This window comes from Plectropomus leopardus, chromosome 7 (genome assembly GCF_008729295.1).
Source record: "Plectropomus leopardus isolate mb chromosome 7, YSFRI_Pleo_2.0, whole genome shotgun sequence".
Taxonomy (NCBI): Eukaryota; Metazoa; Chordata; class Actinopteri; order Perciformes; family Serranidae; genus Plectropomus; species Plectropomus leopardus.
Window position 1 is genome coordinate 6,229,178 of NC_056469.1, and position 72,089 is coordinate 6,301,266.

The 72,089-nt window shown below is 38.1% G+C and overlaps 3 protein-coding genes across 4 annotated transcripts in view; 1 reads left to right on the forward strand and 2 right to left on the reverse strand.

The window, feature by feature from the left end:
* Positions 1-1,079: 1,079 nt before the first annotated feature.
* LOC121946233 (potassium voltage-gated channel subfamily S member 2-like) lies at positions 1,080-3,502 on the reverse strand. Its single transcript, XM_042490726.1, has 2 exons — positions 3,090-3,502; positions 1,080-2,788 (listed from the first exon to the last, which is right to left on the reverse strand). Exon 2 carries the CDS (start codon positions 2,784-2,786, stop codon positions 1,347-1,349), a length of 1,440 nt encoding a protein of 479 aa, XP_042346660.1. The 5' UTR covers positions 2,787-2,788; positions 3,090-3,502; the 3' UTR covers positions 1,080-1,346.
* Positions 3,503-18,441: 14,939 nt separating this feature from the next.
* LOC121945874 (NIPA-like protein 2) lies at positions 18,442-50,069 on the forward strand. The gene is made up of 11 exons (XM_042490237.1): positions 18,442-18,605; positions 30,798-30,866; positions 32,982-33,150; positions 40,592-40,651; positions 41,895-42,016; positions 44,876-44,972; positions 45,243-45,378; positions 45,650-45,738; positions 48,815-48,878; positions 49,558-49,655; positions 49,861-50,069. Exons 1-11 carry the CDS (start codon positions 18,528-18,530, stop codon positions 49,965-49,967), a joined length of 1,089 nt encoding a protein of 362 aa, XP_042346171.1. The 5' UTR covers positions 18,442-18,527; the 3' UTR covers positions 49,968-50,069.
* Positions 50,070-66,260: 16,191 nt separating this feature from the next.
* Positions 66,261-72,089, reverse strand: part of pop1 (POP1 homolog, ribonuclease P/MRP subunit) — a 15,457-nt gene continuing 9,628 nt past the window's right edge. For both annotated transcript variants that reach the window (XM_042490330.1, XM_042490331.1), the window contains exons 12-16: positions 70,766-70,887; positions 69,923-70,114; positions 69,096-69,250; positions 68,249-68,485; positions 66,261-67,972 (exon numbers count right to left, since the gene is read on the reverse strand). In XM_042490330.1, the coding sequence (XP_042346264.1) occupies positions 67,273-67,972; positions 68,249-68,485; positions 69,096-69,250; positions 69,923-70,114; positions 70,766-70,887 (1,406 nt within the window). In that variant the 3' untranslated portion in view covers positions 66,261-67,272. The remainder of the gene's footprint in view (positions 67,973-68,248; positions 68,486-69,095; positions 69,251-69,922; positions 70,115-70,765; positions 70,888-72,089) is intronic.

Sequence of the window (72,089 nt, forward strand, 5' to 3'; positions counted from 1 at the left end):
GCTATTTTAGAGAGCCAACATATGATTGACAGCTACATGGAAATATTGCACAAGCTGATTTTTTTATGACATTTTAAATGAAACATTTAACTATTACAATTGGAATTTTTATGACATACTATACTATGTTTTCTTATGACCATTTTATGACATTTGGTATGACATCCTAACACATTACAAAAACTATTACTGTCAACAGTGATATAATCGTCATAAGATCCATGTTACATCCAGCTTTTTAATTTTTAATACATTTGAAAGTAATAGAAAATAGAGAGACAGTACAGTGTTTGACATTAATTGTACCTACAAACAGCAGTCGAGCAGCTTCTGCTCGGTTACGGCAACATGACTTGGACAAACCACACCAGAACAGCAGTACACAGTAACACTACACCCAGGAGTAATAATAATAAATATTTGTTTGTTTTTTTAGTTGATTTGTGATTATGATTAAATTTGCTAACGATGATTTTGGACGGCAGTGCATATTTTTTCTTTAGGTTTTTATTCATCAATATATTTGGAGTATTTTAACTAACTGTACTGTATACTGTATACTATAATTAATGTGCAGGTTAAACATACTGACTGACAACAAACAGCTGTTTTTGTCAACTGAAATGGTGATAACATTGCCAAAAATGCCAAAAAAATCAAATCCTCTGAGTAAGTGTATTCAACATGTCAGCTCTGAATGGTTGTTGCTATGCCTGTCAGACTGTTTTAGATATTGTGTCAGTCACTTCTATAAATCCCTCTTTCCCCCTTCAGGCTTACTTGTGTTGAAACACACTTAGGAAGACATTAAAGACCCTCGCTCTGCACATGAAAAACATGAAGAAGTGTCTTGTGCATTGTTTTTCTTTAATACAGTTTGCTTTAACTACACATCTGAAGTTCTTTTGTTGCACAGAACAATTTCACATCAACACTCTTTCAAAGGAGATACAGCTGGAGTTACTTTCAGACACATTTGGATCACAACAAGTACAGCTGGAGGATGGACTACAGTGTGACACCGTCTAGGACTGCAAACAACTACAGCATTTTCTGTCTTTTTCATCTGATGTGGTCAGATTGGCCTATTTGGTGAAGGGGCCATAATAATGCACAGTGAAATATCATAGTCAGGCTGTCGTGTACATTTACTTACTTTCTCATTGTGACTGACACACAGATTAACACATTATTGCACTGAGCTACAGAGAGGCAAACAGTCAGACATCAGTGGGAGGAAGTGGGCTGTTGAGCCAAAGCTTTCAGCACCCTGGACAGCTCCCCATGCAGCCACATTGAATGTAAATGTCACCCAAAGCTGACCGGGTGTCCTTCATTTAACTTCTTCAGTGTATGGATTCATTCAGACTGTGTTCACTGGGTGAACTCCGGCTCATGTTTGACAAGCTCGCCATGAGGGATTTGACTTTGTGTGCGTAATAGTTCCTCAGGTTGACCGAGGGCACCTCTTTTATCCCCTCGTCGAAATCACAGCTTCTCATGGCGATCTCCAGCTGTTTTTGTCTCTTGTAGAAAAGAGAGAATTTATTGAAAATGAGCGTGATCGGAAGCACAACTACTAAAATCCCGGCCAGGATGCACGCCGACGCGGTCAGCTTGCCCGCTATGGACACCGGTACCACATCTCCATACCCGACGGTGGTCATGCTGACAGTGGCCCACCACCAGCACGCCGGGATGGTGGAAAGATCATCGCTGTCCTCTTTCTCCACTGTGTAAGCCATGACGGAGAAAAACGACACCCCGACAGCCAAGTAGAGAAGCAGCAGGCCCACTTCTTTGTAGCTGTTCCTGAGGGTGGCCCCCAGGGAGCGCAGCCCCGTGGAGTGGCGCGCGAGCTTCAGGATGCGGAAAATCCTCATCAGCCTCAGCACTTGTGCAACACGTCCAAGGTTGGCCAGAGCCGGGCTGCTCTCCACAACCAGGTTTATGAGGAGAGTCAGGTAAAACGGAAGTATGGACACTAAGTCGATTATATTTAACGGGTGCTCAAAGAAATGCAGAAGATCCGGCGCCACCATGAACCTGGCGATCAGCTCCAGAGTGAACCAGCCGATGCCAAAGTGCTCCACAGTCTCAAAACGCGGATCCTCTGTGGGCTGTCCCTCGCTGTCCAACAGGCTGAATTCGCTCATGCTGTTCATGCACATAGTGGCGATGGAGCCAAGCACTACCAGTATGGAGAGGATGCTGATGATGCGGCTGGCCACAGAATAGCCGGGGTTATCCAGCATTAACCACACGCGCCTCCGTGCGCTCCCGAGCAGCTGCTTGTCAAACTTGGTGGCGTCGCTGTAAAACTCCAACAGTTCGTCAAAAGATGATGTGGTGCTTCCTTCATCGCTCCTGTCTTCCCAGTCCTCCCGGTCCTGGTCCATTTTCCTACAGTGGTAGGCGCTGCTACAACAGGAGTCAATAAAGAACTCGTTGATGCCCCAGTACTCGATCTCCTGGCTGAAGGAGAAGATGCACAGCTCCGCCATGACGTGCAGCCTCCCCGTGTTGTAGAAATTCAACACGTAGGGGAAGAGCGCCGGGTTCCTGTCGAAGTAAAACTCCTTCTCTGTGTCGTCGTAGTCGTCGCACAGCTCCAGGATGGACTCTTTGGACTGGCAGTGGAGTAAGCGCGCAAGCCTCGTCTCGGGGAACCTGGAGAGCGTGTCGGACTGGAGACGCTTCTTGAAGCCGCCCACGTTGATGCGGATGGCGGCGTTGTCATCCATGTGAGCCCCGCGGCCTGGTTTCCCCAGGGCCTGACCTGTCATATCTGGAGTGGGGGACACACATAGACGCACGACGCACAGAGAGAAAGAAAGAGACAGACAAAATCGCGTTGACACAAAGAGACAGCCAGTACAAAGAGAGGCACGCACATCCAGAGAGCGCGAGAAACAAAAGGAGAAAGGGAGTTGTTTTTAATTTAATATAATTTCTAATGCTTTTTAGAATAAAAGACAACATGTCCTTTTGTTACAACCATGTGCCTTATGCCAAATCGGAGACAATTTTACGAGGAGCAATATTTGGCTTCTTGGAAACAAAAGCGCACGGAAGAACAATGAACTTACTTTAAAGCGCTGCCAGTTCACTGAATCCCCCTAAGAGAAGACTCCGCATTTCCACTCCGGTGATCGCATGTTGTAGTTTGTGGCCAAGTTGTGGTCCTATGATAACTAAAGAGACCCCAGTCCCCCTTGGAGTCCAGACAGTCGCGTCTCTTTCAGGTTGGTTTTGAAGAGAAGAAGAGGAAGTGTCCTCCAAAGGGAGTAGACGCGATTTCAAGTATGATGCTGCCTCAAGACAGAAAAAAAAATGATGGTCCTTTCTCAAATATACCCGAAGGCTTGTTGTTGTAGCTGGTGGTCCTTACATCCTGCATCCACCGGGTTTTACGCCTCCTTCAGTTACAGGTAGCAGCTACATTCAGAACAGTGAAGACTGGGAGCCATAGGATCTGATACACGCCCTGGCAGCCGCTTTTGGCTGTGCGAGGGAATTCCTCTCTCTCTCTCTCGTTCTGTCTCTCTTCTTTCTATCTGTTGCTGCGCAGCAACACGTAGCTCTCCCTTCGCACCGCCCTCCCGAAGTGATCTCAGCATCAGGGGCGAGGCGCATCAGAGAGGGAGCCACCAACTAACGCACACACAGAAAGCACTGACACGACATCAGGTGAAAAAAATAAACGAACTGTAAAAATAGCCTGAAAATATAAGCTTCATGTCACTATATATTGCAGTAATGCTATGGGAGATTGGGCAAACATTATTATAATATCATATAATAAGATTACAAGCTGCCAGAGAAAGTTCTAAAGAGTAATATAAATAAAGTTGAAGCTCTCACAAGAGCAGATTTTGGGAAAATGGTCAAGATCTGTGCAGCAGGGATATCCTAACTTTAAATCTCTACTGTCAAATCAAGCTCCAAAGATGAATCTGGATCCTACAGTTCCCATGATGCAACTCAGTTGTGTCTTTGATCAGACCTTCCCTGCCTAGAAACTTACCTCCTAAGTTTGTAATGCAGGATTTGCGTTAAAACTGCGAGTCTCTAAACCCAAATAACCCCGATGACATCGTCGCTGATATTTATTCTCACAGTAGACATGCACGTGTTTTACAATTGAGAAGTTTTCATCTAAACTTTATTTATGAAATTGTCTCTTTTATTCAGACAGTATGGACATCAAGTACAAAAGGGATAACAGATGACATTGATTTATAAAAGGATACAGAAAACGCAGTGTGAAGAAAAATAAATAGATAATTCAATAAACAAGGCAAAACTATTTGGACAAAAGTCATTAAATTGAATGTAAAATAAGAGGAAAGACAAAAGGCAAAAAGAAAAGAAAGGTCATTTATTAACACTCCCACATACAAATACATGTTATCCCACTTCCGCACTTTAACCCATTTAAATTCATACTTGAGTTGTGGCATTACCTCACCTGCAACAGGATTGATCTAAGAATTTATGAATATATTTTATTGAACTGTTTTGTTTTCTTCCTTTTTTTGCAAGGCTGATTATTGTTCCATCAATATCTGTCATGTTAGAAGATCCAGTCATTGTTAGATGTTGATTTTTTTTCTGGTTTAGTATTGTTTTCTTGGTAATATTTAGGGCCACAAGTAGGGGTATTGTGATTTTTTTCTGAACGTGTGTTGAGTATTTTCAGATCTCTGGGTATGCATAAGGATAGGGGATCATGAAATGCTAAAGCCAAGAAATAGGGATAATGTGGCAGTTTTTTCTCCCCAGATATATTGTGTTGGTGGACAGAGCCAGAACGTGGGATGGTAGCCGTCAGTCATGTTGAGTAAATCCCATTATGTGCTATGTGATGTGTTCTGTAAATTATCTTATATTGTATTAGCTTTTCATTAGTATTCCTAGACATGCTGAAGGTGTTCTTACAGTTTTTATTCCAAAAGTGGTTATTGGTGTGTATGTTTAGGATATTTATTTATTTATTTATTTATTTATTTATTCAGTTTTATTGTTGCTATCTAACAGTAGTTATTGTTCCAGGCGTGTGTTTGGTATATGTTTAGCTATATCTCTATCTCTTGGTTGAATGTTTTAATTGGACATATAGTAAGGACTGTTGTTTCTCATGTCAATAAGCTGTTGGAATAGTAGCAAAGTGTCATGGCAAAAAATGCGATGGAAGTTTGTAATTTCTTTTCTTTCCCTTAAGTGCCTATTAGAGGTTATCTTTTTGCCGTGAAGTCTGGATTGTGCCGTATGGGTGTTTTTGCAGAAGGTGACATGTTTTTTTTTTATGTTATTGACTTTCTATCCAGCTGTCAGAGTTGTGGAAATCGCAGTATTTTTGAAGCAGAAGTGGTGTTTGATTGTGTCACTGAGGAGAGGTGCTGTGGGTCTGTGATTACTATGGCATTCAGTTTGTTCCATATCAAGCCATGGGTGGTGGAGATGGTGGAGGTGTAGTAATTGATTGCTTGAAGTGTTGGAATTTGCTGCTTTTAATGGCTGTAATGCTGTCAGCTTTATTCTGGAATTTTTGTTTTTCCAGTAAAATGTTGTCAGCTGTGTGTCCAGTGTGTCGAACCATTTTGCTGTGGAACACTGTGAATTATTGTGATAAGTTACTGATTGATATTATATATTTTTTATTGTAGCAATAGATAGCGGCATTGTCATCCATTCCCTTAAGTCATCTCCAAACTTTATGTCTTAAATCAATTTAGTGTTACTATTTAATACACTTAAAACTATTGGGTGCCATAGAAACTGCAGGGTTTTTTTGTGTTTTTTTGGTATGTTTGTTTGTTTTTGTAAAAGTGTTAAATGTTAGATGTGGGGACCACTGCTTTCATGTAAAGGTTACTATTGATTGGCAAGTCTCTGGTCATTGATCACACACATTCACTGTCATGCTGCGTGGATCAATAGAATTATGACATTTAACGAATGCCAACGTCTCCTCTCATGAAATGCAGTTTAATAACTCTCCCTACAAAACCATGATGCTGTCTGATTAAAAAAAAAAAAAGATTTGCTTTCAACACTGACCATCACCATCTCCACCATTACCTGAATTTCTTTTTATCAGTTCAGTGGAAACATCATTAACAGCCCCATCTTGCTGAACAATAAAGCCAGTGTTAAAGCTGCAGCCTTGCAGAACAGCCTTGCTTGTATTGATTAAGCGCTGTGGGTTTTGTTTTACATGTCCCAATGCGTCTAATGAAGGTGATAGTGGCTGCAGACAAAAGCTGCCTTTAAATTCTCTTGGGTACATGCTTGTTAGTATACCATCAGTTATCTCTTTATCAGAAGGCATTTTGCAACAAAGAAAGTGTGATGTTGAAAACTGTTGATTGCATCTAGAATAAATTCAATCTAAGCTGTTGGGTTACAGCCCTGTCACCAGAATAAAATGCTGGCATTGTACAATTCTGCAAACCATATGTTAAATTTGTATATTTCATACTTACCTTATAAACAAAGACAATTGTGGATGACTGTGAGGCATAAGTGAGGCGGCTGCCGAGGAGTAAACCAACATCCAACATCCAACCAACCATGATTGTAGCAATGAAACCAGATTTTTTTTTTTTTTTAAAAAAAAGAGAGATGGCTGGGCATTCCTAGCTATGTTTATGCCATTTTCCTAAGTATTCCTAATCCTAACTAAATGGGGTTTTACATAAACCTAAAACCATTTTAACCACAGTGTTTTCCCAACATATCATTAAATTTTTTTTTTTAAAAAAACCCAACAACATGTAGAAATATACATTTTCAGTGTATCCACCAGAGGCATGGACTCAAGGCAGTCTCAAGTCACAGATTTGACGATTTTAGACTTGACTGGACAAAATAAAAACAGACTTGCAACTCCACTTGGATTTCAATACCATTGACTCATGACTTCACTTGACCTTGAATCTTTTGACTTTAAAATACTTGATATCGTCCTCAAAGCCCAAAGAGTTGCCCCATTACTTTATTTCTCTACATTGTCAGAATTAACAACTAATATTAACACATTAATTCCCAGCAAGTCGACATTAAAGTCCTCAGATCCACTTTGTTTGAACCAATACTAATGCATGTAATCAAGTTGCAGGAGAGAATTATGACAAACTAATGTTTTCTTAGTGGCAGTTGAAAAAAAGAGGTGATTTTGTTTAGTGTCAGAAATTACACAGTGTTAAATAAAAGACAAATTTCAGTAAACAAAAATTATAGGCGGAGACACAACTGGAACCTTTGTTCAACATTTGAAGTTGTACAAAAAACAGCAAATCAAGGTTAATATTAGCATGTCAGCAAAGTAGCTTTTTCACACTTGTTTTAAACAAATATAAATTTGAAAATGCTTCCATGAATTCTGTAAATTTAAAATATTGATACTCTGTATAAAATTTGGTGGAGTGCATTATGACTTGTTTAGGACTTGGAACCTAGTCTCTGACTTGTCAGTCTTGATTTTGGACTTGATTTAGGACTTGAGCTCAAAGACTTAAGACCAGCTTGTGACTTGCAAGACAGTGACACAGTCCCAACTCTAGTATCTGCTACATAGGAAACATAAATATGTAACATAGCCCACAGTTTGCAGAAATGTACAATGCCAACAGTAGTTCTGTTGATTGGATTGAAAGTCATTACACTAGAAGAAGACAGAATATTGCTTTGCTGTGTTTGAGCATATGAAAAGAAAAAGGACTAATATGGCCCATTTTTGGTCCCAGCACATACTTTTAAGTAGCCATGACAAAGGTTATCACCATCGCTTCATTCTGCTGTATGAGAGGACCTGAAGTGAACGCTCTAATAGCAGCTATTGCTCCCTCAGGCTGCGCCCCTGTGATCGGCCCCCCCTATCTGTCGTCATTTACAGGCCAGCCTGTTTAAAGACACCATGCTTTAGATGCTTTTGAAAACACATTTAGGATCATCGGAAGCAATTTCCCTCTTGCTGTATTGTATTGCAGTACTTATTTGGAGATATAACCACAGGCGGCAGACAGCGCTGAAACTATTTACTCCTAAATAGGATCTTTCACTCCCAGATTGTTACACCCAGGCAGCCAACACATTAATATTTCATCACATTTTTTCCCCTCCTAACAATCAGAGCTTAACATGAGTGTGTAAGCCCATGAGATTGCTTATACATATTAGGTCTTTACAGTTGTGTTCACACACCCCATCGCCTCATTCTGGATGCTTTTAGGGGGTTTAATGAAAACTAAAACCTGTGCTCTTCAGGTAGTCCCAGTATGGTATTACAGATTTTTTCACAGGCCTCTACAGATCCTCTACACACTCACACAGCAGATAGGATTTGTGAAGCTCATTGAGATCCTTGAAAGCAAACAGAACCCATCTCTGCTGATCAGAATACACAGACTTTTTATTATTAACTTGTGGGATCCATCTGTGGTTGTGTGGGAACGTTGTGTGATGATTATAATCCTATTTAGTCTATCATTACCCTCGACCAGCAGCGTATTATGAGTGCCTGGGTATCATCCTCTGTTTACTGAGATTATTTGATGTATGTGTATAATGCTTAGTATTTCTCTCCATATGTTCTCTCACTGTGTAGGAATGCCTTATAATCCCGTGCAATGTGCCTTTACTGCGCAACATCTGGACGACGTTCAGATGTCAGAGCTCTCAGGATTAATAGGTTACAGTCAGTGTTTATCCTTTACCTGCTGGGAAGTGTTCATTATCTGTGTGCGATATCTGATTTAGGTGAACATAATGGGTGTCTTCTCATTCTGCAAGCTCCATCAGTCCTGAATGGTATCTCTGATGCCACAAACATACACCTCCTCAGATTTCATTAGCGTGGGTGAAGAAGCTTGATGTTTGTAACAATGAGTGTCATCAGGACTTTGTTCAGGATTACTGAGGCTGTTGGCTCTAAATTATTTGGGCAAAGCAGACTAGTATCTGCAGATTATTCACTGTCTGCGTCTCATTGAACCGTGCAGCTTTTGATTCATTCTTCCCCCACATGGTTGAGTTTAATGTGCTGCTTTGTGGAGGAGGAACTATTCTTCATAGCTTGTTCCTGAACAAGCCACCTTAGAAAGAAAGGCCTTGCTTTGCAAAGAAGTCCTTCTGTCTGACTTTATTATGGCAACTTTAGTTTATTCAACTATTACAAACAGCCTGTGACAGAAACAGCACTCAAATCCTTTAACCATTTGAACCTTGAGCAAATTGGATTGATTTAAGAGAAAAAAAAGAAAAAAAACATGAGAAGGAAATGAGCAACTTAGCAAGACAAGGCCAAAAAAATGTAAATAGTTACAAGAAAATTACCTAAAAATAAGCAATAATAATAATTTAAAAAATGAAAGGTTAAAAAAAAGAAGAAAATTGAAAAAAAACAAATTTCCCTGTCACGCAATTTTAAATATATAATTATGATAATAATTTATGGACATTTTTTATTTACTCTTTAAAAAATAAAATTCTGGTTCCTTTTCCTAATTTCTTGCAATTTGTGGAACATTTTTTACCATGTAGCTCACCGCTTTTTTCGCCATGTTTTTATAAGAAATCAAACCAGTTTTCTCAGGTTTTAAAAGCTTTAGTGGCTTGTAAAAGGCATCTTAACTTAACACAAGGAAACTGATGCTGACCAGGTTTTTAATGAGTTAATCAAACAATGGTACTAATATATTATAAAAAAAAATTAGGGTTGTCAGCATTAACATGTTAATCGTGATGTGATTAAGGTTGTAATAAACACGTTTAATTTCTTTTTACCGTGTTAATGGCCACTCAATATTCCTGTCTTTAAGAGGCTGTACCGGGCTTAGTTAGAAAGCTCGAGTGATGACACCGGCATCATATCAAACTAAAACACCTTGGGAATCAACTATAATCAACTATTCTATTGAAAACTACACATAGCTTCTCAGTAAGAATAATGGTCCAAAGTAAGGCTAAATTTTGGCAATGGAAAAACGGCACAGCCGTTTCACAGGGGTCCCTTGACCTCTGACCTCAAGATATTTGAATGAAAAAGGCTTCTTTTGGTACCCATTAGTATCTCCTTGACAGACATATGTCTCTTGCAGCTTTTTGCTGTCATTTGATTCCTAATCAAGACAGTCTGGTAAGAATTGCATTACCTTGTTAATATGAATTTCATAACTGTTTTGTGATGCAAAATAACTATATTGCATGCAAACATGCAATTAAATTCTACGATTTATCGCAAAATTATCATTTGACAGCCTTAGTAAAAATATTAAATTATAGCTGAAAGTTTAAATCCTGCTTAAGTAAAATACAGAAGTATAATCAGAACAAGAATAAGGTTTACAGTCAGGTAGAGAGTAGAAGCTCCTCCTGAACCTCCCAGTGCTAGCCTTGTGTATCTGATACCTTATTCCAGACTTCAAAACAGAGAAAAGGCTGTCGTCCAGGTTGTAGGGATCTTTTATGATTCTCCTGGCCTTAGTTTTTAAAAACTGCTGGTATAAACATCCTCTGTGCAGGGAAGAACAGCGCCTATGTTGTGCTCAGCTGAACAGCCCACTCTTTGCAGGGCCTTGTGGTCCTTGTTCACTGCTGTTTCTGTATCAGGCAGTGATATTCTGCGTCATGTCGCTCTTGATGTTGCAGGAGAAGAAATTCCTCAGTATTTGAGGAGATAGTCAGAATATCCTCAGCCATCTCAGGTAAAACAGCCTCTGCCTCGTTTTTCTCACTACTGAGTTCAGCCTCTCGGTAATGTAGAAACCAAGGTACTTGAAGCTATCTGCCCAGTGGAGAGAGAAGTTGTTGCTTCATTCCAAAGTCCACCATCTTCTCCTTAGTTTTGCCGGCATTCAGAAGCAGGTTTTTGTCCTGAAACCATCGGGGTCAGGTGTTCTACTTAGTGTAAGTAGTCCTTTTTATTGTTATCTGTGATCAAACTATGACAAACATGTTCAATATAACAGTTGTAGAATGAGATAGGTGTACAGTTTTGTGCAGGTGCAAAAATATGGATCAAGGTTTAGGGGTCCCACACCTTGTTGATGAGAAACTCTTTATGTGGTTTGAGGTTTTGGTCCGGATGGACTACAGCTACTGCTGGTGACCATGGTGGAAAGGGGGCCCAAAATCTTTCCTGTCAGCCTTAGGGTCCTGGAGGCATACAGGTCCTGAAAGAAATAGCAAATTGTAGCCAATCACCCTCTCAGCAGGGCAAAAGATATGCTGCAGTCTGTAAAACATATAGTATGTTACATATAGCATCTAAACAAAAACAAAAAAAACAGTGTTGTATTATATATGACATTATTAGATTGTTGGTACTGATGCATTAATGTGATGTATGTAGGATTTTACTGTTGTAGCTGATAGGTGGAGCTGGTTTTATCTGCTTTATATACATATGCATATATATAGTCCAAATAAGAGGGGTCGTGGGATGAATAATAGGTAAATAAATACAATGTTCTCACCAAATTGTTTTAATTTTTGACTTGTTAAATTTTTACTTGTTTTTCAATTAAATATTTTGTTACTGAATCTTTTTTTTTTTTTAAACCATCTGAGAATTTTCAAGTAGAAATTTCTCTTTGGTGAAACTGCTAACCACTTGGACATCTGAAGCATTACAAAGAGCACCAACTAAGCGTCTTATCTTGTCAAGCTTTTAAGACAAATTGTTTTCATTATTTAGATTCATTTCCTGTTACTCTCCTTTCAGGTCCCCACCTCGGCCCTCGCGTGTTTCCTGCTTGTGTGATTGCCTGCCCCGCCCTGATATGTCTCAGCTGTGTCCAATTACCCCTGTCTCCCTCTGCGTACTCCTGCGCCCTGTGCCAGTTTGTCTTTGTTCCTTGTGTCAAACATCCCAGCGTTTGTTGTAGTGCTACTGTAGTATTCCTTGTTTTCTAGATCCTTTGGTTTGTGTTTTTGACCTGTCTTTTGCCTTGCTCTTATCGATTGTTTGCCTGTCCAACTGCCTGCATGTGTACCGAGCCCTTTTGTAAAAGTAAGGACTTTGATTTTTGCCATTCCGAGTCATGCACTTGAATCATACATCAGTTTTGTTACTAGATGTTTTGGGGTTTTGTTTGTATGCAGGCAGGAGCCAAACACTTTTGAAACAACAGGTTTCATTTTAACAATTAACAATTTCATACACTTATCATATGCTGTTTTTATGTAAAATATTTCCTTTAAAAGTAACTAGTAACAACTGCCAAATAAATGTAATGTCATAAAATGTAATGAAATGAAGTGAAGTTGGAGCCTTATGTAACATAAAATGTATACACTCAAATACCTTAAAATTGTGTTAAAGAAATCAGTACTTGAATAAATGTACGTAGCTATTTTCACCTTTGCAAACAACAATGGAACATTCAAAAAAACAATGGGTCTCAATTATTCCGACTTTTCTACTCAAGTGCATTAGATCAGCCAGTAATTTAAAGGATGGGATATGATTTTGCACTTGGCTGCAAAAAGCGTTTCAGCACTCAGAAGCTTTTTGATCATACTAAAACCTCCTGCATTTTAAATCCCCATCATTTAGATTCTGCACGCTCTGGCAGGCTTTCATTCACATCTCATATCTTTTGATGGAGACCTTTTCAGAACCTCCCATATAAATTTAATCATGAAATAATGGCCCTCTTTATTGTTGTGTCTCAGCCCCGACAGCTCAACAGTAGATAAAGGAAATAAAACGTCCTCAGTATGAAAATGATCTGTGACACAAATTTCCAGCTCTGACCTTAAATCAAGGGAAACAAAATATTGTGTTTGCTCTCTGTGTAAAATTAATTTTGAACAAAACAATATTGAATTTGAAGCAAAGAATGCATTAGCTGGGTCAGAAAGAGTTTATTCAAGTGGATTTTTGGTGCCAGCGTTTGTTTTTTAAGGACAATTTCAAAGACAATTTATAGTGGGTGTGTTGAGCTTGGGATATGGAGTAACTGAGCAAGTTGGGAATGTTCCCACAACATTGGCTAACGTTACGTACGTGTTGCAATAATGTTTCAAAGAAAACATCTGAATCTCATTTTCAAACAAAGTTTTAAGAATGTTTATAATTTCAAATAATGTCCCGATGAATGCTTAATAAGGCGTCATATTATACCTGCAACATTCTGAGGATGTTTTGGTGATGCTGAGAGATGACAGATCATAAAATGTTTCCTAAAACATTCCCACAATTTTACATGAGGACAAAGGAAGGAACATTTTCATAGCAACATTCAGAATATGTTATTGAGGTTCATGTAATGTGATATGTTAACCAAATAAAAACATTTTTAACATGTTGATAGAGAATGTGCGCCAAACTTTAAGAAGAATGTTCTGGGAACTAAAAGAAAACTTGAAGCTGAAAATATTACTAAAACACTGCACTGGTTGCATTGTTCCATTCTCAGAATGTTTTTGGAACCAAAACTTGCCAGCCAGGAAAGGTTTCCCAATGAGGAACTGCTCCAAGTGGACCAATCAATTTCAGAGTTTTTAATCATTTTAACAGTATCATGCCTTCATTTTCATATTCTATAATCAGACCCGCACGGTCAAGAGGAGACAATCAATCAGTCGATTAATCCCCCTCAGAGTCAAGATGACATTTTCTTCAGACTTTTGATGAGTGTGTGTGCAAGAGAGGAGGGGGTAGATAACGGGTGGATGGAGAGGACAGAATAGAGAATGAGAGAGAGACAGAGAAGACGAGAGAAAAGTAGGAAGAGGATGTGGTTATCTCTCTCTCCTTCAAAGCCCGAGGTGCAGGCTCAAGTGAGGCTGTGTAGGAGTTTTTTGTGTCGACTAAATCTGCTGCTCCCTATCTTTTGCTCAGCTGCCTTTATCTTTCTGTCCTTTCTTGTGCTTTCTTTCCCACTCTCTCGCTGCCTTTATGCATCTCTCTTTTCCATCTTTTTCCTCTCTTTTATGTTTTTTTGCTCCTCACTCTTATTTCCTTCCTTTCAGTATCGACATTTGAGGTCAAAGATCAACAATATGCTGACCTCATCCTTCGCTGGAAAACAATAGGAATTCATGTGAAGCATTGCCAGGGAAGACAAAACCTCTGGGGGAAGAGCTCCTCTCTCCATGACAAAAGCTGTCAGTCACAGCTCGCTCTGAATCCCTGCCAGCGCTGATGGATGAAGCAGCACTCTCTGGAGAGATTTATGGAAATAGTTAAAAAAAAAAAAAAGGGGGGAATCTGTTTAGTCATGTTATTCCAGCACGTGAAATAAAATGTGCTTTCACTGGTCTCCCCTTTTCCCCTTCACGCCACAGTAATCACATCAAATGGTCCTTGATTACAGAGGAAGCTGGCTGACTCCGGACAGAAGGAGCAGAATGAACAGTGATGGAAACTAGAGAAGCTGATTCCCCAACTTCCAGCTCTGAGTGAAAGAGTGCCCTCAGTCCAGTAATTAAACATATTACATATTAACAAATGTCCATCTGACTGAAGTCTATGTGCTCGACATGATGAGCACTAATTAGCTCTGATATTAAGCAATAACGTGTAACAGCAGCATTAGCGTGACCTAAATTCAGAAGCAGCTCACACAAGGAAATGGCGCTGCACTGTGTGGTTATTTGCAATTTATTTCTGTGCACGAGCTTCATCAATAGTCTGCTGGGAACTCAGAGTTGTCCCACTGTGTCCTTCACATTCCCTGGTTCGTGTGAACACTCACAACTTGCATTGATTGAGTGTCCTTTCCTCTGTGAGGATGAAAGGACTTCTAGCATTGAGACATTGCAGATCTTTCTTTTCACCTTCTTCTTTTTAATCTGAGGTGATGTTGCTCCTCAGGGTTATCCATCTGCTGCAGGGTTTTAATAAACTGCAATTGTACATGCCAGCTGATGTGGAAAAATGTGTACTCTTGGTCAGTCTTCAGTTTGAAGACTGAGAAAATTAACATTTATGAGCCTCAGTTGGTGGTAGTTAAATATATTTTAAACATGACACAGATCTGACGTCAGAGAAGATCTTGGATGCCTGCATGGACATAGCCGTACCCAAAACTTAAAGTGTGTGTAAAACTTAGTCCAACCTGTTTAACATTTGTCTGAACATGTACAAGGTCTTTATAATGCAGTATCTGAATCATCAGACACCCTGAGCCTCACATGCCTGCATGCAAAGACTACAGGAAAACATACCAAATATAATTAAGAAGGTGGCACAGCTCCCTGATACATAATGTCAGAATTCAAAATGACCACAAGGTGACTCAAAACAACTGATCTTGATGTGATGTCCCTATGCCCAAGGGATGGGAGATTTTTAGCCTACATGTCTGTATCCGGCCCTGTGATAGTCTGGCGACCTGTCCAGGGTGTACCCCGCCTTCCGCCTGTTGACAGCTGGGATGGGCTCCAGCCCCCTTGACCCTTGCGAGGACAAGCGGTTACAGAAAATGAATGAATGAATGAATGTCTGTATCCATTAGGGCCGAAGGCATCATAATCTGTTCATGGCTATAGGATATTATTTTATCCTAGAATGTTTCTCTTTTTTTGGCATTAATTTATTACCCTGAATAAACAATGTAACTATGTACAGTTTATTATTGCTGAGAATCAGGGCTTTAAGTTTAAGTCTTAAAGTGACAGTTCACCCCAAAATCAAAAATATATATTTTCTTCTTTCCTGTAGTGCTGTTTATCAGTGTAGATTGTTTTTGTGTGTGTTGCAGAGAGTTGGAGATAAAAGGAAAAAAAGATTTACTTTTTTTTTATTTAAAAAATGAAAAAAAAAGTGAAAACTGCTGACAGTGCGAAATGCAAACATGAATGGCGTTCTCTGCACTGCAGTGTTAGCGAGCTCAGTGGTATTAGTTGAGCTAGCAGTAGCTGCATACTTCATAGGCGAGGCGTGCATCTACTGTAATCTTTTATCTACATCCCAGTTTGACCCCTGTAATTTAAGTTTTCAAATCTAGCCATCCGCATGGGCTTCATCCATGAGATGTTTGTGAAATTCTTGTTTGTAGAGGTTTGTTATGTATATTATATCTACTTATACCTGAAGATCAAGTCCTTCTTAGTGCTAATGTATCAATCACTGTATTAGGTTAATGGTGAGAATACAGTATAAATGTAATTTAAAATTCATCTTGTATGTAGATCCTTATGCTATTTTTTTTGGTGCATGAAATTTAGTTATATGGTAGTAACACAATGTGTGTGTGTGTGTGTGTGTGTGTGTGTGTGTGTGTGTGTGCGCGCACACACGCACGTGGGCGCACGTGTGTGCGTTCCAGAAAAGGCTGTTCATATTTGAAAGAAAGCAGCAGCCCCATCTCTGCATGATAATGTTGTTTATGTTGAGCACACCAGAACAAACAAGCATTCATCATTCGTCTATTCACAGAAAGAAAGGCAGATCAGTGAGATCCTATAAAAGACAACACAACAATGTATCTCAGTTCATCCCTTTGACCGAAACAAATCCACAGCTGGACCCAGGTTGAATGGGGATCACCGTTTGTGATGAAGGTCCATTTCCCTTTGAGCTGCTGATGAGGTCTCCAAAAGCGATGATGACAAGTGGATGCTAATAAATTTGCAGATTCACACACAATGGAACACCTGTTGTCTGTAGGTGAGAACATAATCAGCCTAAAAACAAGTGAGACATCATGTAGCTCTTTTAAATCAGATGTGTTGTTAAGCCATCTGGGAGAGTCAGCTAGATTTCTCTGTCATCCTGGTTGTGCCCAGCAGGTGGCAACATGTTTAACACAAAGTAGGGCACTGGTGCACAAAATCAAGCCAGCATAGGTTTGGGCGTCCCTACAAATGTTGCATCAACATCTCAACTACAGCAGAGGCGAAGTGGGGTGGTGGCTTCTGGGGCTCCATACCTTGATTTTTTCTCAAGAGTCCCAAATCTTTTTAGGTTTTTAAAATACCTTCAACTTTGTGTGATTCAGAAAACAATATGTTATTCATCCCAATATGCTTTTCGCCAAAAACATCTGATGTAGTTTTCTTATGCTGGGTTCAAATGACTTTCAAATGTATTTAAATCTTACAAATGTAGATTTTGATGTTCTTTTTTTAAAAAATAGTAGGGGAAAAATGTCTTATCAACTTCGTTCATAATAATCATAATTGTGTATTTAAAAATATGTTACAGAATTATTTTCAATTCATAAGCACTCCTTTCAGGTTATTTGTCAGCTTTTTTTTCCTTGTTTTTTTTTTTTATTATTCTCTTATCAACTTCGTTCATAATAATCATAATTGTGTATTTAAAAATATGTTACAGAATTATTTTCAATTCATAAGCACTAGTGTTTTATTTTTTTTTTTTTTTTTTTTTACTTTTTAAAAAAAAAAATATTTAATTTATTTTTTTAAACTAATTTTACAGGATTGAATCTGGGGTTTTGTTTTGTTTTTATAAATAGGCCAAATTGTTTTTGCTAATAATATGCTGCATTCCTGTCAATGTGTATTTTCAGACATTACATTTTTGAAAAAACAATTAAAACAATTAAATTATCAAACAATAATTTGGTTGCCCCCCTGCAGTAACACTGAGGACCCAATAGGGGTTGTGGACCCTCTGTTTAAGGAAAGGAGTTAAAAATTAATTCTGTGAAATCTATACCAGCAAAGTATAACATATTATATAATAGTATGCTTTTTACACCAAATACCTCACCTTTTACACCTAAAAAGTAGCATCAGACACTTTTTTGTCTCTTTTTAGGTGGCTGGTGTGAAAATTCGTCATCCTTAACATTTATGGTGTCATGGTTTCAGAATGATAAAGACAGTTGGAAAACAATCAAATACAAAAAAGAGTGGGATTTACAGGATTTTTTTATTTTTGGCAGCCATTATGTTTTTCCAGCATAATGTACAGATCTTTAAATACTCTATTATTTCATAATGCTTTAAAAAATAGTGCAAATATACTCTAATGGGAAAATAACCATACCCCGGACAGCCAGGTGTGTGCTGAGCCACGAATGTTTTCAACATCTGGCTCCGGCCCTGATTTACAGTAATTCATCACAGCTGCTTTATTTTTACATGTGCAACAGGAAGCGCACCTGTTCCCATATGCTGCCTTCATGTGCACCTCGTGATAGTCGTAAATCAGAGTAATCGCCAATTTATATAAAACACAAAGTGGGGCTAGCGGTTTCAGTGTTGTAGCAGTTGAGAGAGTTTTTTTCATCTGACATGCTACTGATATTTAGTATCTTGGTTATGATCCACCACCAAAATCAACTAATTTGACAGGCATTTTAATGATTAAAAACAGACTCTCTGATGTATTTACAACTCAATTTTTTTTTTTCCGATCGTCCTTAAAGTCAGCACCAACTCCTGATCCGCCTCTAAACAATGAGGAACTTTCCCTCTTTGCACTCAGGCGACGTGGGATGCATGGGACGGGATGAGGTGATAAACAGCGGACAAAAAATGTGAAGTGAGAGGGAGTTTGGATCCACAAGAATATTATTTCCTTATTAAACAATAAGGAAAACATGGCGAATTCAAGCGAGGCTCTGAATGTGACCTCCGCTCAGGCTCACCGTGCTGAGATCCTGGAAAATCCACTGCAGGTAAGTTTGTTTCACTTCCAAACTGTTGAGAAGACGAAGTTTACACGCAGTGGAGCATAAAATGGTGCGATGTGAGACAGTTGTATCAGAACAACAGTTGAATATTTCAGAGATTGTGGAGTAGGTTAAACCTTTGAAACCTGAACAAAAAAAATGACCCGCAATAAGTGCAGAAAATAACAAATATATGTACATTTTTTTCTGTAACATAATTTCAATATATAATTAATGTAGTTATACATATAGCCTATTTTTCGAAATATTTAGCCGTAGTTTTTTCAGAATTTTCTTAACCCCCCCCCCCCCCCCCCCCCCTTTTTTAAAACGACTTTTCAGGTCATTGTCTTCGTCTCCTTTTACTAAAATCTTGCAGTTTGTGGATCATTGGTCACTGCCTTTTTCCCCCATGTTTTTTAAACCCAATTCACTTCTTTGTTCAGACAGTTAATTTGAGACATTTTCCACACCAGGGTATGTCAAATTTATGATGTGAAATTATACAAGAAGATATATGTAAATATTCGCCCATATTTATATTTATTTATTTATGCCATTTAAAGACATTTTTAAAGCCACAAGTTTAAGAACATGATGCTTTCTAAAAATATTAAAATGAAAAAGATAATGCAAATTGTCATTGGCTAAAGCCAGCATTAGATATCACGTATTTACTTTGCTCACCACGACATGATATAAATCATGCTGAACCTGTTTCAGCTGTTCAGCTTCACTGCAAAAAGTCAGAGCTGGGTGGGAGGAGAAAACAAGGAAAGTTTTGACCTAATCCTTTTTTTTGGACTTGCAGGAACTTCCTCCCTGACTTAAATTTGGAGCAGGAAGTCACACTAATGTTAGAGAAGATTAAGTTAGGCTGAAAAAAAAAATCTTGGAAGTCAGAATATAACCTCAGCCTCCAAAGCTTTTTGGTTAATGAGCACTCAGTGTGGATGAGGGAGCCAGACGGCGCAGAGATCTATCGGTGTTGGCACCTGTCACAACTATTTTCTAAAGTGACCATGATTAAGTCATTGTGTTGAAAGGTCTTTTCTTTTTCTTTTGAACTTTTAACTTTGAAGTGGACTGTCTGACTGTGCATTGAGTTGAGTTTGCGCACATCTCTGTGTGTGTGTGTGTGTGTGTGTGTGTGTTGTGTGTGTGTATGGTAATGTAATGTCTGTCTTTTCCACTGTGTGTATGCTAATGTCCTATGTGTGTGTCCATCCTCTGCACTCCTACTCTCAGGGAGACACGCATTCTCCTCATGCTCATCTTCCCCTGTCAGTGTGTTTCTTTCTTTCTGCCATGTCTCCTCTGTGTGACATTACCAATGAGGGGCAGAGAGAGAAAGAGAGAGACAGACAGAGGAGGAGTGAGAGGCGTGTGTGTAATGAGTAATGGCCCATGGGTGGGTTGTGAGAGAATAGATCTACTGTAAAGAGTCCTGAGCAGCTGGCTAATGGTCCCAGCTACCCACCATCCCAGAGAACATCCCAACATCCAAGGGACAATATCTGCCTGTCTCGCACTTTAACTGCCTCCCAGAGCTGAACATTGTTTCCACTGATGGACTGAAAATGTTCACGTTCAAGCACACTAATGTTGTCCCATTGGTTGACTCACCCGTTATGGGATGAAAAGTCATCCGTCCCCAAGAGATAACTGCCTCTGGTGATGCATGTTTAATAGTTGGAACATCTCTGCTACAAGCTCAGTGGTTTATAATTTCAGTTTGGTATGTGCAGTGGTGTAAGGTAGTTACAATAGGCCCCTGTGCACGCTACTGTGAGGGGCCCTAGTGCACCAAGCTTCTAGTTATGAGGCACACACCATTAGGCATCTTTTTTACTGCTGCTTTTATGTTTAAAAGGCATGGCTAAAGTAACATCTCGTCTCTCTTGATCAAGTCAAAAACATCAACATACGTATTACCCAGCAATCATCATTGCATATCTGCATATGAAAAAATAACAGAAGAAAGAAATGCTTCATTTAATTGAATAGGTTTTTTAATAGTTTATTTGTGGTTTTTCATAGTTTATGTAAGCATGCCATTGCATAATGTGACAAAAGAATGAAGATACCATTTTGTTTTTAGTAATTTTTTTTTTTTTTTACCAGTTTAACCAATTTCATTTTTTAAAAAACAACTAACTGAAATGAATACTGAAACTAGATTTAAGAATTTCAGAATAGGCATTACAATACAAACACAGTATTTTGAGAAGGCAGTTGACTCATGTCATGTAGACATCCCAGTCTCAACAAACATAAGCACCACAGCCTCCCAATGCTTACTGTGTTGACAGTTTTCGCCAAACTGATAAAGACTAAAACTAAAGGCATTTCCTGCATATTTTTATTTTATTTTGTTAGTTTTTAGTTAAATATAATAACCTTGATTTGAGTGTTTTCAAACGTTGAACACAGCTCAGATGGCAATCTCAATCACTCGCAAGGGCTCTTTCTCTGCCCAACACATTGCTGGAGGGCCTGTGCTCTAAACAGACCCTTGCAGGCCCCACTGCATCTGCACTGTCTATATTTACAACCCCTGGGACTGTGTATCAGTCTGAGGGGTTAAACCTGTGCAGACTTTGCTTCAAGAGCAACTGTGCTACTTGGCAGTTTTCCTAAAGATAACCGTTTGGCAGACATTACTCTACAACTCATGTGCCTACATCAGTGTAAGTAGTTAATATTTCTTCTTTGTCCTGGTACCACACATGACAGTTATTCAGTCAGTCTCTCTGTCCATCACTTTGATCCAGAGCAGGTCATTTTTTCAAAGTTGCTCTATGTACTTGACCTTGGATATTCACGGTCTCCAGAGGATTAATGTGAATATCTCTGCTGACCCCCCCGATAGTGCTAATTATGCCATTATCAATCCAAATAGAATATCTTGTACACAAGATACAGTATATAAAAATGTAATAGGCAATTTCCTTTATAATTTACTGACTACATTCTTTGTCCTAGGGCAATAAATCCTTTTTATTCTAATAACACTGTTTCTCTTCGCAGCCTTATTATTGGGAAGGTTCTTAGAAAAGCAAAATTGTATTCATCTTGTACGTGTATTATTGGATGTACATTACATATTAAAAGTTTCCCTTGAAAGTAATCATTTGACCTTGATCAGAGTCCCCTTACAGCCTTTATTTGGTCAGTAGTTTAAAGTAAAATTGGCAAGGAGTGAGCCATTGAGGATTTTTGGAAGCATGTTCTTATCACTTAAATCTGCTGACAGGCCCATAATTTGCATATTTTAATAGTAATAATAATCTAACCTTAAAACTGACCTAATAAGTAAGGTTGCCAAGATTAATGTCTACATCCTTCTTCGAACCTCTGCTTTGTCTGTAGCAGCCGTCTCTGAGTAGAAACTGACGGGCTTCATCCAGAGATCAGCCCATCCTAGGGTGGGACAGATCCCCATTGTCAGTGGACACAAAGGACCATGCTGTCTATCTGTCTGTCTTTAGGTCAGGGTGGTGGCGAGGAGGAGGAGGAGGATCAGTGCTGTCCGTCCCTCAATCAGCTTTAAGGCCCATTTAGCTTTGGTTGCTTTAGCTTTGGTGTAGATTCAGACAGGAGAGCCAAAAAACTTAAAGGTGCAGTATTTAAGTTCCAGCCACCCAGTCCAGTCCATAGGGGGCCATATTTCAATCTTTAAATACCAGTCTACTACTGGGTCCATACAACTGCAATTTACAGTCTTAATAAAGCTAACTCATAACTGACAGCAGAGCAAGAATAGAGTCAATCAAAATAAGGCTGATAGTTAGATAGATAGATAGATAGATAGATAGATAGATAGATAGATAGATAGATAGATAGATAGATGCCTTTATTGTCATTGTAGGTGAAACAGTCACACCACATCACATCATACCATTTGAAAATTTTATGGTGAACTGTAAGCCTACAGTTTGTGTTGTCATTAGTTAAAGATTAGCTAAAGATATGTTTTAGTAAATAGTCAATGTTAGATGTTACTTAGCAGTATCAAACTGCATCTTTTTACTTTCCAAGAGCTGTCTCCAGTGTTAGAAAGCCACACTAATATTTACGCTAGTTTTGCTTCTTCTTACATTGCTTCTTTTCTTGAGCTGCTTGTGATGAGGATAATGGTCGCTTTCCTGGAAATTCGGCCATCACTGTGTTTCTTACACACTAACTGGCAAATTAACTTAGACTGTAACTTCTACAGTGTATCCATTAGAGGCTGACAGATTATCAGCCTGACCGATTATTGGGGCCAATATTTGGCATTTTGTATCTGCGTTGTGTTTTTAATGATCGCTGATGAAATTTATTGATTAAAAAGTGCAAACAAAGTGTCAGCATGGGAGGAACTTTTACTTTGTAAAGCGTTAGGAAGTTATTTTTCTGTATTCATTCATATTGTTATTTTTCGCTTGACTTTATACAAAAAGATACTGGGAAAATTCTGTATATGATGTTGAAAGTTTCAGTTTTGATTAAACATTTGGCATTTTAACAAAGTTTGTGTTGGAGTTTGTTATATTACAAATTCTAAATATTGATGGAAAGATTTTCATTTCTCATTGTAACTTTTTTATTGTAGTCTCAGTGAATAATAATAATCGGTATTGGTATTAGCCCTGAAAAACCAATATCTGTCGACCCCTAGTATCCATTGATCCAGCTGGCTTAACTTTTGTGGCACACTAGATGCTACAGTGACTCACAATCGCCTCTCAGGCCAGGATGTGTTATTACAGAGGGGGTGGCCCGTCCCTGGCCTGTCCCTGGCCCGTCCCTGGCCTGTCCCTGGCCCGTCCCTGGCCCGTCCCTGGCCCGTCCCTGGCCTGTCTCTGGCTGCTTAACTGTGGATGTCTCTGCATTACAATACATCAGTATGTTGGACATAACGTCAAAAGTGTTACTTCTTAACACTCAGTTGATAGGGTTAGTTAATTTTTTGATGTTTTAAACTGAAATTATATCTTACATAATGCACTTTTGAGCAGCTGTATGCTTTGCAAATGGGCACAAAGTTTGGTGTTCTGATCCAGTGATTACAGTTTGCTCTATGCAAGAACACACTTGTGAAAAATTGCTTGTCACCAGAGTTGCGTGTAGTATGGATGATGAATGTCCTCACCAGGGTGAATGTGGGTGCAGGATTAAGGTTACAGTAGGAATACAAATAAGGTAAAACATGAACTATGCAAGCGTAATGTGTGCATGTTTTATTCAGAGTCTCATTCTCAGTCCAGTCCTATAATACAGCAAACACTATTCTCACTTGTGCATTACTTACATTAAGTTTATACCTTGAGGGTGAAAAAAACTTTAAAATTACTAGACACTCAAATTGACTTTATTTCTGACATTTATTTAATAGAATTTACACTGACTGTGATTAGATTTAAAAGATACAGAGGAACAGTTAAAATAAACAGAAAAACTTCAGTGGATGAAATCTGACACGTTTTTGATTGTGCCTTGATGATAAATGTGCTTATGCGGTTCTCTGAGTTTTTGCTGACTTTAGTGTATCTTGATTGTGATATTCAAACTCGCTGGCCCACTGCTGTCAGACTCCTGTTTGAGTTTGTGTCATTGTGAATTTTAAAGCGCTGAGTAAAAGCACACTGAGGTCTTTTATTTGATCCGTTGCCTGGTTTCCTCACAATCTGTGTCAGTATCAGGTTAAAGAACACAATTACCTTCTCTGATTCTCACAGTAATTTTGCCGTTTCTTGTTAAGACTCGCAGCAGGCTGCTCAGAGTCTGGTATTGTGTGCTGTGTTGTTTGCCAGTTAAGCTGTCAGTTCTTTGGTGTCAATTGTTCTCCAGTGACATTTTGTGCAATCAAATCCCACTTTGTCACAAATTAATTACATTTTGACAAAGCTGAAAGAAAGCTGGAGTATAATTAGCTTTTCATGATACCTGGCCAGGAACAACCCTGCAATTACAGGAGACTTCATCAAACGTACAAACTGGAGCAGTAAAAGAGAAGTCCACCTAAAAACTACTGGCTAACTCTCCAAATACAGATGCAGCGATGGTAGAAGTGTTCAGATACTTCACTTAAGTAAAAGTAGATATAATGTAATTGGAAAATACTCAACTGCATGTAAAATTCCTGCATTCAAATTTTACTTAAGTAAAAGTAAGCTGGAGTTAAGAAGATAATTAAGATTAGTACTCATAATGCAGAATTAGCACACAGGCACAGTTAAATAAAGAGGACTTTATTTTTTTTAAAGGGCACTAAACTGATTATATTTCCTGAGAGTAACAATTCCATTTCATCCAATATTTTTCACCACTGGCTTTCTGTTGTCTAAGGGTGTAAGTGATCTTTTCAAACTTCCTGAAGACTGTAAGATTTTTGCAATCTTGTAAGTTTTGACATGGATATTAATAATTTCGCGTACGACGTCAAGTTTGATGTATGCAGACTGTACAAAGGCATTCCCTCCTGAGTTGCAGGCTACGACGTACATATGTCTACCGTCAATAAACTGATAAGAATTTGGTGGTCATAGGTCGCTGTGACCTCACAACCTTTTTAGTCATAACTCAAGAATGTACATGCTCATTTTGACTAAATTTCATTCAAATGTCTAACAGGATAAAATAATGAAGTGATGACATCCACGTCATTATTCATCATAATGTTCTACAAAAACAATTTTCTGGCCATTACGCAATGTCATAACCCAGGAACAGAAGTGTTTGGTCAGATACTGAGTAGGTGACACTAATGTTGAGTGCCCACCTTCAAGCTGTGATTGTGTAGATCTTGCAACTTGACCAGTTTGCTGAGGCCGTAATTCAGTACAATTCAAGTACAGTAAATTAGTTATTTTCCAGCATTGCATAGAGCAAGCAGCGTTATCTTAAATTCTTTACCATGCAGCTTCTGAAAGGTAAAGCTTAATAGCAAAAAAAAAAATGTTAAGTTCTGCAAAACATCAAATCCAAGTAGTTAACACACTATTAAAGTGCAACACAGGGAGCTTAGTGTTGTGTAGCCTCTCGCTTTCCTCAGGTAAAGTGTGTAATGTTTGCTAAGTAAGCCACAAGCCAGTGGCACTCCCAACGTGCCGGCCTCGCCTGCCTTTACTGCTTTGTTTGATTTCCTGCAACAGGAAAACTCTCTCTGTTTATCTTCCCCTCTCTCACACTCTCTCATGTGGATTTTCCTCCCGCAGTGGGTGGAGCATTTTAGGCTCAAGCTGTCTTGGTGACATGCTTGTGTTCCTGCTGTGACCACCCTTACTGCAAATGCATGCACTCTCTCTCCCATCAAAAGCTAAACGACAAACAAAGGATAATATACGGTAAATAGATTGAATACACTTCACTCCCGTGTGAAGTCTGTGGAATAAACTATCCTCAGGCTGTACATCCACTACCTTGTACTCTTAACACACTGTTTCTCTCTCTCACAAACACAAAGTCATTCTGCCCCCTGGCCCCTCTCAGCATTAACCAGCAGCCTCCTTGTGGGCTCAGTAACTGCAAAGCAGCGGGCCACTTACACTCTGTCCTGTAAGGCTTGATAAGGTTATTGATCTTGGTTTAGTGAACTGAGCACAGCTGGCCCGATGGATGACACCTTCTGTCTGATCGTGAATTACCACAGAGCCGTTAGTCGTCATTTCTTACAGTAATGACAGCCCACCACACACTCTCTCTCTGTCTGTCTGTCTCCTTCAACATTTGAGGAAGGAGGCTATCATCGCACACCCCCCCGCACACAAACACACACTCTTTACCTTGATGTGATATCAGCCCCAGAGGAATCTCATCAGCGAGTCGCCCATCTGCTCCCCACCTCCCCCTCCTAAATCCTGTTTACCTCTGCAAGCATCACACATATAGATAGATAAACACACACTGGAGTCAAAAACCTGTTTGCCTGTGGTGTGGTATCATCCTCGCTGTTTCAGGTCAGTGGACTCATCAGACTTTGTGTCAAGGTTGAATGGAGCAGAGGATGAGGAGGATAGAAACAGATTGTGAAATAAGAAATGATGAGGTGTGTTATGCAGTAAAGAAGGTACAACCCAAGAGGTTTTATTTTAAAGTGGGATGTTGGGTGGAATTATGTTGTGTGATGATCAGAGAGGTCAAAACTAATTGAAAATGGGCTGTAGGTACATGTTTCCTCATTTCTTCACTTCTACCCTTTCCTTTGAATGATGTGGGGACTTTTGTCTTTCTTTTCTTTTGGTGCACAGACTACAGATCCCATGGCAATAGACGTGAGTGTGTTACATTAACCAAACATTCAGCCACAGGCTAATGAGGTAGTGTATTCCTGTCGTGTTTAGAAGCTTAGACAGAAGACTGCAAATGAGACCCTAATTAAACTCCAAACTGAGATCTGGGACTCGGTCATTGTCGTAGCATTTTGCTGGACAAAAATGGACACTAGAATATTGGGTAACCCTTTGGGGTTTATGTAATGATGGATAAAATACGTCACTTTTTGTTTTATAGGGCTGCCCTGAATAAATATTCTCAATGAATCCAATCTTTGAAGGTGTTTATTGAAACATCAGTTTTGAGCAGGCCCCCAGGAGGTGCAAAGGGCTTTAATGCCAGTTTTCATATTGGCCAAAAAGTTTACCTAAATTGGGAAAGAGGGGTCTGTAAATCATTGGATACATTTTTTGAGCATAACAGCCTCCACAAAATGACTCATCCCCCTAACAAGATCTATTTATTCCAATACCATTTTGAAAGTCTGAAAAAGCTGCAAGATTAAATCATTTTATCCCCATCCATGTTAGTGAAATGCTAAACCAGAAGTAGCTGGCTCCACTGGCAGAAGTCTCTCGCTTTATGGGCCCAATGACGTAGAAGCAGCATTGATCACCTGGGTATTTTCATACTGCAGAAAACAGAGCTTTCTTGACTGCATGCGCCACTGAGCAACAATGAAGTATCCAGGTCTGTTAATAAATCCATGGTTTTTAGTCATTACATCTAAAACAATGTGACAAGTAGCCACTTTGTTAGCATGCAGGTCACAGTTACATTAACTACAACAGCTATAAAAAAGAAGACTTAGCAATACAACAAAACTTTAACATACAGTTTCCTAATGACTTGCCAAGGTGGTTGTAGATTTGTGTTTCTCTCTTTTGGTGTATCTGGCACTCGACTTTTTGGGCTCATCTTTGTAAATTTTGATACTATTCCAGATGCTTAACTATTTTGAGATCTTGCCACTAGGACCAAAAAGACTTTTGCAATTTGTAAGTCTAGAGTATGATCTCATTAAAAGAAAGGTTATGAAATTGTGTTCCGTGGAAGATTCATCATTTTGTCTTGCGGTCCTTTGTATGCTTCACTGCAGTGTCAGAGGCTGACAGAGAGAGCAGAGGGTTACGGCTGTTTTCCTTGTTCAGAGAGTGGGTTTTGGTCTATGGTTAATGATTTTAAGAGTAAGCTAAAATGACAGCTCCATCCCCTCAGTAGTGTGAAGAGATATTTTATATTTTCCACAAAGTTTGTTTAATAATGTGCTCTGACAGAGCGCTAGACGACCTCTGGATTGCGTGATAGTGATCAGTTGTTGTGTTTGGAGACTGGAGGAATTAATTTGCACTCCATTCATTCTGCTAGCCTTTGACCACAGTGCTGTTATCTCATTGTCAGCAGTATCAGATGGACATTACAGACAATAACCCACTGCCCGTCTTATCTCACAGTATGGGCCACTGAACCTGAGCATTTACTCTCTCTCCTCTATTTTTTCTAATCTAGTGCTGCTCTCCTCCCATTTTTTACCATACCTTTCTCCCTCCCTCTCATTTTTCAGCCCCTTTGCCTTGCATCCTTTGCTTTTAATTCCTATTATTGTATCTCCCTCCTCTCTTTTCTCTCTACCCCCATCTCTCTCATAATGCTCTTTCAAGGGATAAATACTTGGATGTGCTTGGCCGCTTCTACCGCAGTGATTGAGTTTCTTTCTTTAGGTTTTCATCATTTACATTCCACCCCCACTGCGCGCTTTCATTTCTTTGTAAACTTTGTCCGCCCACAGCCACCGGTATGTTTATGACCTAAAATTAAATTTCCTCTTGGCAATAATTCCTCCAAGCATATGGGGGAAAGTAGCTGAGCGGATTCTTGAAACATTTAAAGCGAATGGATCCTGTTTCTCCTTCCATCACTGAAGTGCCAGTTATGCATTCCTGCAGGGAGTTGGCTACAAAAAGATATGGCCACATTGCCAAAGAATCTCAGTATACAAGGCTGTTCTGGGGGGGCAATATTTCTCAAGAGCTTTACATGCTTTTTAGCCAAGCTGGTGGCGTGGCTCTAGGGATAGCAGTGTCGGTAAGTCAATACACCACTTTGGTCCAGACTTAAATATTGTAAGAGCTATTGGATGGATTGCCAAAAGACTATATAGACGTTTAAGTTCTCCAAAAGATAAATCCCTTCTGAATTTTCTCATCCATTACCTTTCCATATAGCATTTTCACCAGGTCAAAATTGTAATTCGTCTAATACTTTGGTTTATGATCAAATACCTGCAAAACTACCGATATTTTCGTCAGCCTCAGCTGTGCTTCTTTTTTAGTGCCACTTCAGAAATATCAGCATGATAACATGGTCTACTTGTGAATATAATAAACATTTTACCTGCCAACTATGAGCATCTTGGCATTTTCTTTATTAGCATGTTAGCAAGCTGAGTCATCATTTAGCGATGCCCAAGTACAGCCAGTAGACTATATAATACGACCTAACCCAGCCGCTGCCTCTGAAACGTGAGACCGATGCAGAAGTGCCTAATAGCGAATTTGATGAAATAGTAATAATACCTTTTTTCATATTAGTAATAACTGTCACTATATCCTGACAGTAGTACATGAGTTAAACAATCTGTGAAAAAATAATGTTTTTTTTGGCTCCTCTTAGTGCTCCTTAAAGCATGTGTGAGAATTCACCAAGCAGTTTTTGACATGTGTCAGAGACTTCTCCTGGCTCTGATTGGTTGTTTTGTTTAGATGCTGTGGATATCTATATAATGCCATAAAAAGTGTAAGGAGAAGGAGCATGTTTTTTTTTTGTTTCTGTCTCATGAACTGCTGTCAGGACATGTTGACAGTTTCAGCAAATATGACAAAGGTAATTTTTATAAATGTGAACCCTCTAAACCTGCATTCTTTCAAATGGCCAGCAGGGGGCATCTCAGGGGGCAACTTCACTGATTGCACAAAGACGTTTTTGGTGATTGACCCTGCTTCTCAACTGATTTATTACATCAGCAAAGATTTTCCTATTAAGTTTACGATCAAGAACCACTGGTTTTAAATCTTTGTAATACGACATTATGTTTATTTTGTTAATTAGACTAAAATAGGCTAGATGATTAAGCTAGGTAGGCTTTAGGGTGTGGCTACCTTCTGATTGCCAACACAGTGACCTGTTAGTCATGATAGAGGCGTGGCTATAAGTAACCTCACAAATTTAGCCTCTCATTCATATATTATTACTTCTGACTTAATAATAACTGGTGGCAATAGCCAAAATGCCCAACCCAAACTTCAAAACAGCAGCCCACAAACCAGTTGTTGAAATAACTGTGTCTATGTCCACTTCTTTCATACAGTCTGGTACAGCTTTACAGAGTCACTATCGCGGCTGTAGACTCTGTCTTGTTGATTTGCTGCTGTGACACTTGAACTGCCCATATTAAAGTCCACCAACAATGCACGCAGCATTTCTGGAGCTCTGTTCCCACAACCTTACATATGTCTCATAACCAGGATGTTTGTGTGTACTAACCTGCATACAGACCTATGTGAGGTGTCATATATCGTGGGAGAGTTAAATTTCTGTCTTTGTGTCTGTTGCTTTTCGCTGCATGTGAGTGTGTGAGAATTTGAAGTTTGATATCATGAAACCCTGGAAGCCTCTGTACCACCGGAGCACACACACACACACACACACACACACACACACACACGCACACACACACACACGCACACATGCACACACACTAATGCCTTTGAATAATGGAACCAATGGAACAACAGACTCTGAGGTTGTCATGGAAATGACAGATGTGACTTGAGATGGAAGATGGAAGACTTGCAGTGAGTATTATGGGGTGTTTGGAGATGTTGTGTGACAAGTAGAGCGTCACCTGATCTTGTGTCTGTTTACTGTTTGTTCCCACAGACATATCTCGTGGGAATCATAATCTCCATATGTGGGAATGTCCTCATCAGCATTTCACTCAACATACAGGTAGGAAACGCTGGAATCCAGCTGTACAGCAGACACACTGCACGCAGCAGGCTCTTAATGCCTGTAAAGAGTCATTTTTCTACTCTCTAAGCACTGCTAGACTGTGGGATATGCTGACAAGTTCCCAGCAGGCATTGTGTGGCAGACAGCAGAAATGACTTTGTATTTCATGCCAATAAAACCCATTTGAATTAGAAATAATAGAAGTGAATGTTTAAACATCAGAAATCAATTTCATTTTAATACTGTAATTATCAATACAATTGTCCTGTTAAGTATTCAAACAGTTTTTGCTCTTTGTGTCTGGACTTAATTAAAATACTAATTATGCTCCCTGATGTGTTATCAGCACAATTTTAAGTGAAGTTTAAGCAATTATTTTGAGAGGGTCTGAAATGACCTTTTTTTTTTTTTTTAACTATCAGCCACCGGCAGGTATTTTAATGCCTCCATACCAGTAATAGCCCTGGCCGGATTATATTTTATGGTTGTCTCTCCATTCATCCATCCCTTTCTTGCAAACACAATATTTCAGGAACATCTCAAGAGAACTTCTTAAGGGTCCACTTGGACTCAACACTGATTAGATTTTGGGGGTCAATAATTATGATAGAATTTTACACAAATGTTTAATAGGCTAAAGTGATGACGTGATAACATCTTACAGCCAAAGGCTAACTTCACTATGACATCATATTGTTATGCAAAAACACTTTTCTAACCATCATTTAACGTCATAAATCAGGATAGAAGGGGAGACATTTGGGAATCTTGGGAATCCTCCTTTAAACTGTGCTGATTGTATTGATCTTCTCTGCTGCCGGGGGCATAGATGTGTTTGCAGCAACAGTGTTTTCACAGTTATGGATATAAACTGCAAGTGTAACTTGACTGGTTTGTGGAGGCATACAACTGCGTGGCAGTGATTCTAGTTTTTGTCTGCCACTCTAAAATTTTGTTTACCACTTTTAAAATCTAAAAAACTACATCAAGTAATAACATTTAGATCATTTCTGAAATGTTATGAAAGGTGTCAGTCATTGATCGATGTATTTACACAAAAAGGTTTAACATCTGTGGTAAATTTCAGTGTTCAAGTTACACCATGGATTTCAGGAGCCCTATTTTGGGGGTGTTGTGCTGTACACATGCACACACATGTATGAATGCATGAAATATACTATCAACACAATTCAGTTCATACAGAGAATATTTTGCCTGGGTCAACAAAAAAAAATGATCCACGAGCTGATCCACTGTCTCTCTTTCTCACACAGCCTCACACTCGCTACTTGAGCTATTCTTTTAGATTAAATTGATGATTCTTTGAAATTGATAGAACAACATATGGGCATACATGTAAGTTAGCACATTTCTTAATACTGTTTGATTACAATCAGTGAACTTCACTGTTAGTCAAAACAAATATGATTCTACAGCAAGATTTTTACATGTGTAGCTCAATCCATCATACAGCGACCTTACTAACTCTCTGTTGTGTATTATCTCCGTCCACCAAAGTGACGACTGACGATTTTACCAGCCACTGCCAAGTATTTTCCTGCATTTGGCATTAGCAACGGCTAATTTTGGACCCTGGTTTTTGAGTTGCATACTGTATGCACTGTAGTAATCATCCAAAGTCATTTAGAGAGTTTTTTAATAAATTCTCTATAAGCATACAACCTCTTTAGCCTCTACCAGTCTTCGAGGCTGCTGTATAAAAACAGAACATGTCTTCAGTAATCAGTGTTTTTTCCCCATTGCATGATTTAGATAATAAAAACTATTAACGAACATGACAGCTTCAACTAAATGTGAAAAGGTGCTGGAAAGGGCTGATAACAGTTATTTATTAGGTAGTGTAAGTTTCCAAAGATAGAATTGTTAATGATTATGAAGTATGCATTTGTGTTTGCCTTGTACAGCTTCCCACCTCATTGATTTGCTTAATTGGTGTCATGTCTCTTCTTAGATGAAATGCTAATCAGCAGTGGGTGTTATGGTGTGTTTAGAGGTGTGCAGCTGCCTCTGTAATGCTGTTTTATCTCTCAAATGACACCTGTTTTTTCAAAGGTAATATATTTGGCTCCTGTTCCCAACTCTTCCTGACAGAAATATGCCCACGTCCGTCAGTCTCAGCGGGGCTCCAAGCCTTACTACACGTCTGTGATGTGGTGGTGCGGTGTGGTTCTCATGGGCATCGGGGAGCTGGGTAACTTTGCTGCCTACGGCTTTGCCCCAGCATCACTCATAGCCCCGCTAGGCTGTGTGTCTGTCATAGGTAAGGGTGACCTTTTTTCTTCCTCATACATTATCCATGCATGAAGGCAGCAGGAAAGGTTGCTTCCTCTGGGAGCAACAGAAAGCGCTGCCATGTGCAGACTGCTCTTTTTTTCCGGATCTTGTCATAAACAGTCCTTTTTATGCCAAGCGCCTACATTATGTGCTGAACATCTGACAGGTACTTTTGGCTGTGACATTTGAAATGCGTCTTTAATGTACTAAGAATACAGAATGGGAGTAATAGTATAGCGCAAATACTACACTTTTTCAAAAATATCCATATGATATGGATCCATTTACCATTTACTGGAAAACATTGGAGAACATCCCAAACATCTCTGTCAAAAATTAGGAAGAATGTAATCAAAGAGGTCAAGTTTATAACAATATGGGACTGTAAAAAGACTTCATATTTATCCACTTAATATCACAAGTCACTTCACAAACACTGGCTTTAATACTGATTATATAGGCAACTAACACTAAGTTTAACAACTGACTGATGCTGTGAAACATCCTGTGGAATTGGACTTCTGGATATCTGGAATAGAGTTGGACACAATTTATGAAAAATGCATTCATTTATGGCAGTGGTTCCCAATGTTTTTGGGACATCTAAATGTCCCATGTAAATGTAAATGTCTAAATGACATCTAAAATGTTTTGACATCTAAAACAGTAGTTGCCAGTAGCTGAATATTTCAGCCAGATTGACCAAGTAGAGATTTAGTTTAGCAGTTTTATGCAAATATTTTTGAGAGGCCATTGTTCCAATGAATTAGAAGGTAGAGCATCTTTAGCCACTGTATTGTAACGATCCCCGGTGAAAGGGAATATTTTATTGGTGTAAAGTTACAAAAGGGATTTAAATCAAATCTTTGTTTGGACCGCAAAAAATTGGAAGGATTAGACTTACTAAGTGTGATATGGAGTGTTGGATCGCAAGAAGTATGAGAGAGAGATGAATTATGAATGAAAACCAGCCAGAAAACTGGGGCCCTTCTGTGTGTTGCATGTTCTCTCCATGTCATTGTGGCATTTTCATTTCATCTTGACTGTTAGATGTTGAACTTTTCAGTAATTTACAAGTTCAGCAAAGCAGAGGTCACAGGAGTATCTTAAGATATACATACTTTCCTTCTTTACCTTACTCTGTCTCTGATTGGCTCAAAGCACCTCGTCTTTATCAAACAACCTCCTGTCTGAGTCCCCACTCCCAGGTTGGTAACCATTGATCAATGGAAACTATCCAACAAAACATTGACATAACTGATCAAAGTAAATATTAGGACATCATACAACTTTTGATGCATTTACCAGCAAATAGCTCAGCAAAGTAAGCCTTTCCTGAGCAGTGGGCTAAAAGCTTCTATTGAGCTGAAAATGTTTGCATTATGATAACAGCATTGAATGCTGAAAACCAGATTATAGAAACTGCAATATTGTCTCTGTCCTTTTTGCTGTCCCTCTACTCTTATACTCTTACATATTTTTTCATATTAGTGCATCTCCTTGTTAATAGATATGGTCAAAACAAATTTAAAAAGCACCTTATTCAGATAACAGGACATGAAAATGAACTGCATTAATGATAGTTATGTGTTTACAGTAGTAGTGCTATTTCCATCCTGTGTATTGTGCCTACACGTCTACCTGCGCTGATGGGGCAGATAGGCCTTCACCTCGTTCAGCGCAGTCTCTCACACACAGGAGCCTGCCTTCAAAAAGAAACTTCCAACTGTTGCTTTACAGCCTCAGACAGCAGCCCAGTGTGTAGGTGCGTGTTTATTTTTCCCAATTCCTGGTTTATATCGAGCACTAGACCCAGGACCCTTAAAAAATTTATGGCTGATTCAGGAAGTGCAATTACTTGTGACATTATAAATCCAACAGCCCACTCCAGGAATGATCATTTTTACAGCCCACAGTGTGAACTGAAGCTGTCATGAACTAAGCCGGATTCATTAGCCAATCAAAACAAAGCCTGCCCGGTTGCTACAGCTAGCAGCTGCTCAGTGCAAACACTCTAAACACAGGTTAAATATTGAACAGGTTCACTTCTTGCCTCCCGCCACCGATCACTCACCGCGCTGGAGGTGGTGGTGAGTCATGGATATAAATGACAGCTATTACCACGACGCTTCAAACGATTTTCCTATAGTCACGCCTCACAAGTGGATGAATGGTTTAAATAAAACACTGAACGAAACCACAAATCATGTTAAGCAGGCCTCTTGTTCATTATATTTCTGCATGGCGCCGTACTCGCTTCAGGGAGCAGTAACCTCTCAGTGCTGTCACTGTATGAGGCTGACATGAGGACTGTCTTTAAAGCCACAGGTATTAACAATTACTGTCCTGATTTCCATTTTACTATCATTATTATCCCCATAAAAAACACAAAAATTGTGAGGCACGTGCAAGTGTTGCATTGAAGCGGGCATGAATAATATGCAGCTGAAGTGTGTCTTGAAGCAGCATCTTGAAGAATTCACGAAGCCAAAGATGAAGAGGTTAAAGGAAGGGAAGAAGAGGAAGATGTCTGCAGCTGTGACACGGCCTGTCGTCCTCAGCGCTAACAAGTGGAGCTGAGGGGGAAAATGTGCAGGTTGCTGCTGCCACCGTGACTCCATCCTCACCTTGCGCTGACTCATACTGTACGTAAATGAGCAAACACACACACAAATGTGTGCATAACTGAAGTAGTGGTGTGTAAAAACATTTGGGTCTAGCGGATTTTTCCGACCAGAGATGCTTCTCCAGCTAACACACACACATAACACCTCCTGCAGCGCTGTTGTGCCTGTTTTCCAAGAGCTGTTTGAAGGCTCAGAGGGGGGGTGGCAGACAGTGGGAGGCCTTGGGTGAGTAAACAAGAGGGAGGCAAGTGGTTGGGTGGATGGAAAAGAGGAGAAAGGAGGTTGGATGCTGAGAGGAGAAGATTGTGAGGTAAAAAGGAAAGCAGAGAGTAAGGATAGGAATGAAATGAGACAAGATGGCAGAGATATGAGTGGAAAGCAGAGGCAGAGGAGGAAAGGGACGGGAGAGGGAGAGCTGATGATGTTGCTGTCACCCATCTATCCCTGCGTGTCACACTGGCACACGGACGCTCCACGGAGAGCAATTACTACTGTCTCCATCCACAGAGCCCAGCGGCCTCTATTTGGAATGACAGCATCATCCCAAATGTGTTGTATGGAGCGGACCGTCAGCGTTCTCCATCAGATACTGTGTCATCACATGCAGAAGAGGAGGGAGGCTGGCATGGTGTGAATAAACAGAAACCTGATTCACACGCTACATCAGCTTTGCTCAAAGAAGTCAGACCTGCAGCACTGTGTCATTGACTAAGATGTGTTATTGTCACTGTCTGAAGCAGGCTGTTTATATTGATTTAAATACATGTGTAGCTTTAATTGAAGAATGTTAATATGAAAATTATGAAAAAAAAAAATCCCATTACACTATGGTCATGGATGAATTGCTAAATGGGTCTACCGCCAGGGGCCCAAAGTATCAGGGTGGCCCTCCTTGACTTCACCTGCAAAATGTCACTAAAATTAGGACATATCAACCAGGGAGAGACTCAAACAATCAAAAAGAGACACAAATAGACCATAAAAGGACACAAAACAAAAGGACACCAAATGACTACAAAGAAACACAAAACAATGACACACAATGAGCCAAAATTACCACAAATAGACACTAAATGATAAAATAGACACAATATCATTTTAAAGACACAAGGGACATAAAATTGCAATAGAAGAAACAAAATTTCCCTGAAGAGACACAAAATGTCCAAAAGACACAAAATAATATCAAAGAGAAACAAAAAGACACAAAATTGTTTCAAAGAGACACAAAATTGTTTCAAAGAGACACAAAATGGCTAAAAAGGGAGACAAAACAACAAAGAAAGATTGAAAATAACTACAAAGTGTGTGCGCCTTGCTCCTTCGTGGTGGGGCCTTTTGTATATCTGTGCCCAGGGGCTCATAGTCTTGTAATCCCCCCATGACCATGGTCATATTTCACAAAGTTTCTGTTATTATTCAGGCTGTGAACGAACTGTTTGGATTTTAATTTATCTTATATTACATTTCAAAACTCTGCAGTTCAACATCTATAATATAATATTTTTCTATTGTTTAGAATTTTTTGACAGTTGGTCTTAATGCTCGTGTTTTCACAGGACAAGAGAGCTTTCGAATCTCACTGTTTTTGTCATTTGTGACATTGTGAACATAGAATATGTTGCAACAGTTCTTATATTTGAGCTTTGGGAGATGACAGTTCAGCTTTTGTGCTTTCATCCGTTCATGTCAGATCCATGTGGTGAGAGAATGTTTGACATGGTGTGTTTTCCCATGGGGAGGTTCCCATTACTGCACATCTGAGAGAGAGAGTGTAGAGGGACAGTGTTGATCTGATGCACACACACACCTCCGTAAATACACAGGAGCAGTGACAGAACTGCGTACCCCAGAGGTTACCACATTTCTCATTTTATCAAGCCGTGTGAATCTCACTTTGTACCGAGTTGCTATGGTTACTTGTTAGATCCAGCTGGTCCCAGAGGCAAAGAAGGAGTCCTAAATGTGAATGTGAACATGCTCGCAGTATGAAATATTTAACAACTGACTGTTACATCAGAATACCAACAAGAGTCTTTATAAACTTTCAATTTGGCAGTAATGCCCCTGTGGCGTCGTACACATCCTGGCCTTGTCTCACACTTCTCCTCTGAAAGACACTCTATCACCATGTTTACAGTTACAGCCACTGAGCATTTGAAATGAAATTTTGCTTTAAAGGTCCTATATTGTAAAAACTCACATTTGCATGTCTTTTGTTTTTATAATAAAACAGATGTAGGTGTAAATACTTTGAAAGTATCAAAATGTTCAATTCACACAGACATGCGCAAAGCCCATATTCAGAAACTGAGCCTTTGAATGAGCTGTCAGGACCTCTGCGAAGTTGTGATGTCACTACTATAGCCAGCCACCGGGGGGGGTGATCGATGTTTTGGTTTAATTTTTTGGGGGAGCTGTCATGTTGTCCATAATTTTTATACAGTCTATGGTGCAGAGACGTGCACATGTGGAAGACCTTTAAAAACTGACCATTCAGAGCAGACTGGGCTTTTTTGTGAGGGGGCTTAAAGGGTTAGGTGCTAAAATAGAGCATTTCAGACAAAAGGTGGATACAGGCAAATTCAGGCAGACAGTATGAGAAAATGTTTGTTTGTTTGAACATACAATTATATACCTTTGCTCTAATAGAAATGCCAAATACAAGTATGAACTTGAAAATGAGCATAATATGTGACCTTTAATTCAACTTGAATTGTTTATAGTAAAGTTTTTCATGGCCACCACTGCCTAAAATTGACACTCAGTTGAAAGTGTTTCCCAATACAACTTAAATTGTGCTCTACAGTCAAATGTTTAACATTGATGTGAAGAACCTGTCTGTCATGCCACGCCACCTCAGTAATCCTATGCATGACACGCTGTGTGTGTCTGACATATTGAGCTGTTTATCCTCTCCTAGCTAATCTCCTTATGATGGTGGCAGAGCCTGTACACAAACTCAAACTGCCTGTCTTTCTGTTTTCCAGTATTTTCCAGCAATTTTTCCATTCAGTTTAGTCTGTCTCTGTCTGCGCGCCATCACCTGCACCCCCGTCTGGCTGGCTGGCAGTCACTCACTGCAGTCGTGCCCAAAATCTCCCAGCAAACACAGCTGGCTCTGTTGAAGTATGGGTGGAATATATAACAACATAACGACAGAAAAGGCTGTAAAATTAGGTACTCAGTAGTGCTGTCAAGTGTTAAGGGCCTCCAACATGGCAGTCACAGTGTGTTATGTAAACTGACCTCCTCCCTGACAGGCTGCTGTCACTTGCATATCTTTTTTTTCCGCCCTGTCAGTCTGTCCGCTGTCTGTTTGTCTTCTAGTTTGCTTTTCTGTCTCAGGCAGTTAGTCTGCCTGTGTGGCCATCCATCTGAGTATGTGCCTGTTTATTGGCATGTCTGTGTGTCTGCATGCATATCTGCCTTTCTCGCTATCTGTCTCTGTGACAGCCACATGCTGTATGTTTATCCGTCACCCTCGGTTCGTTGCGTATCCAGTGGAAACATTAAGAAGACTAATCTGAGACTTAGCTCATGTGAAACTGATTGCTTTTCTGCGTCACCATTTTTGACAATGATATTGATGAATGAGTTCATGAAAAATGTGGCATGGGATACCATCTTGCTGTAATTTGATGCCAGCGTTATGAAGTCCTAATGAGTTCCATTTATCTGAGCAAGCTGAAAGATTACATCAGGCTGATCAATATAAACATGTCAAGTTTATGTGTTCATGTAGACTTGCATTCACACAGTATAGTCTCACTGTGTATACACATGCATGACTGAGTGCTTGTTTATAAAGTGTGCGTACACAATATGCGAGAAATTACAGTGATGTTGTCACAGTGCATGCTGTACAGTAAAATCGAATTACTTCATATCCAATAACAGTGTACAGCACATGTCTATAGCCAGCCTGTTTGCAACGCTACTGATATAATTGATATTTTTATCGAGTCAATATTGAGTCAAGTGTCTGGCCCTGCCTATGATTAAACTGACTTGTTGCATGAAAAAATAAATCAATCCAGAAAATGAGGCTACAATAAATGGCTGAACACCAATTATGTTTTTATTGTCAAGTATTGATCATTATGTTATTGCAATAACCCCCAGGGAGCTGGTTGTTTTCAAAATGCAGCTCAAATTAGAATTAGAATCTATATGTGGTGGTAGCTGACGCCGGGATGATGTCAGCAAAACTCCTGTTTTTTGCGTTGGGTCAGTGAAGCAGCACAGACGAGAGTCATCATTTCACAGAAGAAGTGAAATTTTAGACCCAGCACAATGAATGGATAAGTTTCACTTTTATTGTGCCTGGTGTTCTGCTGCTCCATCTCTGATAAAAGTACGTTGTGCATTCCCACAGTGTGGTGCTATATATATAACAGAATGGTATATTTCAACACAGCTTCTAATCCAGCTCCAAAACTAGAAAATCTATTCGTGGCAGTAGATATTCAATCGTGGCAGCCCGCCACAAATAAATGAAAGTGGTGGGAGCCCTGTATTGTCTGTGGATCATCTCCAGACTGTTTCTGATGAAATCAGGTCTGACAACTTACTACTCTGGTTTCTGGCTTTGAAAGAAAGTAGCTCATTTTCAAAAATATTGATTGAACCTTCCTTGGCCATGGAAATTGCATATTGGAATTCTAAATTTAGGTAGAGTTCCCCTTTAAATGAAATAAAACCGTGTCTGATTTTAGATTATATTCTGGTAGACTGAATGGTAGCTGTGGCATGTTTTATGGCTTTTTAAACTAACAGGAATATATTTTCACTCCCTAGCCAGCGCTGTCATATCTGTGGTCTTCCTCAAGGAGACGGTGCGTGCCTCCGACATTGTTGGTAAGCAAACACTCAGTTGGGATCCTCTCAGATTGCTGCTGAGATTTGAGGAGTAACATTTTAGATTTCAGATATATCACAGTGACTTCACAGATTATCTCAGTGTAACAGAAAAATCCTGTGACAGAGGAAACATTTCACATTTACTGAGATAGAAATCAAACATTTTCGCTGGTTAAAAAAGTCTATTAGCAGTTGTGTTTGTGAGAGGAAATAAAATGCACAATTTGTTCAACAGCCCTGTCCTATTATATTGTTTTATGAAAAGCTATTGTTTGTCATAACAATTTATAGAGTCTGCTGCTAAATGGCATGGTCCTGATGGTCGTCACAATGACAGTTATTATAACTGCTAGATTGGACCATTTATATCAGCACCAGACAGCCCTGCATACTGTTTAGTTAAATCATCAGCAATTTTTGCCAGTTTCGCTATTGTGTTGTAATTGCTGAGCAACATTATCAGACACATTTTGGAAACATTTAATTGTAGGAATGCTTTATTTATAGTGGGGAAAACATTTAGGACAAACTCTGTTTTTCAACAGTGCCCATTTGCAAAGAGTAATACAAACCACCAATTGATGTTAGAAGATGAATGAGAAAAAAACACTAAAGATGGCGCAGTCAACTCATGGTAGTGTTTCAATAAGGTAAACTGAGTTTGCCAAGCCAAAGAGGATTCTGAAGGTCAGTCCTTTGTAACTTCAAGCTGGCTTTTGAAGGTTAATGTTTATTATTAACTCAGAATTTCTAAACAAAGACTGCATGTGGAGGCACAATACACTCTGAACTGAAGGAGGCTGGCAAGATATGTGGGTATGTTTTTCATTATGGTTTATAAGAAAAAAAATTGTTGTTTATACCTATTGTGCATAATGTCTACTAGATATAAAATATATAGTGATATCACCAATAACAAAATGTGTCACAATAAAAAAAATACACTACATTTGTATTTCAAAAAAGAAACAGTTTATTTCTAAAAAAAAAAAAAAAAATTGCATTTATGTGTGTATGTTTCCTTGTGACACTCTAAAATAGATTAATTAAAACAGACGACATCACAAGTCTATAAAAATGGGTTTTATTTCAAAGATGTCACTGATTCTGCCAGCCTTATCTCTTGGGCACGTCGTTCCAAAGCCGAGGGGCCCTGATGCGGCAAAAGCAATCACATATGAGTCAGAGACAAAACCATTTCACTACAATCTCATCACTCTCTACTCTCTTTCTTCCACAGGTGGCACCCTGGCAATAACAGGAACGTATGTCCTGGTGACCTTTGCCCCCCACACTTCCACACACATCACAGCCCATCTGGTCCAGTACTATGCCGTCAGCTGGCACTTCCTGCTTTACCTAGTATGTCACCCTTAAAACCTCAACGGCACAAGTGCAGAAATATATATATGTGTGTGCATGTTCTTGTTTCCTTGGTGATAATGTTGTATGTTTGAGTCGGTCTTTAATACTTGAAGCAGCACGCTACTGGAAATGTCTTTAAACATGTCAGTGTATACATAGTACCTCCTGTGCTGCTGTTAGTGAGCTCACCCCAAACTTTGACCTCCCTGTGGAGAGGAGGAAGAGGACTACTCCTAGGGGTTAATTAAACTATTGGATTTTTATTAATCCTCTCTCAAAGAATTGAAGTACAGTTGAACCTAATTTCAGAGAATGATGTGATTCATCTTTGCAGCCATGCAGATCTCCTGTTCTTTTTGTTATTGTGGCTTATATGGATGAGCTCAGTTCTCTGTGTAGCTGTCATGTTTCATGGAATTTGTGAGGTAGGGAGTGAGTCCATTAAAACTAAGATTGCCTATGTTTTTGTACTTAGTATTAAAAGAAATACTGGTCAGCAAGTGCACCCATATGCTCTCCTGCTCCAATTTCCCCTCAGGCGGCGATGGCACAAACATAGTTGTTACCATAGTGACGAATCTGGCACAGAGCTGAAACAAGGTGTTTTTCTCAAAATGTACTCATCACGACAATGTAAATGTTAGCTCCAAATGTTAACACTTGTCTTTGTTGTAAACACCTCAGATGTTTTTAAAGGAAGATTTCTGCAGTAGAAGGTCATATCCTGCTGCTTTTCCACTGATGCCGGGTCTCTTGGGATAGCAGCAGAGAGGGAGCTTTTACACTTTTACACTTTGCAGGTTAAACTTTTTTGTAGAAATACAGTGTTTTATGTAATTCAAGAGTGGAGTTCAGAGAAGCACTATTTTGTGCTAGAAAGTGTGACACCTTTGATTTAGTGTTCAGAAAACTAAAAGAAGAAGTCTTAAACACCACTGAGGATCTGTTGTCTGTTGCATTTCTGATACCCATATGGTGGTATTTTTATGCCTTGGCATACATCCGTGGCCAAAGGCATTATGTTTTTGGATTGTATGTGCATATAAACAGACGACCCAAAGACATTAAAAGCATACAAATATCCCATTCTCGTGAACATGATATCTCAGAAAAGCCTTAAGGGAAATTTTTTAAATTTGGCACAAATGTCCAATTGGACACATGATAAATGGATTAGAGTTTGTTGATCAAAGGTCACTGTGACCTTGTGTGTGTCTCATTCAATTATTCAATTTATTAGACTTTTGTGGACAAAAAATTGTAGGTCACTATGGCCTCATGTCCATTTCTTTCTCTGAGTGCGATATCTCAAGAAGGCCTTACAGAAATGTTTTATATTTGGCACAAATGTCCACTTTGACTCACCATGAACTGATCAGATTTTGGTGGTCAAAGGCAGTGGTCTGGTATCCGTGACTCAAGAATTCAAAGTGTACTTGTGACTGAATTTCAAGCATCCATGTTTTAGAATTTGTGTCTTCTTTGCGGCAACATGTGTATTTGAATTATTGTCTAATGACATATAAGTCTGGACAGACATGGATGTAAAATGCACCTTGACTGGTTTGTGGAGGCATAGAGCCATGAGGTGGTCATTCTAGTTCATTTTGTACTGTGTTTACTTCTATAAACCAACATATATACAAAATCACCCCTGAAAAAAATCTTTCTATGAAGCTCATAATCAATTTGTCTTCAGAAAAGTGTTGGTGCAACTTGTTATTTTGTCCATCAGGAACTTGAAACACTCAAATATTATCTCACCAAAAACTCACTCCAAATCCTTTATGTTCCCTCTACTGTTTGTGGAATAAGCGATTATCTGCACATCATCCATCAAATCAGGCAGAGATGAATCCAAAAGGATAACAGCTAGCAGCTCATCAGGGGTGCTAGCCAATAGTAAAAACAGCGAATGTGTGCCCTGGGTAGCAGTGCCATCATTATTCAGGGCACAGTGTTTTTCTCAACCATATTCCACATTCCACTGTTGAATCTAATCTGCCTTGCTGAATTGATGTTTACACACACAGAAACAAAAAAAGCAGCTATTGGACAAAAAACAAAGCAAAATGTTTAAGCAGATATTAGGAAGAAACAGAAGGATGGACAGATGTTTTCAAATTGAGATAGTGTTGCTGCCTCTGGCTGTAGTGATTGATGGTGTGTAAAAGGGTACACTGTTTTCCATTTCTGGCAGCGCATTGTGAATACTCATCAGCCTGTGGAGGAACAACCTCCAACAGTATGTGGTGAACTGTAGGTGGTAATTAATCAGAAGGAAATAAAATATCTATCGCTGTCTTCTCATTATTTCCAGAGGTCACAATATTGCTAAATTATTCCATCTGGCAGGATTTGGACTATTAAACCATGCTGGTGTCATTCACAGTGTGTGTAGTGTTAAATGGTATGCAAATGACCTTGGTCTTTCTAAATCCATTTCCAAAAAGGCTAATGAAATCTTGAAATAAGCCCTCTTTTTAACATATTCATGGAGACACAAGGTTTTATGAAACATTTAAAGGTCAGCTTTTTCCCCTCAATTTTACTTTTGTACTCCTTGCTCCTTCACCATGCATTAGAGCTGTGTGCCGTTGTATCAGAGGTCCTTGAACAGCTAAATGCTATTGCCCTGGGCTCTCCTCATTAAGGACCAGCAATTCATTTCATTTTTCTGCCACGGTCATTTGTTACAATTAAAGCACGCCACTCGCTGCCTGCACACAGCTCTTTGTTTTATAGATAAGATGGCCAAAAGTACAGATTTTCATTTTCTGTACAAAGTTTGAGTAAAATTGAATGTGAATTAATTATTTGTTTGCTCTCTCTTTCTCTCTCACGCTCTCTCGACAGTTCATAGAGGTCGTCGTCTTTTGCATCCTGCTCTATCTGTACAAGAGGAGGAATGTGAAGCACATCATCATTGTGATGCTGCTGGTGGCCCTGCTCGGTATGGACAAATGGAAGCTGTCTGAATGAGTTCAAAGGTTATGGATTAAAGCATTTTGGGTAGTCACAGGTTGCTTTGTTGCCTGGCTACCGAAAAATGAACCCATGCTCTGCTATCATTTCAGTTTAGTAGATCACGACAGAAGAGAATAAACAGTAAAACTCACTATTATCTTATCTAAATCTGCATGAACCAGTGGGGAAGTCTTTTATCTTTACAAGTTGTACAACTAAATGCTGATGTGATGTGTTGTATTTTGTGCCACTGCAGCTTCTTTGACAGTCATCTCAGTCAAAGCTGTATCAGGAATGATCACAGAGACAATAAAGGGCCAGCTGCAGCTCATCTACCCCATCTTCTACGTCATGCTTGTCGTCATGATCGCCTCCTGCGCCTTCCAGATCAAGTAAGTCAAGGTTTTCTTTCTATTCTTCTGTGTACCTTACTTTTTTTTCTCTCAGCCTCTCTGCCTCTTTTTTATCGTTTGAATCCCTCATGTTTGCCACAGGCAATTTTGATTCTTCTTTTCCTGTATTAATTTAGGAAAATAATATATTGGGCATGATGACATTGTACCTGCAGCACACCTACACTATTATGATGGATGAATTGGCCGCTACATAGTGTCACGGTCACCAAGGTCATTATATTCACAGCATCTTCTCCTCTCTCCGCAGATTTCTCAATCAGGCAATGAAAATGTTTGACGCCACAGAGGTGGTTCCCATCAATTTTGTGTTTTTCACCGCAAGTGCCATTCTTGCAGGTATGCAAACCATAAAGCTGTTACTCTCTGTTGGTTTTTTACTCAGTGCCCTATATTTCTGATAAAGTGATAGGACAAGTTTCTTATCATATGCAGATCCCATGAAAAGACCATAACTGGTATTGTTGTTGTCCAAACAGGTCACATGAGAAACTGTAGTTATTGTGAGTCAGTCCCACATATGTTGTCCTGGTGTCAAAATAAAATTTAAAAAAATGTATCTGCAGTTAAAAAAATTGCCCCCAACACAGGCATAATTGATTCATGCAGAGTAGTGTTTGCTTATAATTACAGTCCAGCTGTTTTAGGAAATTACTGAGTTTTTTTTTTGTAACAAATAAGAGCCAGCTACAGGGGTATTCAACTTTTCCTACCTAGGAGCCATTTTTTCAAAATGCCACAGGAGTTTCTAGGATTTGAGGACATCCAGGGCTTAGCCCAAACCTCTGTTGCAGAGTCCAGAGGTCCTCCACTTGCACCTTTTATTTTTGATAAACAAGCTCTATTTGAGGTATTTTTGTGCTTTAGTACCTTATTCAAGGACAAAAAAGAAAAGAAAATCCCAGAGTGGATCGTTTCATTTTCATTGTGAATTACAAAATCGTCTGCAGGCCACCCGACACCCAAACATGGGCCAAATTTGGCCCTGCAGGCCATAAGTTGAGCATCGCTTCTTTATAAACATAGTGGCCTTGATTAGATTGGGCACAATGATGGTCTGAGCTAAATGCAAACATGCTTATTAGCGAGTATAATGTTCACCATCTTTGTTTAGCATGCTTACATTTGCAAATTCAAACTAATTACAAAGTACAGATAGGACAGATTAGAATTTTGTTTTTTTGTTTTTTCATATTTAGTCATAAATTAAAGCTGATTACATCTGGATAATCTGGACATAATCTGGACCCAAATGGTGGACTGACCAACAGGCATTGCCATTCCTAGAGCCACGCACCCAGCAAGGTTAAAAATGGAATTAGTCATGAGTTGGCAATTTTAGATTTATTTTTTAATACATTTCATGTTCTGTTGAGAGGAATATGTAATCACTTATTTAAAATGAATTTTCTCCACTTAATTGCCAGCATTACTTAGTCTTTTTATCTGGTCACCTGAACATGCTAAAATTTAGCTATAGGCAAGTATGCAATTGAGAGGTGCAGGAATAAGTCCTAAAATGCAAAAATCATGTCGCTTTTTTGCACCTCTGGTTCCCTCTTCCCGAAGTCAATGGGATTTTTTGAACAGGTTTTAAGTTAGATGCCTGAAATAAGGTCTTTGGTTAGCGTGAAGTTCAGAGATTTTCATATTTTGCTCCACGACATAAAATATGTCATGGTAAAATACATAAATAGCCCACTGTTTAAATCTGAAGCCTTTATGTGTCTTAAAAGAGACAGCTGCTGTCAGGTTGCTAAATGGACTACAGAATGTCATCACGCCGCCACAGCCTTGCTGAACGCTGGCCATGTTAGAGTTATGGGACCATGGTGTGGTTTAATTATAGCCCAACATTATCTTTTTACTACTTGCAATTGTTTTTTGTTTTTTTTTTATTTTCAATTGTTTCTGCAATAATCCAAAATCTTGGCTTTTTGTTTTGAAAAACCAGAGGAGAATAAATGTCATCCTTGCAGCACTCCTTTTAACAAATGTAGTGCAAAGTTTAGAGTGGTAAATGAATATAAATTCAATATTTCGAAAATTTGCTGTCCTTTAAACCACATTCATATTTTTCCTTTTATCAAAGTTCATTGCTATTTCCATTAAATGTCTTCATTAATAACTAGTGGGCTGAATGCCACAAACAAGGTGGGAAGGTCAGAAAGTCTTGTGAGACTTCAACATTGTTGGTTTTGATCTTTGATAGTATTTGTTGGCTACAAGAAACACTTATTCTTCAAGACAAGTATTGAGGATAATGTTTCATGCCAGCTCACAGTCAACACTCTTACTGATGAAGCTGTGCTCCAAAACTCACTGCAGCAGCTGAAATCGATTCATGACACAACACAGCGGAGCATAATACACAGTCAAGATGATGATTCACTCCTGTGTATGTGAACCACTTAGGAGCCCTTGTTCAGCAAAAGCCCCACAGTATTTATAGCCTGTGTATTCAGTCAGGTCAGGTCCTTATTATCCTGTCACTTATAGTGTTCTTTGTTCAATGTAAAAAAAAAAATCAAGAAAAGGTGTTTTTGTCTTGAGGGAAAAATACACCCTGAAACACTTTATCATGATTTAAAACATCTTTGACAATAGACCTGACGTTACTAAACCAATTATGTTGTTTGTTATTCTTCTAGTGGATAAATTGCCCAGCATGACGTCATCTCTAGCTATTTCCAGCGCAGCTACAGAGGAGTGTAATAGCAGCAAATGTTCCAGCGGTCCAAAACATCAAAAATAAACATCAGATTTTGTCTGTCTCTTACACAAAAGGGCTTCTTTCCCCTGTGTTGCGCTGATGTCCCATAATCACGCAGGGAGACATCCATCATAGATGAATGAGGGAGAGCCACAAGGCGTGCGGAGATTTGAGTTCCTCTCACCTTTTCTGAGAATCTCCAGCTCTGATATTGCTCTTGGTATTACTGTCACTCTCCCCACCTACACATATAACCCACAATTGACGGCACTGAGCAACAAATTACTGATGTATTATATCTGGCAGTGCAAGAACATCAGGGACTGGACTCCTCCTTTAAGGTTAGTTTAGTTCCACATTGAGGAATATTGTTGTTTTGGTCCCAACCTGAAAGTGTTTGCAGCAGCAGACGTGTAGACAGTGAAGTAGGCACAGGAAAAGCGACACCGCTCAGCAGAGTAAATCGTTTTTTATTGAATACTCTGAGGGTTTATTAGTGATCCTGAACATTTTCTGTGTTGCTACTCATCTGCAAGAATGATTCTCTTCAGTTAATAATTAAACTCTTTCCTTTCATCATCCCATCGTAGTGTGTGCTCAGGATTTGCAGGGCTGTGTTGCACAAACAAAGCACTTGAGATGATGTGTTCTGTTATTCTATTGGATGTGAAATGCATTTTAATGTGCTTTCCCATTTTGCAGGGATAGTATTTTACCAGGAATTCGAAGGCTTGGCTTTACTAAACATCTTCATGTTTCTTTTTGGGTAAGTATGCAACAACACAGCAGTATGTAGTTTAGTTTAGTTGAGTTTAGTTTAGTTTATTCACACAAAGTAAAATCTTACACCCAAAGGGCTTGAACAAAGTCCTCCACTTCAAATCAAGTCATTAAAAGCAGATCAAAAAGCAGAATAAAAGACGAGTAAAAAAAATTCAACCAAATTAACATCAAATAGAGAAAAACATGTAGCAAATTCAATTCTATTTAGATAAAGTATGTTTTTAATGAGTTTTTAAAATGCTTAAGGAATATGAATTCCAGAGATGAGGACCTCTAAATCTGATGAAAAACTGTTTTTTCTGTTCTTTTTTATGAAATAATGCCACAATAAGGTAAATAAAAGTCTTTTCGGCACCTCATGGAATAGAAGCGAATGTCTGATGATAAAAAGAAAAAAAAAGAAATCTATCTAGAAGGTCTTGCTTTGTGACACATACAAGTTTAAATACTCTTTTAATGCATGTTTTTGTTTACAGAGTAAATTGACAAAAATTTTAAATTTTTTAAACAAGGGTTCATGAAGCTCTTGGCTAGCTGAATTTGAAATTATTCTTAAAATGCTTTTTTGGATTAAAAGTATCTGAGATATGAAGGCTATAAGGATTTGCAGCTTATTGAAATGTATTTACTAAGAAAGTGGTATCCCTGAAACTCTTTTCTAGCTGTCTCCTGTCTTTCCTGGGAGTTTTCCTGATAGCCCGAAACAGGCCAAAAATCAAGCAACAGGATCGCAATTTTATTGCAATGGATAAGATCCCTGGTAAGTGTTTGATCAGCGTTTTAATCAGCTCTCATCACGATACAGCATGTTGCGTGCTGACCCATTAGTATTGAGTATGGTGCATTGATTAGCCAGCAGCAACGGTATGAATCTGCTGGCAGTGACCCTGAATTTTACCGACTGCTGATGTCTGCAGCCCTGGCAGCGGGGTCCACCTAATGAGCTCTGCTGTCCGTGTTCACAGGGAGAAGGCACACAGACAAAGTTCAGCCCGAGGCAAAGACTCTGACATACGGATCGCTGGCAGCCAAATTCATGTGCAACAGCGCTGGCCAAACAGACGATTCATAGGACCAGTTCCATCTGTTTGGACTGTAATATTGGTGGATTTGTGTGTGTGTTTGTGTGTGTGTGTGTGTGTGTTTGTGTGTGTGTGTGTGTGTGTGTGTGTGTGTGTGTGTGTGTGTGTGTGTGTGTGTGTGTGTGCGCGCGCGTGCGTGTGTGTGCGCATTCTTCCTTCAAGGCACTTCAACAATATCTCTATTTATAGAAATGAATGGTAGGCATCATCCCAAAAGCAGTGCCAGTTGAGCAGCAGTATTGGTGGCCATATTGGTCTTAGATTTTATTTATTTATACATGGCAAATCTCTTTAAATATCCTAAATACCTCCTGAGTTAACAGTACTTCCAGAAGGACGGACAGAACTGATGAGGAAAAATTGACAAAAATCTCAAAAAATTTCATTTTTAAAAAGGTCCAGGTGGGCACAGTGCCAAATGTTTTTTCTAATATAACATGTGTTATGTTATTCAGTGGAATAATTGGTGTATGTGTGATCAGTTGTTAATAAACAAAGAGGAAATCTGATATTTGAACAGTCTGGAGAAGTCATGTCATACGGCAAAATAAGTGCACTACTGCCCTCTATTGGCGTGGGAAGCTCATAGATGAACAGAACTTTTCTACGTGTCAAGTTGATCTGAATTTAAATAAATTCACTTAATAAAAAAAACAGTTCAACGGTTAAACAATCCTTTCCTCATAGCTGATCTCTTTCCCACAATTATCTGGCACAGTTGAATTTGTGTGTGAATGTTTGGAGCATGCATCACTTTGACACCGCTAAGTTGTAATATAACACATCTAAAAAGCCCTAATGCACAGTGTGCCCGCCCATCTTTACCTCATATAAACCTCAGACTACATTCTCAACTGCTACCAAACTTTAGTGTTGCTAAGCAACAAAACTCTTATCTGCCACCTACACATTATGGGATGTGTGGGAAACCAGTGTTCATGCCAGAGTATCTATAAAAAGAATGCATTTACTTCATATTTCACTGTGGGGGGTTAAAATATTGAGTGTGCTGTAACATTTGTATGGTTTAACACAGGAGAAGGTGACAGTAATTACCCACAGGTAACAAATTATGTCAAGTGCAGTATAGGTATTTTATGAGGTTACTAATACAGTGCCCATTCACAGCATGCAGAATGGGCCAGTTGCTTGCCCTGCCTCATTGCTGCAAGCAACTGTCTTGAAATCTACTCATACTTCACACTTTTAACTGTGCTATTTTGAGTCCTAAGCAATATACCTGGCCCCAAAACATCATCATGTAAATCAATCATGTTGCTATTCTTCTTCTTTGTACCCAAAAATAATGTAAAAAACAGACAGCAAACAGCAACTCAACAGTATATGGCTTACTATTATTTGTACTTCCACTTCAGAGGAAAAACATTGTATGGCTATTGTTACAGTGTTACAGTTACCTGACAGTGACATGTTAGGCTACTGAAATTCAGATTTTATTGAAAAAATACAAGAATTAAAATAAGAGATATTTTAATTCATTAAACCATGCAGCATTATATAAAACTGAAAGCTCCAATTTAAACAGATGCTAAGTACATGTAAGTATATTGTGCTGATAATGCTAGTTTTTATTTTTTTTATTTTAATACAGGACCTTTACTCTGCAGTATTAAGAGTTTTACTATTAATAGTTAATAATTAATTAATAGGTTATTTTTCTTAACCACTGCCAGCGTAAGTGTTCCCAGTAAGAGGAAGGGTGTAAAATCAAGATGCATGGCGTTTGGCCGGGGCCGCCATATCATTAAATCTGCTCCTGACAAACAGCACCAAGTCGCAGCTCGCAGTCACATACACCAGTGAAATACACTCAGCGGTGTATAAATGTCTAAATCAGTGTATAAGTCGCTTGCTTTGATATTACTACTGCAGTTAAGTTAAGTTAAGAAGAAGAACATGAATAATTTTATATTTTGCTTGCTGTAATGTCATAAGTGTTATAAGTTAATGTGTCATACTTGCACAATACATATAGATAAGGACACATTGGGCCACATGCAAGAAACTATATATGAACAAATTTTGTCTTATTTTTACTCGTATCCAGGATTTGTTCTTATTTTGTTAGTACCCAGTGATTTTTGGGATTCACCAATGATTTCTTATTTTTTAACTGTAAATTAAAACTTGTAAATTTTACAAGTGGTCCAGCAAACTCATACCAAGATAAGAGAAAAACATCTCGCTTTCACAAGCCACATGTTGTTGCCCAACACAAGGAAAAATAAGTTTTTATATTTGAGGAACATTTTTTTTAAAAAAGCATTAAAAAATGTCATTTAATCAAATTTAGTGGGGGTTTTAGTGGAATTATATTGACTGGATTATTAAATGTCAGCGGTAAAAGGATAATACTTTACACAGTCTAATGATCCTAATACTGTAATTTCACTTACTGTGCATCCCTCTGCTGACCAGAGCTGAACTCATTTTAACATTTACTCAAATACTGTTTAAGTACAAATCTAAGTTTGCTTTTTACATTACTTGAATGGCTGAAAATGACAAATTATAGCTTTTAGAGATTAGTCATAGTATACAAAGCGGAAAAAAAGACCCAAACCATCCTAATTTAGCATGTCGAAAAAATGGAAAAAAATGCCATTATATAGTATGTCGGAAACAGCTAATTTTGACGTCATAAAAATGGTTGAAAATGGTATATTATAGCTTTTAGAAACGCATCATAGTATACTATGTGGGTAAAAGGCCAAAAACGGCCAAATACATCATTATATAGCATGTCAAAAATGACCGAAAACGCCATAGTATGGTATGCCCAAAAATTTTAAAATTTTGACATGTCATAAAAAAAGCTGAAAACAACACATTAAAGCTTGTAGAGACGCGTCATTTCCACAATGTGGAAAAAACAAGGCCAAAAAGGTTGTGATTTAACGTGGAAAAAATGGCAAAAAACGCCATAGTATACTGTGTCAAAAATGTCAAATTTTTACATGTTATATTGTACTATAATGTATATTATAGTTTGTAGAGAGATATCATCGTAAACATTGTGGAAAAAAGGCAAAAAAAAGTCCAAAGTTCAAAATTTAGCATGTTGAAAAAATGGCAAAAAACATCATTGCAAATTATGTCAAAAAAAGTCACATTTTGAAATGTCATAAAAATGGCTGAAAACGACATATGATAGGTTGTAGATACACGTCACAGTATACAATGTGGAAAAAAAGGCCAAAAAAGACCAATCATAATTTAGCATGTCGAAAAAATGGACAGAAACTCCATAGTATAGTATGTCGTGAACAGTAAATTTTGACAAAAATCACATACTATAGTATGGCAAAAATTGTCAATTTTTTAACATGCTCTAAAAATTTCTTAAAATGACATATTATAGAATGTAGAGTCGCGTCATAGCATACAAAGTGGAAAAAAAGGCCAAAAAAGTCATAAATTAGCATGTTGAAAAAACGGCCAAAAATCGCGTACTATGGTATGGTGAAAATTGTCAAATTTTGATATGCTCGAAAAATTTCTTAAAATGACATATTATAGCCTTTAGAGTTGCGTCATAGCATACAAATTCGAAAAGAAGGCCAAAAAAGTCATAATTTAGCAAGTTGAAAAAATGCCCAAAAATCGCATACTATAGTAAGGCGAAAAATGCTGAATTTTGACATTCCCCAAAAATGTCTGAAAAGGACATCTTATAGCCTTTAGAGTCGCGTCATAGCATACAAATTAAAAAAGAAGACCAAAAAAGTCATAATTTAGCATGTTGAAAAATGGCAAAAAATCGCATACTATAGTATGGCGAAAATGTCGAATTTTGACATTCCCCAAAAATGTCTGAAACTGACATATTATAGCCTTTAGAGTCGCGTCATAGCATACAAATTCGAAAAGAAGGCCAAAAAAGTCAGAATTATCATGTTGCAAAATGGCCAAAAATCGCATATGGCAAAAAATGGCAAATTTGGATATGTCCCCGGAATGACTGAAAACAACATATTATAGCCTTTAGAGTTGCTTCATAACATACAAAGTGGAAGAAAACACCAAAGAAGTCAGAATTAAGCATGTTGAAAAAATGGCAAAAAGTGACACACTATAGTATGGCGAAAAATGTCAAATTTTGACATTCCCCCACTGGCTGAAAACAACTTATTATAGCCTTTGGAGTCACTTCATATCATACAAAGTCGAAAAAAGGCCCACCAAAAATGCACCAAAAATGTCTGAAAACGACATCTTATAGCCTGTAGTGTCGCGTCATAGCATACAAATTCGAAAAGAAGGCCAAAAGGTCATAATTTAGCAAGCTGAAAAAATGGCCAAAAATCGCATACTATAGTATGGCGAAAAAAGTCAAATTTTTGATATGCCCCCAGAATGACTGAAAAACAACATCTTATAGCCTTTAGAGTCGCTTCATAGCATACAAAGAAAGAGAAAAGGCCAAAAAGTCAGAATTTAGCATGTTGAAAAATGGCCAAAAATCGCATACTATAGTATGGCGAAAAATGTCGAATTTTGACATTCCCCAAAAATGTCTGAAAACGACATCTTATAGCCTTTAGAGTCGCGTCATAGCATACAAATTCGAAAAGAAGACCAAAAAAGTCCTAATTTAGCATGTTGAAAAATGGCCAAAAATCGCATACTATAGTATGGCGAAAAATGTCAAATTTTGACATTCCCCAAAAATTTCTTAAAATGACATATTACAACCTTTAGAGTCACGTCATAGCATACAAAGTTGGAAAAACGGCCAAAAAAGTCAGAATTTAGCATGTTGAAAAATGGCCAAAAATCGCATACTATAGTATGGCGAAAAATGTCGAATTTTGACATTCCCCAAAAATTTCTTAAAATGACATATTATAACCTTTAGAGTCGCGTCATAGCATACAAAGTCAGAAAAAAGGCCAAAAAAGTCAGAATTTAGCATGTTGAAAAATGGCATATAGTATGGGAAAAAATGTCAAATTTTGATATGCCCCCAGAATGACTTAAAACAACATCTTATAGCCTTTAGAGTCACTTCATAGCATACAAAGTAAGAGAAAAGGCCAAAAAGTCAGAATTTAGCATGTTGAAAAATGGCATAAAATCACATACTATAGTATGGGAAAAAATGTCAAATTTTGATGTGCCCCCCAAAAATGGCAGGAAACAACATCTTATAGCCTTTAGAGTCATGTCATAGCACACAAATTCGAAAAGAAGGCCAAAAAAGTCATAATATAGCATGGTGAAAAATGGCCAAAAATCGCATACTATAGTATGGCGAAAAAAGTCAAATTTTGACATTCCCCAAAAATGTCTGAAAAGGGCATCTTATAACCTTTAGAGTCGCGTCATAGCATACAAAGTCGGAAAAAAGGCCAAAAAAGTCAGAATTTAGCATGTTGAAAAAATGGCCAAAAATCGCATACTATAGTATGGCGAAAATGTCGAATTTTGACATTCCCCAAAAATTTCTTAAAAACGACATATTATAACCTTTAGAGTCGCGTCATAGCATACAAAGTCGGAAAAAAGGGCAAAAAAGTCCTAATTTAGCATGTTGAAAAATGGCCAAAAATCGCATACTATAGTATGGCGAAAAATGTCAAATTTTGATATGCACCAAAAATGTCTGAAAACGACATCTTATAGCCTTAAAAATCGCATCATAGCATACAAATTCGAAAAGAAGGCCAAAAAAGTCATAATTTAGCATGTTGACAAATGGCCAAAAATCGCATACTATAGTATGGCAATGAATGGCGAATTTTGACATTCCCCAAAAATTTCTTAAAATGACATATTATAGCCTTTACAGTTGCGTCATAGCATACAAAGTCGAAAAAAAAAGGCCAAAAAAGACAGAATTTAGCATGTTAAAAAATGGCCAAAAATCGCATACTATAGTATGGCGAAAAAAGTCAAATTTTGACATTCCCCAAAAATGTCTGAAAAGGGCATCTTATAGCCTTTAGAGTCGCTTCATAGCATACATAGTAAGTAAGTAAGTAAGTAAGTAAGAGAAAAGGCCAAAAAGTCAGAATTTAGCATGTTGAAAAATGGCCAAAAATCGCATACTATAGTATGGCGAAAAAAGTCAAATTTTGACATTCCCCAAAAATGTCTGAAAAGGGCATCTTATAACCTTTAGAGTCGCGTCATAGCATACAAAGTCGGAAAAAAGGCCAAAAAAGTCAGAATTTAGCATGTTGAAAAATGGCCAAAAATCGCATACTATAGTATGGCGAAAATGTCGAATTTTGACATTCCCCAAAAATTTCTTAAAATCACATATTATAACCTTTAGAGTCGCGTCATAGCATACAAAGTCAGAAAAAAGGGCAAAAAAGTCCTAATTTAGCATGTTGAAAAATGGCCAAAAATCGCATACTATAGTATGGCGAAAAATGTCAAATTTTGATATGCACCAAAAATGTCTGAAAACGACATCTTATAGCCTTAAAAATCGCATCATAGCATACAAATTCGAAAAGAAGGCCAAAAAAGTCATAATTTAGCATGTTGACAAATGGCCAAAAATCGCATACTATAGTATGGCAATGAATGGCGAATTTTGACATTCCCCAAAAATTTCTTAAAATGACATATTATAGCCTTTACAGTTGCGTCATAGCATACAAAGTCGGAAAAAAGGACAAAAAAGACAGAATTTAGCATGTTAAAAAATGGCCAAAAATCGCATACTATAGTATGGCGAAAAAAGTCAAATTTTGACATTCCCCAAAAATGTCTGAAAAGGGCATCTTATAGCCTTTAGAGTCGCTTCATAGCATACATAGTAAGTAAGTAAGTAAGTAAGAGAAAAGGCCAAAAAGTCAGAATTTAGCATGTTGAAAAATGGCCAAAAATCGCATACTATAGTATGGCGAAAAAAGTCAAATTTTCACATTCCCCAAAAATGGCGGGAAACAACATCTTATAGCCTTTACAGTTGTGTCATAGCATACAAAGTCGGAAAAAAGGCCAAAAAAGTCATAATTTAGCATGTTGAAAAATGGTCAAAAATTGCATACTATAGTATGGCAAAAAATGTCGAATTTTGATATGCACCAAAAATGTCTGAAAACGACATCTTATAGCCTGTAGTGTCGCGTCATAGCATACAAATTCGAAAAGAAGGCCAAAAGGTCATAATTTAGCAAGCTGAAAAAATGGCCAAAAATCGCATACTATAGTATGGCGAAAAAAGTCAAATTTTGATATGCCCCCAGAATGACTGAAAACAACATCTTATAGCCTTTAGAGTCGCTTCATAGCATACAAAGAAAGAGAAAAGGCCAAAAAGTCAGAATTTAGCATGTTGAAAAATGGCCAAAAATCGCATACTATAGTATGGCGAAAAAATGTCGAATTTTGACATTCCCCAAAAATGTCTGAAAACGACATCTTATAGCCTTTAGAGTCGCGTCATAGCATACAAATTCGAAAAGAAGACCAAAAAAGTCCTAATTTAGCATGGTGAAAAATGGCCAAAAATCGCATACTATAGTATGGTGAAAAAAGTCAAATTTTGACATTCCCCAAAAATGTCTGAAAAGGGCATCTTATAGCCTTTAGAGTCGCTTCATAGCATACATAGTAAGTAAGTAAGTAAGTAAGAGAAAAGGCCAAAAAGTCAGAATTTAGCATGTTGAAAAATGGCCAAAAATCGCATACTATAGTATGGCGAAAAAAGTCAAATTTTGACATTCCCCAAAAATGGCGGGAAACAACATCTTATAGCCTTTACAGTTACGTCATAGCATACAAAGTCGGAAAAAAGGCCAAAAAAGTCATAATTTAGCATGGTGAAAAATGGCCAAAAATCGCATACTATAGTATGGCGAAAAATGTCGAATTTTGACATTCCCCAAAAATGTCTGAAAAGGGCATCTTACAGCCTTTAGAGTCGCGTCATAGCATACAAATTTGAAAAGAAGGCCAAAAAAGTCCTAATTTAGCAAGCTGAAAAAATGCCCATAAATCGCATACTATAGTATGGCGAAAAATGTCGAATTTTGACATTCCCCAAAAATGTTTGAAAACAACATCTTATAGCCTTAAGAGTCACGTCATAACATACAAATTCGAAAAAGGCCAAAAAAGTCCGAATTTAGCATGTTGAAAAATGGCCAAAAATCGCATACTATAGTATGGCGAAAAAATGTCAAATTTTGATATGCACCAAAAATGTCTGAAAACGACATCTTATAGCCTTTAGAGTCATGTCATAGCACACAAATTCGAAAAGAAGGCCAAAAAAGTCATAAAATATAGCATCGTGAAAAATGGCCAAAAATCGCATACTATAGTATGGCGAAAAATGTCGAATTTTGACATTCCCCAAAAATGTCTGAAAAGGGCATCTTATAACCTTTAGAGTTGCGTCATAGCATACAAAGTCGGAAAAAAGGCCAAAAAAGGCCATATTTAGAATGTTGAAAAATGGCCAAAAATCGCATACTATAGTATGGCGAAAAATGTCGAATTTTGACATTCCCCAAAAATTTCTTAAAATGACATATTACAACCTTTAGAGTCACGTCATAGCATACAAAGTTGGAAAAAACGGCCAAAAAAGTCAGAATTTAGCATGTTGAAAAATGGCCAAAAATCGCATACTATAGTATGGCAAAAATTGTCAAATTTTGATATGCACCAAAAATGTCTGAAAACGACATCTTATAGCCTTTAGAGTCATGTCATAGCACACAAATTCGAAAAGAAGGCCAAAAAAGTCATAATTTAGCATGGTGAAAAAATGCCCATTAATCGCATACTATAGTATGGCGAAAAAATGTCGAATTTTGACATTCCCCAAAAATGTCTGAAAACGACATCCTATAGCCTTTAGAGTCGCGTCATAGCATACAAATTCGAAAAGAAGGCCAAAACGTCATGGCGAAAAATGGAAAATTTTGACATTCCCCAAAAATGTCTGAAAAGGGCATCTTACAGCCTTTAGAGTCGCGTCATAGCATACAAATTCGAAAAGAAGGCCAAAAAGTCATAATTAACATGTTGAAAAAATGCCCAAAAATCGCATATTATAGTATGGCAAAAAATGTCGAATTTTGACATTCCCCAAAAATGTCTGAAAACGACATCTTATAGCCTTTAGAGTTGCGTCATAGCATACAAATTCGAAAAGAAGACCAAAAAAGTCCTAATTTAGCATGGTGAAAAATGGCCAAAAATCGCATACTATAGTATGGCAAAAAAAGTCAAATTTTGACATTCCCCAAAAATGTCTGAAAAGGGCATCTTATAACCTTTAGAGTCGCGTCATAGCATACAAAGTTGGAAAAAAGGCCAAAAAAGTCTGAATTTAGCATGTTCAAAATGGCCAAAAATCGCATACTATAGTATGGCGAAAAATGTCGAATTTTGATATGCACCAAAAATGTCTTATAGCCTGTAGTGTCGCGTCATAGCATACAACTTCGAAAAGAAGGCCAAAAAGTCATAATTTAGCATGTCGAAAAAATGCCCAAAAATCGCATACTATAGGATGGCGAAAAATGGCGAATTTTGACATTCCCCATAAATTTCTTAAAATGACATATTATAGCCTTTACAGTTGCGTCATAGCATACAAAGTCGGAAAAAAGGCCAAAAAAGACAGAATTTAGCATATTAAAAAATGGCCAAAAATCGCATACTATAGCATGGCGAAAAAAGTCAAATTTTGACATTCCCCAAAAATGTCTGAAAAGGGCATCTTATAGCCTTTACAGTTGCGTCATAGCATACAAAGTCGGAAAAAAGGCCAAAAAAGTCATAATTTAGCATGTTGAAAAAAATGGCTGAAAAATCGCTTACTATAGTATGGCAAAAAAAGTCAAATTTTGACATTACCCAAAAATGGCGGAAAAAACATCTTATAGCCTTTAGAGTCGCGTCATAGCATACAAATTCGAAAAGAAGACCAAAAAAGTCCTAATTTAGCATGGTGAAAAATGGCCAAAAATCGCATACTATAGTATGGCAAAAAATGTTGAATTTTGACATTCCCCAAAAATTTCTTAAAATGACACATTATAACCTTTAGAGTCGCGTCATAGCATACAAATTCGAAAAGAAGGCAAAAAAGTCAGAATTTAGCATGTTGAAAAATGGCCAAAAATCGCATACTATAGTATGGCGTAAAAAATGTCAAATTTTGACATTCCCCAAAAATGGCGGGAAACAACATCTTATAGCCTTTAGAGTCGCGTCATAGCATACAAAGTCGGAAAAAAGGCCAAAAAAGTCATAATTTAACATGTTGAAAAAAATGCCCAAAAATCGCATACTATAGCATGGCGAAAAAAAAGTCAAATTTTGACATTCCCCAAAAATGGCGGGAAACAACATCTTATGGCCTTAAAAGTCACATCATAGCATACAAATTCGAAAAGAAGACCAAAAAAGTCATAATTTAGCATGGTGAAAAATGGCCAAAAATCGCATACTATAGTATGGCGAAAAATGTTGAATTTTGATATTCCCCAAAAATTTCTGAAAACGACATATTGTAACCTTTAGAGTCGCGTCATAGCATACAAATTCGAAAAGAAGACCAAAAAAGTCCTAATTTAGCATGGTGAAAAATGCCCAAAAATCGCATACTATAGTATGGCGAAAAATGTTGAATTTTGACATTCCCCAAAAATTCTTAAAATGACATATTATAACCTTTAGAGTCACTTCATAGCATACAAAGTCGGAAAAAAAAGGCCAAAAAAGACAGAATTTAGCATAAAAAAAATGGCCAAAAATCGCATACTATAGTATGGCGAAGAAAGTCAAATTTTGACATTCCCCAAAAATGGCGGGAAACAACATCTTACAGCCTTTAGAGTCGCGTCATAGCATACAAATTCGAAAAGAAGACCAAAAAAGTCATAATTTAGCATGGTTGAAAAATGGCCAAAAATCGCATACTATAGTATGGCAAAAAATGTCAAATTTTGATATGCACCAAAAATGTCTGAAAACGACATCTTGTAGCCTGTAGTGTCGCGTCATAGCATACAACTTCAAAAAGAAGGCCAAAAAGTCATAATTTAGCATGTTGAAAAAATGCCCAAAAATCGCATACTATAGTATGGCAAAAAATGTTGAATTTTGATATGCACCAAAAATGTCTGAAAACGACATCTTATAGCCTTTAGAGTCATGTCATAGCACACAAATTCGAAAAGAAGGCCAAAAAAGTCATAATTTAGCAAGCTGAAAAATGGCCAAAAATCGCATACTATAGTATGGCGAAAAATTTTGAATTTTGACATTCCCCAAAAATGTCTGAAAAGGGCATCTCATAGCCTTTAGAGTCGCTTCATAGCATACAAAGTAAGAGAAAAGGCCAAAAAGTCACAATCTAGCATGTTGAAAAAATGCCCAAAAATCGCTTACTATAGTATGGCAAAAAATGTCAAATTTTGATATGCACCAAAAATGTCTGAAAACGACATCTTATAGCCTTTACAGTCGCGTCATAGCATACAAAGTCCGAAAAAAGGCCAAAAAAGTCAGAATTTAGCATGTTGAAAAATGGCCGAAAATCGCATACTATAGTATGGCAAAAAAAGTCAAATTTTGACATTCCCCAAAAATGTCTGAAAACGACATCTTATAGCCTTTAGTATCGCGTCATAGCATACAAAATTGAAAAGAAGGCCAAAAAAGTCATAATTTAGCATGTTGAAAAATTGCCCATAAATCGCATACTATAGTATGGCGAAAAAATGTCGAATTTTGACATTCCCCAAAAATGTCTGAAAACGACATCTTATAGCCTTTAGAGTCGCGTCATAGCATACAAATTCGAAAAGAAGACCAAAAAAGTCCTAATTTAGCATGGTGAAAAATGGCCAAAAATCGCATACTATAGTATGGCGAAAAATGTCGAATTTTGACATTCCCCAAAAATTTCTGAAAATGACATATTATAGCCTTTAGAGTCGCTTCATAGCATACAAGGTCAGAAAAAAGGCCAAAAAAGTCAGAATTTAGCATGGTGAAAAATGGCCGAAAATCACATACTATAGTATGGCAAAAAATGTTGAATTTTGATATGCACCAAAAATGTCTGAAAACGACATTTTATAGCCTTAAAAATCGCGTCATAGCATACAAATTCAAAAAGAAGGCCAAAAAGTCATAATTTAGCATGTTGAAAAAATGCCAAAAATCGCATACTATAGTATGGCGAAAAATGTAAAATATTGACCTTCCCCAAAAATGGCGGGAAACAACATCTTATAGCCTTTACAGTTGCGTCATAGCATACAAAGTCGGAAAAAAGGCCAAAAAAGTCAGAATTTAGCATGTTGAAAAATGGCCAAAAATCGCATACTATAGTATGGCGGAAAAAGTCAAATTTTGACATTCCCCAAAAATGGCTGGGAAACAACATCTTATAGCCTTTACAGTTGCGTCATAGCATACAAAGTCGGAAAAAAGGCCAAAAAAGTCAGAATTTAGCATGTTGAAAAATGGCCAAAAATCGCATACTATAGTATGGCGAAAAAAGTCAAATTTTGACATTCCCCAAAAATGGCGGGAAACAACATCTTATAGCCTTTACAGTTGCGTCATAGCATACAAAGTCGGAAAAAAAGGCCAAAAAAGTCATAATTTAGCATGTTGAAAAATGGCCAAAAATCGCATACTATAGTATGGCGAAAAATGTTGAATTTTGATATTCCCCAAAAATGTCTCTGAAAAACGACATATTGTAACTAGGGCCGGGACTTTAACGCATTAATCACGATTAATTAATTACACAAAAATAATGCGTTAAAAAAATTAACGCATTTTAATCACACCAATTTTTGCACCACGGAAGCTTTCTCACTTGATGAGTTTCCGGGGGACCGATTATACTAGCGCACCACCTACCGTTCATGACTTCAGACCATCCATGCTACAGACAACAACAATGAACGAAGAAGCAGATGAGACCGCTTTGGTTGGCCCCACGGATGGGAAATTTTGTTTTAAAAAGCGGGCGGATGGTAGCATAGACATATGCGATTAAAATGCGATTAATTTCGATTATTAATTACAAAGCCTCTGATTAATTAGATTAATTTTTTTAATTGAGTCCCGGCCCTAATTGTAACCTTTAGAGTCACGTCATAGCATACAAATTCGAAAAGAAGGCCAAAAAAGTCATAATTTAGCATGTTGAAAAATGCCCAAAAATCGCATACTATAGTATGGCGAAAAATGTCGAATTTTGACATTCCCCAAAAATTTCTGAAAATGACATATTATAACCTTTAGAGTCGCTTCATAGCATACAAAGTCGGAAAAAAAGGCCAAAAAAGTCAGAATTTAGCATGGTGAAAAATGGCCGAAAATCACATACTATAGTATGGCAAAAAATGTTGAAAATTTTGATATGCACCAAAAATGTCTGAAAACGACATTTTATAGCCTTAAAAATCGCGTCATAGCATACAAATTCGAAAAGAAGGCCAAAAAGTCATAATTTAGCATGTTGAAAAAATGCCCAAAAATCGCATACTATAGTATGGCGAAAAATGTTGAATTTTGACATTCCCCAAAAATGTCTGAAAACGACATATTGTAACCTTTAGAGTCGCGTCATAGCATACAAATTCGAAAAGAAGGCCAAAAAAGTCATAATTTAGCATGGTGAAAAATGGCCAAAAATCGCATACTATAGTATGGCAAAAAAATGTCAAATTTTGATATGCACCAAAAATGTCTGAAAACAGATGCGACATATTATAGCTTTTCGGCAAAAAAATGTCAAGTTTTGAATGAAAATGGCAGAATACAACATATTCTAGCCGTCAGAGTTGCATCATAGCATACAAAGTGGAAAAGACAGCTATAAAAGTCATAATTTAGCACCTGCCAAAAATCGCATACTATAGTATGGCGAAAAATGTCGAATTTTGACATTCCCCAAAAATGTCTGAAAACGATATCTTATAGCCTTTAGAGTCGCGTCATAGCATACAAAGTGGACAAAGATGCCAAGAAAGTCATAATTTAGCATGTTGAAAACTGGCCAAACAATTGCATACTATAGTATATGGCGAAAAATGTCAAATTTTGAAATGCCCCAAAAATGGCGGAAAACAATATATTATAGCCTTTAGAGTTGCGTTATAACATACAAAGGCTGAAAACGACATATCATAGCCTGTAGAGTCACGTCATAGCATACAAAGTGGAAAAAAAGGCCCAAATCATTATAATTTAGTATGTCGAAAGAATGGACAAAAACGCCATAGTATAGTATGTCAAAAACAGCAAATTTTGACATGTCATAAAAGTGGCTGAATGAAAATGACATATTATAGCTTGTAGAGGCACGTCACAGTATACAATGCAGTAAAAAACAGCCAAAAAAGGTAAAAAATGTTCATAATTTAGCATGTCAAAAAATGGCCAAAAACACCATGGTATAGCATGTTGAAAATGTCAAATTTTGATGTCATAAAAATGGCTAAAAAAACGACATATTTTTGCTTGTTGAAACCCATCATAGTATACAATGTGGGAAAAAATGGCCAAATAAGGCCAAAAACGTCGTAATTTAGCATGTTGAAAAAATGGTCAAAAATGCCATAGTATAGTATGTTGAAAACGTCAAATTTTGACGTCATAAAAATGGCTGAAAACAACAAATTATAGCTTGCAGAGATTAGTCATAGTATACAATGTGGAAAAAAAGGCCAAATACGTCATTATTTAGCATGTAGAAAAAATGACCAAAAACGCCATAACGCAATTTGTTATGTCCAAAAATGTCAAATTTTGACATGTCATAAAAAATGCTGAAGACGACATTTACAGCTTGTGGAGACCCATCATAATATAGAATATGGGAAAAAAGATGATGAACTCAATGATTTGAGTTTCGTGACATACTATGACAATTTTTTGCACTTTTTATTTTTAAGACATGCTATACTAAGACATTTTTTATTTTTCTGACATACTATACTACTACATTTTTTGCTAATTTACATACTATAGCATGACTTTACTGATTTTTATGACACATATTTTTTTCACATTTTTAAGAGGTATGATATTATTTTCTTTGCTTTTAAGACATATTATACTAGCTTTTTCAGATTTTTATGAAATGGTATGTTTTTTTTGCACTTTTAAATGCTATAAGACTATAATATGACTTTTTTGCATCATAGTATGACTTCTTTTATTATTTTTATGACATACTACATTATAACTTTTTTTTATATACATCTTTACTAATAGGTTTTTTTTGCAACTTTATGACATAGTATTTTGTGACGTTTTGGGTTTTTTCTTTTTTATGACATACTTTACTGTGACATTTTCTGGCATATTATACTATTAAATTTTTTTTTGTTGCATTTTTAAGACTAATACTACACTAGGACTTATTTCTGGTTTCTATGACATACTATACTAACATTTTTCCAACATAATACCTTTTTGTTTTTAAGACTTACTACACTACGACACATTCTTATTATTTTTAGACATACAATACAATGGGTCGTTTTTTTTTCCTTTTTAAGCCATAGTAAACTATGATGTTTATTTCCATTTTTAAGACAAACTATACTATGACATTTTTTGCAAGACATGCTGTCACATGACATTTTTCCATTTTTAAGGCTTACTAAAAGTTTTTATTGTTTGGGGGGGTTTTGTTTGATGACATGCTATACTATGGCTTCTCTTTACATTTTTATGAAATACTATGCCATGATTTTTTTTCTATTTTTTTGCATTTTTAAGACATAGTATATGATGTTTATTTTTCATGACTTTTTCTGATTTTGTTATTATATTGTTATACTATTTTGATGTCCAAACATGAGACATATTAAATTATGTTGCTATAAAGTTGGAGAACCATGCAAATCAATGGTATATGACTTACTTTGTACCAGTTTATTAAGTTTATTAATATTATCATTGAACGCATTGCTTTTCTAAATTGCTCTAAATTCGACAATGTGCATCCTTGGGTCCGAAGAAATACACAAGTAATTCACATAAATGGTTCTCTCTCTCTCTCTCTCTCTCATTCATTCACACACGCGCGCGCACACACACACACTTTTTGCTTGTATAGATAGATGTTCAGACAAAACCTTCTCAATGCTCTTCTTTCTAATTCAAACCCATTAATTTGCCTCTTTAAAAGGAAGAGAAAGCCACCGACATAAATATTCACAGCATCATTATCATACATATAGAGGGATGTTAAATACGCCATAAATAAATCAATTTGGGAAACCTGATTGATTAAACAAAACTTTATTTAAATGATTCCTTTGTAGAGCATCCCCCTGACAAAGGCATTGGTGTTGCTAGTAAAACAAGATGGATACCTCTTCCCAGAGAAAAATAAACACAACTAAAAATTCTTTCATCTTCCACCAGGTGGCTTATAGTCATGCCCCATGCATGCTGTTAAAGGGATGCTTTTTTCTTTAAAGCAGGGTTGGTTGAGGTACTTACGCGTTACCAGTGTATTACACTCAATGCCCTCAGGGGAGCAGGCAAGACTCCAACACGGAACGCAAAGTACTGTTGTGGACAGGGGAAGCAGAGATATGCATTTTTGCTACCTGAAAACAGCATAACCTAAAAATATTAGTACCATAAATGAAAGCAATATTGAGAATATTTTAACTGCCTTGCCATCAGACAGAAATTTGCAATGGGGAAATCAAGCTGTTATGTTGCTCTCTTTTAAACCAGATTCCTGTGAGGAAAACAATAATTTAACATCCCTCAACACAGGAGCTGCTGTTCCAATGCTTCCTTGATCAGATAGTTTGTGTTAAAACCCTTTCCCACCAAAATAAGTGCATGTGCACTGTTTTTTTAGAACACAGGTTAACCCAGACAGAACAGACAGAAAGGTAAAGTGGTAAAAAATACTGTCAATATAGCACGCACTTAAATTGTAGCATCCTTTTAAGTGGTAAAATTATGTTTTGCTGCTGCCCCCATCTTACAGTTTGATTAGCTTAATGTCGGCACTCCTTCAATTTCTCCACACTGGTGTGCCGACCACCATCTACTGTATACAATACACAGACTATGGATTGGAACTGCGTATAACCCTGATTTTAAACAATGCAAACTATCCCTTTATGTCTTTAGCTAGTGCCTTAGAGTACACTTTCACTTACTAAATGAAGCATTTTGTCTTAATGCTTATAATTTTAGGCATTTGCATGACATAGGTCGTGTTGTTCTTTCTTCATTACACAAAAGTTTAGTTCTTTCTGGAAGCAAAGTTCTGCATGGGCTCAGATGTTCCAATCAGACCTCTATGTTGATTTTAGCAAAGCGGTATTGCAGGGATTTGGGGTTGCGCAGCAGCAACATTCCTCTGTGTTCCATCGGCTGGTTTATGAGGGTGTTAATGAGGCCGGAAACACTGACAAACCCCAGAGCCTCCCCACATCCTGCAGACAGGGAGAAGTCGCCCTGAGTGACCCAGCCCAGAGTCACCCGGGAGCAGTGAGCGGTGACACACGGCAGAGGATCCGGCCACAGCCCGAAGACGAGTTGCAAGGAAGTCTGGGGAGATGATTTCGGCTCTTCAGGTGTGGTGGGGTTTGGTTCAGAGACAGAGGGAGGGTCTACTTTTTGGCTCTCAGTCTTGTTATCAGTATTCAAAGATGGTGTAGCAGCTTTCTTGGGGTCCCTCTTTCGGTGTCTGATTCTACTCTTGAATTGGTTTCTGTGTGGGGGCTCCTGGGGGCCGCTGCTCACAGGCTTTTTGTTCAGCAGCTTCAGGTCTTCTGCGGTTGGCACACACACCATGGCGTGGAGCTCTGGTTTGCCCTTGGATAGAACTGACAGGCGCACCCAAACCAGACTCATCCCATGTGCCATGAGAAATGATGTCATAGCTGAGCGGTCGAGAGGTGGCCCCTCTCCAACACGGCACGGCCTTTGTCCTTTAGATGTCGTCGGTCTGCACCAACCAGAAAGCAGCCTCAGTGACTTTCTGTTCCTATGAGGCATAAAAACAACCAATGGTGATGGTTTTATGAGGATAAATGGAACTCTCTCCCTTGACTAATCTCTGCGCACTTTTGTGCCAAATTTCAAGAAATTCCCTTAAGGCGTTCTTGAGATATCTCTCTCGCGAAAATGGGGTGAGCGCAAGGACGAACGGACAGACAGATGGACAAACAACCCAAAAAACATAACGCGTCCGGCCACGGTTACTGCAATGTAGGGGCATAAAAAAGAATAAATCTTCAGAATATATCACAACAACATTTACCTCAGTACGGTGATGCGGCTCGGAGGCTTCGTGACAGTGATATCTCCATGTGATGTCATCTCCTCCTCCATCACTGTGTCAGCCTCTGTTGTGCTTTGGGTCCGGCTGTCTCCTTTCCTCTCCTCTTCTCCCTCCCTCAAGATAAGCTTCCACTCCTCGGCCAGCTGTTGCCAAGGGCAACAGAACGGAGCCAGACAGCCATGTTTAATGTAATTGGTTCTTTTGGCGGGCGGACGCCTACAGAAGAGATCAGAAGGTCAAACCCTTGTCAAACTGTTGGGGGCAACCCTGCCAATTTATGTAACAAATCATGACTGCTGCTCAGCGGATAGTAGAGGATGAGAAGCATGCAGCCTCATTAGCATCCCGTCTGCATGCTGGGAAAGATCTGCATAATGGAAATTAACTCGGGTCAGAGCTTTGGAGTTCTTTCTTCTATCAAAACCTCTAATCCACTGACATTTGCACTACTTACTTATGCTGCAGGCAAGCGAATATTATCTTTTCCTTGCAGATGATTGTACAGTCATGCAGTAACAGAACACTACGAAGCATCTTTAGCTCCAACATGGTCCCATTATCACCTTACTTTATGTTTATTTAACTGAAAACACTTTCCTTTGCAGTTGAAAAGGGTAATTTAAAACACGTCCGTCTATATTCTGGGCAAGTTCTTAACATTCTGTTTTCTATCAGCAGCCTGACACACTAGTTATATGCCAAAGTCACTTTACAAGACACACAAAAGCTTTGGCAGCACAAGAAGTCCCCATTGAAAACAAGTGATAATAATAATCACAAACACATTATTATGTTTGGTTCCTTTCCCGCTCCATTTTCAGCTGACCTTTTAAACTTGTCCAGGAGCTCTGCCTCCTGCTCCTCCTGAAAACGAACGCCTCCAGGGCAGTCTGGGAAATCGTGGGGGAAGTGGGGGGCTCCTTTATTCTGAGAGTGTTTCAGACTCATGTTCAGCCCTCCGATGCGAACTCCTCTGTACACCTGGCAGACACAAAGCAGAAAAGAGTAAACACTGTTTTTTTTTAGCAAACAAAGCAAACCTGAGGGGCTTCCTGTCTGGCTTTAAATTTCAAGGTACATTTCACATTTCACAGTGCTTGTCCAAACAAAATGGAACTGCCCCAAAACATGGAGGAGGCGACTAAATAATGAAAACATCTTTCACTGACAACCACTGCATTATACACATGCACCCTCACAGCACCTTCTGTAAAATACCTCAAAACCAAGAAAGTTTTGATAAATTTGCCCAAATATTATGAAGCAGGCCTTCCCACTACACCCAACATACTATAGCTGATATGCATTAACCCTTGGAATCCTGAGATTGGCATCACTTTTCTGGTACTTTTCTTACCTTTGGACCCTAAGAAAGTTGCCGTTTGTTTTTCATGAATTTCTTACAAATTTCTAGCCAATTTCTGGGTTATTTCTTCTTAAATTACTCATTGCCTCCCATAGGTTTGAAAGAAAAAAGGCCTACTTGCCCAGGTTTCAAAGGGCTAACGTCTAAAATGGCCTAAACCAAATATTCTGCTACTACTGTAAAATAAATGCAAAATAGAATTGTTCAACAACTGCTGCTTTCTGTTAGAAATGAAAAGAGAGAAAAGTGAAATACAATCAATTTAAGGCTCTGTTCATGCTACCTACCAGTGGGATCCAGAAGGCCATGCCCCACCCTTTAGGAAGCAGCAGGTCCCATCCAGCACCCCAGTTGCTCATCTCATGTCCCACCTGCTTGCCAGGTTGATGAACCAGCAGGATGGGGACTCGGCCCTGCAGGGGAGTGGGGCTCAGCTGAGAGCCCGGCACCAGCACTTCACTTCTCCTACGGTTCAACTCCTGTAGTCAATAAAAAGAAAAGATCAAATAAATAAATAAATAAAATAAAGATAAGATAAAAGAAAGTAAATAAAAAGAAAATGCCAACAGTAAGAACTACATCTAAACTCATCTGTGCTTCTGGAAATAGAGCTGTTTGGCTATGATGTAGAGGGAAGCCACATATAATTAATGCGGCACACAGACTAGGGGTTGACACATATTGGCCTGGCCAATTATTGGGGACGATATTTGGCATTTTGCAGACCATCTGTGCCGGTGTTTTATTTAATGATTGCAGATAAAATTAAGTAATGAAAAAGGGCAAAGAAGGTGTCAGCATTGGAGGAACTTTTACTTTGTGAAACCTCAGGGAGCTATTGTTATTTATTCATTTTTTTAATTTAAATTATTATATATACATACAAAGTTTTGTGTTGGAGTTTGTTAATATTTAGAATTTGGAATATAACAGAAAGATTTTCATTTTTATTTTGAAGACATATTGGTTCCAAATATTGGTTATACTCATTACCTACTAATAATCAGCATCAGTATCAGCCCTGAAAAAACAATATCGTTGACCCCAACATAGACCGTAAGCAAGAGTATAAGAAGGATTAGTGAAAATTACTGTAAGACATTTCTGGTGTTAGGAGTACGATAAAGGACCTGCTCGGATATCTTGTTATCAGTGACGTTGTCCCGGACAGACTGCTCCCACAGGAAACTCTGACAGCAGGGTTCAGGTACTCCCCGCAGCATCAGCTCCCTCCTCTTCTCCTTGTCAACCTCTGAAACAAACACAGCACACGCATGACACGCACTTGTATGAGCAGCATCACTCGTGTCAGGAGAGCATAATGCACCAAAGCATAATGCATTCACTATACTATATATAGTATATAAATATACTATAAATATACTATTCTTTTTCTTTTAATTTCAAGACAATAATCTCATTAATTTTGAAAAACAGGGCTTTTTTTAATCTCAAGTGAAAGCATTATTCTTTCGTAAATTTAAAACCCAACTTCTAAATGAAGAGCAAATTGATCGCTGATTTATTAATCACATTCAGCTGTGCAAACAGGAACATGCTGCAACAGTCCCTCTTTTAGATATTATTCATTAAGATACAGCTTCATTTATGCAAGCATGGTTACTCAAATTTGTATACTCTAAATACAATAAAGAGTGCTGTAACATCTAAAATCTATACTCAGTCATTTTCTCCTTTTAATATTTTCTGTGATTTGAATTTCAAGTTAAAGCTTTATTATAGGTATCTATTTATTTTGTATGGAATTGAGTACTTGATGCTATTTTTACGTCAAGACCTGAGTACTGCATTTAATTCTTTTCACGTTTTTCATGGTCAGAATGAAAATAAAGTATCCGTGAATTACACCCTGATCAAACTTCATAACAGATTTTTGAAGGAAAAAAACACGTCCTTTGCATGAAAATGTGGTATTTCATTAAAAAAGGGTCTAAATCATGAAGATCTTAGCTTAATTTACAGATAAACATTTTGAGAAATATTGCAAGAAATTTGTTACAGTCATCCCAGTCTCTGTTACAGGTTTACTGTAAAACAACCTATTTCAAATTATACTTAGCAAAATTAGCCAATTAACTCAAGTAATTTTAGTCTTAACGGGACAGTTTATTACAAAATCAAAAATGCATATTTTTCCTCTTACCTGCTGTGATGTTTATCAGTCTAGTTTGTTTTGTGCGAATGTTGGAGATATTTGCCGTAGAGATGTCACCCTTTTCTCCAATTAATGAAAAAAACTTAACCATAAAATAAACCAAAAAATACATTTGAAAAACTCAACAGCAGTGTCTCTTTCCAGAAATCATGACCCCACTACTCAAGACAATGCACAGACCCTCTTGTGAGCAGTTTCATGTCAGAACCGAACTACACATGCCACAGCCACCGCACAGGAGAAAGTGTACGTCATCACTGTTGATGTTTGCATCTCAA

Excerpts from the sequence above, each read along its gene's own strand:
- LOC121946233 (XM_042490726.1), bottom strand. The coding sequence starts at position 2,786 with ATGACAGGTCAGGCCCTGGGGAAACCAGGCCGCGGGGCTCACATGGAT.
- LOC121945874 (XM_042490237.1), top strand. The coding sequence starts at position 18,528 with ATGGCGAATTCAAGCGAGGCTCTGAATGTGACCTCCGCTCAGGCTCAC. Across the intron at positions 33,151-40,591 it reads AGGCTGTGTGTCTGTCATAG|CCAGCGCTGTCATATCTGTG; the intron begins GTAAGGGTGACC and ends TTCACTCCCTAG. Across the intron at positions 45,379-45,649 it reads TCCTGCGCCTTCCAGATCAA|ATTTCTCAATCAGGCAATGA; the intron begins GTAAGTCAAGGT and ends CTCTCTCCGCAG.